Here is a 72,089-nt window from a genome sequence, read left to right as displayed (position 1 = left end):
TAGATCTGGCTGTAATAAGCTGAAATTAGTTGATCTGCTTAAGTTACAAATGATCAGAAAGCCAGAAGACAAAAACGCTTTATCTCAGCGAAAGAAGTCAAAATTGGACTATCTGTGAATTTGCAGCTTTACATTCAATTTTCAGCCTTGTTAGTTGTTGGACAGCTCCGAAATGCTGAGCAGCACTAGATCTGGCTGTAATAACCTGAAATTAGTTGATCTGCTTAAGTTACAAATGATCAGAAAGCCAGAAGCCAAAAACGCTTTAACTCAGCGAAAGAAGTCAAAAATGGACTATCTGTGGATTTGCAGCTTTACATTCAATTTTCAGCCTTGTTAGTTGTTGGACAGCTCCGAAATTCTGAGCAGCACTAGATCTGGCTGTAATAACCTGAAATTAGTTGATCTGCTTAAGTTACAAATGATCAGAAAGCCAGAAGCCAAAAACGCTTTAACTCAGCGAAAGAAGTCAAAAATGGACTATCTGTGGATTTGCAGCTTTACATTCAATTTTCAGCATTGTAAGTTGTTGGACAGCTCCGAAATGCTGAGCAGCACTAGACCTAGCTGTAATAAGCTGAAATTAGTTGATCTGCTTCAGTTACAAATGATCAGAAAGCCAGAAGCCAAAAACGCTTTATCTCAGCGAAAGAAGTCAAAAATGGACTATCTGTGAATTTGCAGCTTTACATTCAATATTCAGCCTTGTTAGTTGTTGGACAGTTCCGAAATGCTGAGCAGCACTAGATCTGGCTGTAATAACCTGAAATTAGTTGATCTGCTTAAGTTACAAATGATCAGAAAGCCAGAAGACAAAAACGCTTTATCTCAGCGAAAGAAGTCAAAAATGGACTATCTGTGAATTTGCAGCTTTTACATTCAATTTGCAGCCTTGTCAGTTGTTGGACAGCTCCGAAATGCTGAGCAGCACTAGATCTAGCTGTAATAAGCTGAAATTAGTTGATCTGCTTAAGTTACAAATGATCAGAAAGCCAGAAGCCAAAAACGCTTTATCTCAGCGAAAGAAGTCAAAAATGGACTATCTGTGAATTTGCAGCTTTACATTCAATTTTCAGCCTTGTCAGTTGTTGGACAGCTCCGAAATGCTGAGCAGCACTAGATCTAGCTGTAATAAGCTGAAATTAGTTGATCTGCTTAAGTTACAAATGATCAGAAAGCCAGAAGCCAAAAACGCTTTATCTCAGCGAAAGAAGTCAAAATTGGACTATCTGTGAATTTGCAGCTTTACATTCAATTTTCAGCCTTGTTAGTTGTTGGACAGTTCCGAAATGCTGAGCAGCACTAGATCTGGCTGTAATAACCTGAAATTAGTTGATCTGCTTAAGTTACAAATGATCAGAAAGCCAGAAGCCAAAAACGCTTTATCTCAGCGAAAGAAGTCAAAAATGGACTATCTGTGAATTTGCAGCTTTACATTCAATTTTCAGCCTTGTTAGTTGTTGGACAGCTCCGAAATGCTGAGCAGCACTAGATCTAGCTGTAATAAGCTGAAATTAGTTGATCTGCTTAAGTTACAAATGATCAGAAAGCCAGAAGCCAAAAACGCTTTATCTCAGCGAAAGAAGTCAAAATTGGACTATCTGTGAATTTGCAGCTTTACATTCAATTTTCAGCCTTGTTAGTTGTTGGACAGCTCCGAAATGCTGAGCAGCACTAGATCTGGCTGTAATAAGCTGAAATTAGTTGATCTGCTTAAGTTACAAATGATCAGAAAGCCAGAAGCCAAAAACGCTTTATCTCAGCGAAAGAAGTCAAAATTGGACTATCTGTGAATTTGCAGCTTTACATTCAATTTTCAGCCTTGTTAGTTGTTGGACAGCTCCGAAATGCTGAGCAGCACTAGATCTGGCTGTAATAACCTGAAATTAGTTGATCTGCTTAAGTTACAAATGATCAGAAAGCCAGAAGCCAAAAACGCTTTAACTCAGCGAAAGAAGTCAAAAATGGACTATCTGTGGATTTGCAGCTTTACATTCAATTTTCAGCATTGTAAGTTGTTGGACAGCTCCGAAATGCTGAGCAGCACTAGATCTAGCTGTAATAAGCTGAAATTAGTTGATCTGCTTAAGTTACAAATGATTAGAAAGCCAGAAGCCAAAAACGCTTTATCTCAGCGAAAGAAGTCAAAAATGGACTATCTGTGAATTTGCAGCTTTACATTCAATTTTCAGCCTTGTTAGTTGTTGGACAGTTCCGAAATGCTGAGCAGCACTAGATCTGGCTGTAATAACCTGAAATTAGTTGATCTGCTTAAGTTACAAATGATCAGAAAGCCAGAAGCCAAAAACGCTTTATCTCAGCGAAAGAAGTCAAAAATGGACTATCTGTGAATTTGCAGCTTTACATTCAATTTGCAGCCTTGTCAGTTGTTGGACAGCTCCGAAATGCTGAGCAGCACTAGATCTAGCTGTAATAAGCTGAAATTAGTTGATCTGCTTAAGTTACAAATGATCAGAAAGCCAGAAGCCAAAAACGCTTTATCTCAGCGAAAGAAGTCAAAAATGGACTATCTGTGAATTTGCAGCTTTACATTCAATTTTCAGCCTTGTCAGTTGTTGGACAGCTCCGAAATGCTGAGCAGCACTAGATCTAGCTGTAATAAGCTGAAATTAGTTGATCTGCTTAAGTTACAAATGATCAGAAAGCCAGAAGCCAAAAACGCTTTATCTCAGCGAAAGAAGTCAAAAATGGACTATCTGTGAATTTGCAGCTTTACATTCAATTTTCAGCCTTGTTAGTTGTTGGACAGCTCCGAAATGCTGAGCAGCACTAGATCTGGCTGTAATAAGCTGAAATTAGTTGATCTGCTTAAGTTACAAATGATCAGAAAGCCAGAAGACAAAAACGCTTTATCTCAGCGAAAGAAGTCAAAATTGGACTATCTGTGAATTTGCAGCTTTACATTCAATTTTCAGCCTTGTTAGTTGTTGGACAGCTCCGAAATGCTGAGCAGCACTAGATCTGGCTGTAATAACCTGAAATTAGTTGATCTGCTTAAGTTACAAATGATCAGAAAGCCAGAAGCCAAAAACGCTTTAACTCAGCGAAAGAAGTCAAAAATGGACTATCTGTGGATTTGCAGCTTTACATTCAATTTTCAGCCTTGTTAGTTGTTGGACAGCTCCGAAATGCTGAGCAGCACTAGATCTGGCTGTAATAACCTGAAATTAGTTGATCTGCTTAAGTTACAAATGATCAGAAAGCCAGAAGCCAAAAACGCTTTAACTCAGCGAAAGAAGTCAAAAATGGACTATCTGTGGATTTGCAGCTTTACATTCAATTTTCAGCATTGTAAGTTGTTGGACAGCTCCGAAATGCTGAGCAGCACTAGACCTAGCTGTAATAAGCTGAAATTAGTTGATCTGCTTCAGTTACAAATGATCAGAAAGCCAGAAGCCAAAAACGCTTTATCTCAGCGAAAGAAGTCAAAAATGGACTATCTGTGAATTTGCAGCTTTACATTCAATATTCAGCCTTGTTAGTTGTTGGACAGTTCCGAAATGCTGAGCAGCACTAGATCTGGCTGTAATAACCTGAAATTAGTTGATCTGCTTAAGTTACAAATGATCAGAAAGCCAGAAGCCAAAAACGCTTTATCTCAGCGAAAGAAGTCAAAATTGGACTATCTGTGAATTTGCAGCTTTACATTCAATTTTCAGCCTTGTCAGTTGTTGGACAGCTCCGAAATGCTGAGCAGCACTAGATCTGGCTGTAATAACCTGAAATTAGTTGATCTGCTTAAGTTACAAATGATCAGAAAGCCAGAAGCCAAAAACGCTTTAACTCAGCGAAAGAAGTCAAAAATGGACTATCTGTGGATTTGCAGCTTTACATTCAATTTTCAGCATTGTAAGTTGTTGGACAGCTCCGAAATGCTGAGCAGCACTAGATCTAGCTGTAATAAGCTGAAATTAGTTGATCTGCTTAAGTTACAAATGATCAGAAAGCCAGAAGCCAAAAACGCTTTATCTCAGCGAAAGAAGTCAAAAATGGACTATCTGTGAATTTGCAGCTTTACATTCAATTTTCAGCCTTGTTAGTTGTTGGACAGTTCCGAAATGCTGAGCAGCACTAGATCTGGCTGTAATAACCTGAAATTAGTTGATCTGCTTAAGTTACAAATGATCAGAAAGCCAGAAGCCAAAAACGCTTTATCTCAGCGAAAGAAGTCAAAAATGGACTATCTGGGAATTTGCAGCTTTACATTCAATTTTCAGCCTTGTTAGTTGTTGGACAGTTCCGAAATGCTGAGCAGCACTAGATCTGGCTGTAATAACCTGAAATTAGTTGATCTGCTTAAGTTACAAATGATCAGAAAGCCAGAAGCCAAAAACGCTTTATCTCAGCGAAAGAAGTCAAAATTGGACTATCTGTGAATTTGCAGCTTTACATTCAATTTTCAGCCTTGTTAGTTGTTGGACAGCTCCGAAATGCTGAGCAGCACTAGATCTAGCTGTAATAAGCTGAAATTAGTTGATCTGCTTAAGTTACAAATGATCAGAAAGCCAGAAGCCAAAAACGCTTTATCTCAGCGAAAGAAGTCAAAATTGGACTATCTGTGAATTTGCAGCTTTACATTCAATTTTCAGCCTTGTTAGTTGTTGGACAGCTCCGAAATGCTGAGCAGCACTAGATCTGGCTGTAATAACCTGAAATTAGTTGATCTGCTTAAGTTACAAATGATCAGAAAGCCAGAAGCCAAAAACGCTTTAACTCAGCGAAAGAAGTCAAAAATGGACTATCTGTGGATTTGCAGCTTTACATTCAATTTTCAGCATTGTAAGTTGTTGGACAGCTCCGAAATGCTGAGCAGCACTAGATCTAGCTGTAATAAGCTGAAATTAGTTGATCTGCTTAAGTTACAAATGATCAGAAAGCCAGAAGCCAAAAACGCTTTATCTCAGCGAAAGAAGTCAAAAATGGACTATCTGTGAATTTGCAGCTTTACATTCAATTTTCAGCCTTGTTAGTTGTTGGACAGTTCCGAAATGCTGAGCAGCACTAGATCTGGCTGTAATAACCTGAAATTAGTTGATCTGCTTAAGTTACAAATGATCAGAAAGCCAGAAGCCAAAAACGCTTTATCTCAGCGAAAGAAGTCAAAAATGGACTATCTGGGAATTTGCAGCTTTACATTCAATTTTCAGCCTTGTTAGTTGTTGGACAGTTCCGAAATGCTGAGCAGCACTAGATCTGGCTGTAATAACCTGAAATTAGTTGATCTGCTTAAGTTACAAATGATCAGAAAGCCAGAAGCCAAAAACGCTTTATCTCAGCGAAAGAAGTCAAAATTGGACTATCTGTGAATTTGCAGCTTTACATTCAATTTTCAGCCTTGTTAGTTGTTGGACAGCTCCGAAATGCTGAGCAGCACTAGATCTGGCTGTAATAAGCTGAAATTAGTTGATCTGCTTAAGTTACAAATGATCAGAAAGCCAGAAGCCAAAAACGCTTTATCTCAGCGAAAGAAGTCAAAATTGGACTATCTGTGAATTTGCAGCTTTACATTCAATTTTCAGCCTTGTTAGTTGTTGGACAGCTCCGAAATGCTGAGCAGCACTAGATCTGGCTGTAATAACCTGAAATTAGTTGATCTGCTTAAGTTACAAATAATCAGAAAGCCAGAAGCCAAAAACGCTTTAACTCAGCGAAAGAAGTCAAAAATGGACTATCTGTGGATTTGCAGCTTTACATTCAATTTTCAGCATTGTAAGTTGTTGGACAGCTCCGAAATGCTGAGCAGCACTAGATCTAGCTGTAATAAGCTGAAATTAGTTGATCTGCTTAAGTTACAAATGATCAGAAAGCCAGAAGCCAAAAACGCTTTATCTCAGCGAAAGAAGTCAAAATTGGACTATCTGTGAATTTGCAGCTTTACATTCAATTTTCAGCCTTGTTAGTTGTTGGACAGCTCCGAAATGCTGAGCAGCACTAGATCTGGCTGTAATAACCTGAAATTAGTTGATCTGCTTAAGTTACAAATGATCAGAAAGCCAGAAGCCAAAAACGCTTTAACTCAGCGAAAGAAGTCAAAAATGGACTATCTGTGGATTTGCAGCTTTACATTCAATTTTCAGCATTGTAAGTTGTTGGACAGCTCCGAAATGCTGAGCAGCACTAGATCTAGCTGTAATAAGCTGAAATTAGTTGATCTGCTTAAGTTACAAATTATCAGAAAGCCAGAAGCCAAAAACGCTTTATCTCAGCGAAAGAAGTCAAAAATGGACTATCTGTGAATTTGCAGCTTTACATTCAATTTTCAGCCTTGTTAGTTGTTGGACAGTTCCGAAATGCTGAGCAGCACTAGATCTGGCTGTAATAACCTGAAATTAGTTGATCTGCTTAAGTTACAAATGATCAGAAAGCCAGAAGCCAAAAACGCTTTATCTCAGCGAAAGAAGTCAAAAATGGACTATCTGGGAATTTGCAGCTTTACATTCAATTTTCAGCCTTGTTAGTTGTTGGACAGTTCCGAAATGCTGAGCAGCACTAGATCTAGCTGTAATAACCTGAAATTAGTTGATCTGCTTAAGTTACAAATGATCAGAAAGCCAGAAGCCAAAAACGCTTTATCTCAGCGAAAGAAGTCAAAAATGGTCTATCTGTGAATTTGCAGCTTTACATTCAATTTTCAGCCTTGTTAGTTGTTGGACAGCTCCGAAATGCTGAGCAGCACTAGATCTGGCTGTAATAAGCTGAAATTAGTTGATCTGCTTAAGTTACAAATGATCAGAAAGCCAGAAGCCAAAAACGCTTTATCTCAGCGAAAGAAGTCAAAAATGGACTATCTGTGGATTTGCAGCTTTACATTCAATTTTCAGCATTGTAAGTTGTTGGACAGCTCCGAAATGCTGAGCAGCACTAGATCTAGCTGTAATAAGCTGAAATTAGTTGATCTGCTTAAGTTACAAATGATCAGAAAGCCAGAAGCCAAAAACGCTTTATCTCAGCGAAAGAAGTCAAAAATGGACTATGTGTGAATTTGCAGCTTTACATTCAATTTTCAGCCTTGTTAGTTGTTGGACAGTTCCGAAATGCTGAGCAGCACTAGATCTGGCTGTAATAACCTGAAATTAGTTGATCTGCTTAAGTTACAAATGATCAGAAAGCCAGAAGCCAAAAACGCTTTATCTCAGCGAAAGAAGTCAAAAATGGACTATCTGTGAATTTGCAGCTTTACATTCAATTTTCAGCCTTGTTAGTTGTTGGACAGCTCCGAAATGCTGAGCAGCACTAGATCTAGCTGTAATAAGCTGAAATTAGTTGATCTGCTTAAGTTACAAATGATCAGAAAGCCAGAAGCCAAAAACGCTTTATCTCAGCGAAAGAAGTCAAAATTGGACTATCTGTGAATTTGCAGCTTTACATTCAATTTTCAGCCTTGTTAGTTGTTGGACAGCTCCGAAATGCTGAGCAGCACTAGATCTGGCTGTAATAAGCTGAAATTAGTTGATCTGCTTAAGTTACAAATGATCAGAAAGCCAGAAGCCAAAAACGCTTTATCTCAGCGAAAGAAGTCAAAATTGGACTATCTGTGAATTTGCAGCTTTACATTCAATTTTCAGCCTTGTTAGTTGTTGGACAGCTCCGAAATGCTGAGCAGCACTAGATCTGGCTGTAATAACCTGAAATTAGTTGATCTGCTTAAGTTACAAATGATCAGAAAGCCAGAAGCCAAAAACGCTTTAACTCAGCGAAAGAAGTCAAAAATGGACTATCTGTGGATTTGCAGCTTTACATTCAATTTTCAGCATTGTAAGTTGTTGGACAGCTCCGAAATGCTGAGCAGCACTAGATCTAGCTGTAATAAGCTGAAATTAGTTGATCTGCTTAAGTTACAAATGATCAGAAAGCCAGAAGCCAAAAACGCTTTATCTCAGCGAAAGAAGTCAAAAATGGACTATCTGTGAATTTGCAGCTTTACATTCAATTTTCAGCCTTGTTAGTTGTTGGACAGTTCCGAAATGCTGAGCAGCACTAGATCTGGCTGTAATAACCTGAAATTAGTTGATCTGCTTAAGTTACAAATGATCAGAAAGCCAGAAGCCAAAAACGCTTTATCTCAGCGAAAGAAGTCAAAATTGGACTATCTGTGAATTTGCAGCTTTACATTCAATTTTCAGCCTTGTTAGTTGTTGGACAGCTCCGAAATGCTGAGCAGCACTAGATCTGGCTGTAATAACCTGAAATTAGTTGATCTGCTTAAGTTACAAATGATCAGAAAGCCAGAAGCCAAAAACGCTTTAACTCAGCGAAAGAAGTCAAAAATGGACTATCTGTGGATTTGCAGCTTTACATTCAATTTTCAGCATTGTAAGTTGTTGGACAGCTCCGAAATGCTGAGCAGCACTAGATCTAGCTGTAATAAGCTGAAATTAGTTGATCTGCTTAAGTTACAAATGATCAGAAAGCCAGAAGCCAAAAACGCTTTATCTCAGCGAAAGAAGTCAAAAATGGACTATGTGTGAATTTGCAGCTTTACATTCAATTTTCAGCCTTGTTAGTTGTTGGACAGTTCCGAAATGCTGAGCAGCACTAGATCTGGCTGTAATAACCTGAAATTAGTTGATCTGCTTAAGTTACAAATGATCAGAAAGCCAGAAGCCAAAAACGCTTTATCTCAGCGAAAGAAGTCAAAAATGGACTATCTGTGAATTTGCAGCTTTACATTCAATTTTCAGCCTTGTTAGTTGTTGGACAGCTCCGAAATGCTGAGCAGCACTAGATCTAGCTGTAATAAGCTGAAATTAGTTGATCTGCTTAAGTTACAAATGATCAGAAAGCCAGAAGCCAAAAACGCTTTATCTCAGCGAAAGAAGTCAAAATTGGACTATCTGTGAATTTGCAGCTTTACATTCAATTTTCAGCCTTGTTAGTTGTTGGACAGCTCCGAAATGCTGAGCAGCACTAGATCTGGCTGTAATAAGCTGAAATTAGTTGATCTGCTTAAGTTACAAATGATCAGAAAGCCAGAAGCCAAAAACGCTTTATCTCAGCGAAAGAAGTCAAAATTGGACTATCTGTGAATTTGCAGCTTTACATTCAATTTTCAGCCTTGTTAGTTGTTGGACAGCTCCGAAATGCTGAGCAGCACTAGATCTGGCTGTAATAACCTGAAATTAGTTGATCTGCTTAAGTTACAAATGATCAGAAAGCCAGAAGCCAAAAACGCTTTAACTCAGCGAAAGAAGTCAAAAATGGACTATCTGTGGATTTGCAGCTTTACATTCAATTTTCAGCATTGTAAGTTGTTGGACAGCTCCGAAATGCTGAGCAGCACTAGATCTAGCTGTAATAAGCTGAAATTAGTTGATCTGCTTAAGTTACAAATGATCAGAAAGCCAGAAGCCAAAAACGCTTTATCTCAGCGAAAGAAGTCAAAAATGGACTATCTGTGAATTTGCAGCTTTACATTCAATTTTCAGCCTTGTTAGTTGTTGGACAGTTCCGAAATGCTGAGCAGCACTAGATCTGGCTGTAATAACCTGAAATTAGTTGATCTGCTTAAGTTACAAATGATCAGAAAGCCAGAAGCCAAAAACGCTTTATCTCAGCGAAAGAAGTCAAAAATGGACTATCTGTGAATTTGCAGCTTTACATTCAATTTGCAGCCTTGTCAGTTGTTGGACAGCTCCGAAATGCTGAGCAGCACTAGATCTAGCTGTAATAAGCTGAAATTAGTTGATCTGCTTAAGTTACAAATGATCAGAAAGCCAGAAGCCAAAAACGCTTTATCTCAGCGAAAGAAGTCAAAAATGGACTATCTGTGAATTTGCAGCTTTACATTCAATTTTCAGCCTTGTCAGTTGTTGGACAGCTCCGAAATGCTGAGCAGCACTAGATCTAGCTGTAATAAGCTGAAATTAGTTGATCTGCTTAAGTTACAAATGATCAGAAAGCCAGAAGCCAAAAACGCTTTATCTCAGCGAAAGAAGTCAAAAATGGACTATCTGTGAATTTGCAGCTTTACATTCAATTTTCAGCCTTGTTAGTTGTTGGACAGCTCCGAAATGCTGAGCAGCACTAGATCTAGCTGTAATAAGCTGAAATTAGTTGATCTGCTTAAGTTACAAATGATCAGAAAGCCAGAAGCCAAAAACGCTTTAACTCAGCGAAAGAAGTCAAAAATGGACTATCTGTGGATTTGCAGCTTTACATTCAATTTTCAGCCTTGTTAGTTGTTGGACAGCTCCGAAATGCTGAGCAGCACTAGATCTGGCTGTAATAACCTGAAATTAGTTGATCTGCTTAAGTTACAAATGATCAGAAAGCCAGAAGCCAAAAACGCTTTAACTCAGCGAAAGAAGTCAAAAATGGACTATCTGTGGATTTGCAGCTTTACATTCAATTTTCAGCATTGTAAGTTGTTGGACAGCTCCGAAATGCTGAGCAGCACTAGATCTAGCTGTAATAAGCTGAAATTAGTTGATCTGCTTAAGTTACAAATGATCAGAAAGCCAGAAGCCAAAAACGCTTTATCTCAGCGAAAGAAGTCAAAAATGGACTATCTGTGAATTTGCAGCTTTACATTCAATTTTCAGCCTTGTTAGTTGTTGGACAGTTCCGAAATGCTGAGCAGCACTAGATCTGGCTGTAATAACCTGAAATTAGTTGATCTGCTTAAGTTACAAATGATCAGAAAGCCAGAAGCCAAAAACGCTTTATCTCAGCGAAAGAAGTCAAAAATGGACTATCTGGGAATTTGCAGCTTTACATTCAATTTTCAGCCTTGTTAGTTGTTGGACAGTTCCGAAATGCTGAGCAGCACTAGATCTGGCTGTAATAACCTGAAATTAGTTGATCTGCTTAAGTTACAAATGATCAGAAAGCCAGAAGCCAAAAACGCTTTATCTCAGCGAAAGAAGTCAAAAATGGTCTATCTGTGAATTTGCAGCTTTACATTCAATTTTCAGCCTTGTTAGTTGTTGGACAGCTCCGAAATGCTGAGCAGCACTAGATCTGGCTGTAATAAGCTGAAATTAGTTGATCTGCTTAAGTTACAAATGATCAGAAAGCCAGAAGCCAAAAACGCTTTATCTCAGCGAAAGAAGTCAAAATTGGACTATCTGTGAATTTGCAGCTTTACATTCAATTTTCAGCCTTGTTAGTTGTTGGACAGCTCCGAAATGCTGAGCAGCACTAGATCTGGCTGTAATAACCTGAAATCAGTTGATCTGCTTAAGTTACAAATGATCAGAAAGCCAGAAGCCAAAAACGCTTTAACTCAGCGAAAGAAGTCAAAAATGGACTATCTGTGGATTTGCAGCTTTACATTCAATTTTCAGCATTGTAAGTTGTTGGACAGCTCCGAAATGCTGAGCAGCACTAGATCTAGCTGTAATAAGCTGAAATTAGTTGATCTGCTTAAGTTACAAATGATCAGAAAGCCAGAAGCCAAAAACGCTTTATCTCAGCGAAAGAAGTCAAAAATGGACTATCTGTGAATTTGCAGCTTTACATTCAATTTTCAGCCTTGTTAGTTGTTGGACAGCTCCGAAATGCTGAGCAGCACTAGATCTGGCTGTAATAACCTGAAATTAGTTGATCTGCTTAAGTTACAAATGATCAGAAAGCCAGAAGCCAAAAACGCTTTAACTCAGCGAAAGAAGTCAAAAATGGACTATCTGTGGATTTGCAGCTTTACATTCAATTTTCAGCATTGTAAGTTGTTGGACAGCTCCGAAATGCTGAGCAGCACTAGATCTAGCTGTAATAAGCTGAAATTAGTTGATCTGCTTAAGTTACAAATGATCAGAAAGCCAGAAGCCAAAAACGCTTTATCTCAGCGAAAGAAGTCAAAAATGGACTATGTGTGAATTTGCAGCTTTACATTCAATTTTCCGCCTTGTTAGTTGTTGGACAGTTCCGAAATGCTGAGCAGTACTAGATCTGGCTGTAATAACCTGAAATTAGTTGATCTGCTTAAGTTACAAATGATCAGAAAGCCAGAAGCCAAAAACGCTTTATCTCAGCGAAAGAAGTCAAAATTGGACTATCTGTGAATTTGCAGCTTTACATTCAATTTTCAGCCTTGTTAGTTGTTGGACAGCTCCGAAATGCTGAGCAGCACTAGATCTGGCTGTAATAACCTGAAATTAGTTGATCTGCTTAAGTTACAAATGATCAGAAAGCCAGAAGCCAAAAACGCTTTAACTCAGCGAAAGAAGTCAAAAATGGACTATCTGTGGATTTGCAGCTTTACATTCAATTTTCAGCATTGTAAGTTGTTGGACAGCTCCGAAATGCTGAGCAGCACTAGATCTAGCTGTAATAAGCTGAAATTAGTTGATCTGCTTAAGTTACAAATGATCAGAAAGCCAGAAGCCAAAAACGCTTTATCTCAGCGAAAGAAGTCAAAAATGGACTATGTGTGAATTTGCAGCTTTACATTCAATTTTCAGCCTTGTTAGTTGTTGGACAGTTCCGAAATGCTGAGCAGCACTAGATCTGGCTGTAATAACCTGAAATTAGTTGATCTGCTTAAGTTACAAATGATCAGAAAGCCAGAAGCCAAAAACGCTTTATCTCAGCGAAAGAAGTCAAAAATGGACTATCTGTGAATTTGCAGCTTTACATTCAATTTTCAGCCTTGTTAGTTGTTGGACAGCTCCGAAATGCTGAGCAGCACTAGATCTAGCTGTAATAAGCTGAAATTAGTTGATCTGCTTAAGTTACAAATGATCAGAAAGCCAGAAGCCAAAAACGCTTTATCTCAGCGAAAGAAGTCAAAATTGGACTATCTGTGAATTTGCAGCTTTACATTCAATTTTCAGCCTTGTTAGTTGTTGGACAGCTCCGAAATGCTGAGCAGCACTAGATCTGGCTGTAATAAGCTGAAATTAGTTGATCTGCTTAAGTTACAAATGATCAGAAAGCCAGAAGCCAAAAACGCTTTATCTCAGCGAAAGAAGTCAAAATTGGACTATCTGTGAATTTGCAGCTTTACATTCAATTTTCAGCCTTGTTAGTTGTTGGACAGCTCCGAAATGCTGAGCAGCACTAGATCTGGCTGTAATAACCTGAAATTAGTTGATCTGCTTAAGTTACAAATGATCAGAAAGCCAGAAGCCAAAAACGCTTTAACTCAGCGAAAGAAGTCAAAAATGGACTATCTGTGGATTTGCAGCTTTACATTCAATTTTCAGCATTGTAAGTTGTTGGACAGCTCCGAAATGCTGAGCAGCACTAGATCTAGCTGTAATAAGCTGAAATTAGTTGATCTGCTTAAGTTACAAATGATCAGAAAGCCAGAAGCCAAAAACGCTTTATCTCAGCGAAAGAAGTCAAAAATGGACTATCTGTGAATTTGCAGCTTTACATTCAATTTTCAGCCTTGTTAGTTGTTGGACAGTTCCGAAATGCTGAGCAGCACTAGATCTGGCTGTAATAACCTGAAATTAGTTGATCTGCTTAAGTTACAAATGATCAGAAAGCCAGAAGCCAAAAACGCTTTATCTCAGCGAAAGAAGTCAAAAATGGACTATCTGTGAATTTGCAGCTTTACATTCAATTTGCAGCCTTGTCAGTTGTTGGACAGCTCCGAAATGCTGAGCAGCACTAGATCTAGCTGTAATAAGCTGAAATTAGTTGATCTGCTTAAGTTACAAATGATCAGAAAGCCAGAAGCCAAAAACGCTTTATCTCAGCGAAAGAAGTCAAAAATGGACTATCTGTGAATTTGCAGCTTTACATTCAATTTTCAGCCTTGTCAGTTGTTGGACAGCTCCGAAATGCTGAGCAGCACTAGATCTAGCTGTAATAAGCTGAAATTAGTTGATCTGCTTAAGTTACAAATGATCAGAAAGCCAGAAGCCAAAAACGCTTTATCTCAGCGAAAGAAGTCAAAAATGGACTATCTGTGAATTTGCAGCTTTACATTCAATTTTCAGCCTTGTTAGTTGTTGGACAGCTCCGAAATGCTGAGCAGCACTAGATCTAGCTGTAATAAGCTGAAATTAGTTGATCTGCTTAAGTTACAAATGATCAGAAAGCCAGAAGCCAAAAACGCTTTATCTCAGCGAAAGAAGTCAAAAATGGACTATCTGTGAATTTGCAGCTTTACATTCAATTTTCAGCCTTGTTAGTTGTTGGACAGTTCCGAAATGCTGAGCAGCACTAGATCTGGCTGTAATAACCTGAAATTAGTTGATCTGCTTAAGTTACAAATGATCAGAAAGCCAGAAGCCAAAAACGCTTTATCTCAGCGAAAGAAGTCAAAAATGGACTATCTGTGAATTTGCAGCTTTACATTCAATTTTCAGCCTTGTTAGTTGTTGGACAGCTCCGAAATGCTGAGCAGCACTAGATCTAGCTGTAATAAGCTGAAATTAGTTGATCTGCTTAAGTTACAAATGATCAGAAAGCCAGAAGCCAAAAACGCTTTATCTCAGCGAAAGAAGTCAAAATTGGACTATCTGTGAATTTGCAGCTTTACATTCAATTTTCAGCCTTGTTAGTTGTTGGACAGCTCCGAAATGCTGAGCAGCACTAGATCTGGCTGTAATAAGCTGAAATTAGTTGATCTGCTTAAGTTACAAATGATCAGAAAGCCAGAAGCCAAAAACGCTTTATCTCAGCGAAAGAAGTCAAAATTGGACTATCTGTGAATTTGCAGCTTTACATTCAATTTTCAGCCTTGTTAGTTGTTGGACAGCTCCGAAATGCTGAGCAGCACTAGATCTGGCTGTAATAACCTGAAATTAGTTGATCTGCTTAAGTTACAAATGATCAGAAAGCCAGAAGCCAAAAACGCTTTAACTCAGCGAAAGAAGTCAAAAATGGACTATCTGTGGATTTGCAGCTTTACATTCAATTTTCAGCATTGTAAGTTGTTGGACAGCTCCGAAATGCTGAGCAGCACTAGATCTATCTGTAATAAGCTGAAATTAGTTGATCTGCTTAAGTTACAAATGATCAGAAAGCCAGAAGCCAAAAACGCTTTATCTCAGCGAAAGAAGTCAAAAATGGACTATCTGTGAATTTGCAGCTTTACATTCAATTTTCAGCCTTGTTAGTTGTTGGACAGTTCCGAAATGCTGAGCAGCACTAGATCTGGCTGTAATAAGCTGAAATTAGTTGATCTGCTTAAGTTACAAATGATCAGAAAGCCAGAAGCCAAAAACGCTTTATCTCAGCGAAAGAAGTCAAAATTGGACTATCTGTGAATTTGCAGCTTTACATTCAATTTTCAGCCTTGTTAGTTGTTGGACAGCTCCGAAATGCTGAGCAGCACTAGATCTGGCTGTAATAAGCTGAAATTAGTTGATCTGCTTAAGTTACAAATGATCAGAAAGCCAGAAGCCAAAAACGCTTTATCTCAGCGAAAGAAGTCAAAATTGGACTATCTGTGAATTTGCAGCTTTACATTCAATTTTCAGCCTTGTTAGTTGTTGGACAGCTCCGAAATGCTGAGCAGCACTAGATCTGGCTGTAATAAGCTGAAATTAGTTGATCTGCTTAAGTTACAAATGATCAGAAAGCCAGAAGCCAAAAACGCTTTATCTCAGCGAAAGAAGTCAAAATTGGACTATCTGTGAATTTGCAGCTTTACATTCAATTTTCAGCCTTGTTAGTTGTTGGACAGCTCCGAAATGCTGAGCAGCACTAGATCTGGCTGTAATAACCTGAAATTAGTTGATCTGCTTAAGTTACAAATGATCAGAAAGCCAGAAGCCAAAAACGCTTTAACTCAGCGAAAGAAGTCAAAAATGGACTATCTGTGGATTTGCAGCTTTACATTCAATTTTCAGCATTGTAAGTTGTTGGACAGCTCCGAAATGCTGAGCAGCACTAGATCTATCTGTAATAAGCTGAAATTAGTTGATCTGCTTAAGTTACAAATGATCAGAAAGCCAGAAGCCAAAAACGCTTTATCTCAGCGAAAGAAGTCAAAAATGGACTATCTGTGAATTTGCAGCTTTACATTCAATTTTCAGCCTTGTTAGTTGTTGGACAGTTCCGAAATGCTGAGCAGCACTAGATCTGGCTGTAATAACCTGAAATTAGTTGATCTGCTTAAGTTACAAATGATCAGAAAGCCAGAAGCCAAAAACGCTTTATCTCAGCGAAAGAAGTCAAAAATGGACTATCTGTGAATTTGCAGCTTTACATTCAATTTTCAGCCTTGTTAGTTGTTGGACAGCTCCGAAATGCTGAGCAGCACTAGATCTAGCTGTAATAAGCTGAAATTAGTTGATCTGCTTAAGTTACAAATGATCAGAAAGCCAGAAGCCAAAAACGCTTTATCTCAGCGAAAGAAGTCAAAATTGGACTATCTGTGAATTTGCAGCTTTACATTCAATTTTCAGCCTTGTTAGTTGTTGGACAGCTCCGAAATGCTGAGCAGCACTAGATCTGGCTGTAATAAGCTGAAATTAGTTGATCTGCTTAAGTTACAAATGATCAGAAAGCCAGAAGCCAAAAACGCTTTATCTCAGCGAAAGAAGTCAAAATTGGACTATCTGTGAATTTGCAGCTTTACATTCAATTTTCAGCCTTGTTAGTTGTTGGACAGCTCCGAAATGCTGAGCAGCACTAGATCTGGCTGTAATAACCTGAAATTAGTTGATCTGCTTAAGTTACAAATGATCAGAAAGCCAGAAGCCAAAAACGCTTTAACTCAGCGAAAGAAGTCAAAAATGGACTATCTGTGGATTTGCAGCTTTACATTCAATTTTCAGCATTGTAAGTTGTTGGACAGCTCCGAAATGCTGAGCAGCACTAGATCTATCTGTAATAAGCTGAAATTAGTTGATCTGCTTAAATTACAAATGATCAGAAAGCCAGAAGCCAAAAACGCTTTATCTCAGCGAAAGAAGTCAAAAATGGACTATCTGTGAATTTGCAGCTTTACATTCAATTTTCAGCCTTGTTAGTTGTTGGACAGTTCCGAAATGCTGAGCAGCACTAGATCTGGCTGTAATAACCTGAAATTAGTTGATCTGCTTAAGTTACAAATGATCAGAAAGCCAGAAGCCAAAAACGCTTTATCTCAGCGAAAGAAGTCAAAAATGGACTATCTGTGAATTTGCAGCTTTACATTCAATTTTCAGCCTTGTTAGTTGTTGGACAGCTCCGAAATGCTGAGCAGCACTAGATCTAGCTGTAATAAGCTGAAATTAGTTGATCTGCTTAAGTTACAAATGATCAGAAAGCCAGAAGCCAAAAACGCTTTATCTCAGCGAAAGAAGTCAAAAATGGACTATCTGTGAATTTGCAGCTTTACATTCAATTTTCAGCCTTGTTAGTTGTTGGACAGCTCCGAAATGCTGAGCAGCACTAGATCTGGCTGTAATAAGCTGAAATTAGTTTATCTGCTTAAGTTACAAATGATCAGAAAGCCAGAAGCCAAAAACGCTTTATCTCAGCGAAAGAAGTCAAAACTGGACTATCTGTGAATTTGCAGCTTTACATTCAATTTTCAGCCTTGTTAGTTGTTGGACAGCTCCGAAATGCTGAGCAGCACTAGATCTGGCTGTAATAACCTGAAATTAGTTGATCTGCTTAAGTTACAAATGATCAGAAAGCCAGAAGCCAAAAACGCTTTAACTCAGCGAAAGAAGTCAAAAATGGACTATCTGTGGATTTGCAGCTTTACATTCAATTTTCAGCCTTGTTAGTTGTTGGACAGCTCCGAAATGCTGAGCAGCACTAGATCTGGCTGTAATAAGCTGAAATTAGTTGATCTGCTTAAGTTACAAATGATCAGAAAGCCAGAAGCCAAAAACGCTTTAACTCAGCGAAAGAAGTCAAAAATGGACTATCTGTGGATTTGCAGCTTTACATTCAATTTTCAGCATTGTAAGTTGTTGGACAGCTCCGAAATGCTGAGCAGCACTAGATCTAGCTGTAATAAGCTGAAATTAGTTGATCTGCTTAAGTTACAAATGATCAGAAAGCCAGAAGCCAAAAACGCTTTATCTCAGCGAAAGAAGTCAAAAATGGACTATCTGTGAATTTGCAGCTTTACATTCAATTTTCAGCCTTGTTAGTTGTTGGACAGCTCCGAAATGCTGAGCAGCACTAGATCTGGCTGTAATAACCTGAAATTAGTTGATCTGCTTAAGTTACAAATGATCAGAAAGCCAGAAGCCAAAAACGCTTTAACTCAGCGAAAGAAGTCAAAAATGGACTATCTGTGGATTTGCAGCTTTACATTCAATTTTCAGCATTGTAAGTTGTTGGACAGCTCCGAAATGCTGAGCAGCACTAGATCTATCTGTAATAAGCTGAAATTAGTTGATCTGCTTAAGTTACAAATGATCAGAAAGCCAGAAGCCAAAAACGCTTTATCTCAGCGAAAGAAGTCAAAAATGGACTATCTGTGAATTTGCAGCTTTACATTCAATTTTCAGCCTTGTTAGTTGTTGGACAGTTCCGAAATGCTGAGCAGCACTAGATCTGGCTGTAATAAGCTGAAATTAGTTGATCTGCTTAAGTTACAAATGATCAGAAAGCCAGAAGCCAAAAACGCTTTATCTCAGCGAAAGAAGTCAAAATTGGACTATCTGTGAATTTGCAGCTTTACATTCAATTTTCAGCCTTGTTAGTTGTTGGACAGCTCCGAAATGCTGAGCAGCACTAGATCTGGCTGTAATAAGCTGAAATTAGTTGATCTGCTTAAGTTACAAATGATCAGAAAGCCAGAAGCCAAAAACGCTTTATCTCAGCGAAAGAAGTCAAAATTGGACTATCTGTGAATTTGCAGCTTTACATTCAATTTTCAGCCTTGTTAGTTGTTGGACAGCTCCGAAATGCTGAGCAGCACTAGATCTGGCTGTAATAAGCTGAAATTAGTTGATCTGCTTAAGTTACAAATGATCAGAAAGCCAGAAGCCAAAAACGCTTTATCTCAGCGAAAGAAGTCAAAATTGGACTATCTGTGAATTTGCAGCTTTACATTCAATTTTCAGCCTTGTTAGTTGTTGGACAGCTCCGAAATGCTGAGCAGCACTAGATCTGGCTGTAATAACCTGAAATTAGTTGATCTGCTTAAGTTACAAATGATCAGAAAGCCAGAAGCCAAAAACGCTTTAACTCAGCGAAAGAAGTCAAAAATGGACTATCTGTGGATTTGCAGCTTTACATTCAATTTTCAGCATTGTAAGTTGTTGGACAGCTCCGAAATGCTGAGCAGCACTAGATCTATCTGTAATAAGCTGAAATTAGTTGATCTGCTTAAGTTACAAATGATCAGAAAGCCAGAAGCCAAAAACGCTTTATCTCAGCGAAAGAAGTCAAAAATGGACTATCTGTGAATTTGCAGCTTTACATTCAATTTTCAGCCTTGTTAGTTGTTGGACAGTTCCGAAATGCTGAGCAGCACTAGATCTGGCTGTAATAACCTGAAATTAGTTGATCTGCTTAAGTTACAAATGATCAGAAAGCCAGAAGCCAAAAACGCTTTATCTCAGCGAAAGAAGTCAAAAATGGACTATCTGTGAATTTGCAGCTTTACATTCAATTTTCAGCCTTGTTAGTTGTTGGACAGCTCCGAAATGCTGAGCAGCACTAGATCTAGCTGTAATAAGCTGAAATTAGTTGATCTGCTTAAGTTACAAATGATCAGAAAGCCAGAAGCCAAAAACGCTTTATCTCAGCGAAAGAAGTCAAAATTGGACTATCTGTGAATTTGCAGCTTTACATTCAATTTTCAGCCTTGTTAGTTGTTGGACAGCTCCGAAATGCTGAGCAGCACTAGATCTGGCTGTAATAAGCTGAAATTAGTTGATCTGCTTAAGTTACAAATGATCAGAAAGCCAGAAGCCAAAAACGCTTTATCTCAGCGAAAGAAGTCAAAATTGGACTATCTGTGAATTTGCAGCTTTACATTCAATTTTCAGCCTTGTTAGTTGTTGGACAGCTCCGAAATGCTGAGCAGCACTAGATCTGGCTGTAATAACCTGAAATTAGTTGATCTGCTTAAGTTACAAATGATCAGAAAGCCAGAAGCCAAAAACGCTTTAACTCAGCGAAAGAAGTCAAAAATGGACTATCTGTGGATTTGCAGCTTTACATTCAATTTTCAGCATTGTAAGTTGTTGGACAGCTCCGAAATGCTGAGCAGCACTAGATCTATCTGTAATAAGCTGAAATTAGTTGATCTGCTTAAATTACAAATGATCAGAAAGCCAGAAGCCAAAAACGCTTTATCTCAGCGAAAGAAGTCAAAAATGGACTATCTGTGAATTTGCAGCTTTACATTCAATTTTCAGCCTTGTTAGTTGTTGGACAGTTCCGAAATGCTGAGCAGCACTAGATCTGGCTGTAATAACCTGAAATTAGTTGATCTGCTTAAGTTACAAATGATCAGAAAGCCAGAAGCCAAAAACGCTTTATCTCAGCGAAAGAAGTCAAAAATGGACTATCTGTGAATTTGCAGCTTTACATTCAATTTTCAGCCTTGTTAGTTGTTGGACAGCTCCGAAATGCTGAGCAGCACTAGATCTAGCTGTAATAAGCTGAAATTAGTTGATCTGCTTAAGTTACAAATGATCAGAAAGCCAGAAGCCAAAAACGCTTTATCTCAGCGAAAGAAGTCAAAAATGGACTATCTGTGAATTTGCAGCTTTACATTCAATTTTCAGCCTTGTTAGTTGTTGGACAGCTCCGAAATGCTGAGCAGCACTAGATCTGGCTGTAATAAGCTGAAATTAGTTTATCTGCTTAAGTTACAAATGATCAGAAAGCCAGAAGCCAAAAACGCTTTATCTCAGCGAAAGAAGTCAAAACTGGACTATCTGTGAATTTGCAGCTTTACATTCAATTTTCAGCCTTGTTAGTTGTTGGACAGCTCCGAAATGCTGAGCAGCACTAGATCTGGCTGTAATAACCTGAAATTAGTTGATCTGCTTAAGTTACAAATGATCAGAAAGCCAGAAGCCAAAAACGCTTTAACTCAGCGAAAGAAGTCAAAAATGGACTATCTGTGGATTTGCAGCTTTACATTCAATTTTCAGCCTTGTTAGTTGTTGGACAGCTCCGAAATGCTGAGCAGCACTAGATCTGGCTGTAATAAGCTGAAATTAGTTGATCTGCTTAAGTTACAAATGATCAGAAAGCCAGAAGCCAAAAACGCTTTAACTCAGCGAAAGAAGTCAAAAATGGACTATCTGTGGATTTGCAGCTTTACATTCAATTTTCAGCATTGTAAGTTGTTGGACAGCTCCGAAATGCTGAGCAGCACTAGATCTAGCTGTAATAAGCTGAAATTAGTTGATCTGCTTAAGTTACAAATGATCAGAAAGCCAGAAGCCAAAAACGCTTTATCTCAGCGAAAGAAGTCAAAAATGGACTATCTGTGAATTTGCAGCTTTACATTCAATTTTCAGCCTTGTTAGTTGTTGGACAGTTCCGAAATGCTGAGCAGCACTAGATCTGGCTGTAATAACCTGAAATTAGTTGATCTGCTTAAGTTACAAATGATCAGAAAGCCAGAAGCCAAAAACGCTTTATCTCAGCGAAAGAAGTCAAAAATGGACTATCTGGGAATTTGCAGCTTTACATTCAATTTTCAGCCTTGTTAGTTGTTGGACAGTTCCGAAATGCTGAGCAGCACTAGATCTGGCTGTAATAACCTGAAATTAGTTGATCTGCTTAAGTTACAAATGATCAGAAAGCCAGAAGCCAAAAACGCTTTATCTCAGCGACAGAAGTCAAAAATGGACTATCTGTGAATTTGCAGCTTTACATTCAATTTTCAGCCTTGTTAGTTGTTGGACAGCTCCGAAATGCTGAGCAGCACTAGATCTGGCTGTAATAAGCTGAAATTAGTTGATCTGCTTAAGTTACAAATGATCAGAAAGCCAGAAGCCAAAAACGCTTTATCTCAGCGAAAGAAGTCAAAATTGGACTATCTGTGAATTTGCAGCTTTACATTCAATTTTCAGCCTTGTTAGTTGTTGGACAGCTCCGAAATGCTGAGCAGCACTAGATCTGGCTGTAATAACCTGAAATCAGTTGATCTGCTTAAGTTACAAATGATCAGAAAGCCAGAAGCCAAAAACGCTTTAACTCAGCGAAAGAAGTCAAAAATGGACTATCTGTGGATTTGCAGCTTTACATTCAATTTTCAGCCTTGTTAGTTGTTGGACAGCTCCGAAATGCTGAGCAGCACTAGATCTGGCTGTAATAACCTGAAATTAGTTGATCTGCTTAAGTTACAAATGATCAGAAAGCCAGAAGCCAAAAACGCTTTAACTCAGCGAAAGAAGTCAAAAATGGACTATCTGTGGATTTGCAGCTTTACATTCAATTTTCAGCATTGTAAGTTGTTGGACAGCTCCGAAATGCTGAGCAGCACTAGATCTAGCTGTAATAAGCTGAAATTAGTTGATCTGCTTAAGTTACAAATGATCAGAAAGCCAGAAGCCAAAAACGCTTTATCTCAGCGAAAGAAGTCAAAAATGGACTATCTGTGAATTTGCAGCTTTACATTCAATTTTCAGCCTTGTTAGTTGTTGGACAGTTCCGAAATGCTGAGCAGCACTAGATCTGGCTGTAATAACCTGAAATTAGTTGATCTGCTTAAGTTACAAATGATCAGAAAGCCAGAAGCCAAAAACGCTTTATCTCAGCGAAAGAAGTCAAAAATGGACTATCTGTGAATTTGCAGCTTTACATTCAATTTTCAGCCTTGTCAGTTGTTGGACAGCTCCGAAATGCTGAGCAGCACTAGATCTGGCTGTAATAAGCTGAAATTAGTTGATCTGCTTAAGTTACAAATGATCAGAAAGCCAGAAGCCAAAAACGCTTTATCTCAGCGAAAGAAGTCAAAATTGGACTATCTGTGAATTTGCAGCTTTACATTCAATTTTCAGCCTTGTTAGTTGTTGGACAGCTCCGAAATGCTGAGCAGCACTAGATCTGGCTGTAATAACCTGAAATTAGTTGATCTGCTTAAGTTACAAATGATCAGAAAGCCAGAAGCCAAAAACGCTTTAACTCAGCGAAAGAAGTCAAAAATGGACTATCTGTGGATTTGCAGCTTTACATTCAATTTTCAGCATTGTAAGTTGTTGGACAGCTCCGAAATGCTGAGCAGCACTAGATCTAGCTGTAATAAGCTGAAATTAGTTGATCTGCTTAAGTTACAAATGATCAGAAAGCCAGAAGCCAAAAACGCTTTATCTCAGCGAAAGAAGTCAAAATTGGACTATCTGTGAATTTGCAGCTTTACATTCAATTTTCAGCCTTGTTAGTTGTTGGACAGCTCCGAAATGCTGAGCAGCACTAGATCTGGCTGTAATAACCTGAAATCAGTTGATCTGCTTAAGTTACAAATGATCAGAAAGCCAGAAGCCAAAAACGCTTTAACTCAGCGAAAGAAGTCAAAAATGGACTATCTGTGGATTTGCAGCTTTACATTCAATTTTCAGCCTTGTTAGTTGTTGGACAGCTCCGAAATGCTGAGCAGCACTAGATCTGGCTGTAATAACCTGAAATTAGTTGATCTGCTTAAGTTACAAATGATCAGAAAGCCAGAAGCCAAAAACGCTTTAACTCAGCGAAAGAAGTCAAAAATGGACTATCTGTGGATTTGCAGCTTTACATTCAATTTTCAGCATTGTAAGTTGTTGGACAGCTCCGAAATGCTGAGCAGCACTAGATCTAGCTGTAATAAGCTGAAATTAGTTGATCTGCTTAAGTTACAAATGATCAGAAAGCCAGAAGCCAAAAACGCTTTATCTCAGCGAAAGAAGTCAAAAATGGACTATCTGTGAATTTGCAGCTTTACATTCAATTTTCAGCCTTGTTAGTTGTTGGACAGTTCCGAAATGCTGAGCAGCACTAGATCTGGCTGTAATAACCTGAAATTAGTTGATCTGCTTAAGTTACAAATGATCAGAAAGCCAGAAGCCAAAAACGCTTTATCTCAGCGAAAGAAGTCAAAAATGGACTATCTGTGAATTTGCAGCTTTACATTCAATTTTCAGCCTTGTCAGTTGTTGGACAGCTCCGAAATGCTGAGCAGCACTAGATCTGGCTGTAATAAGCTGAAATTAGTTGATCTGCTTAAGTTACAAATGATCAGAAAGCCAGAAGCCAAAAACGCTTTATCTCAGCGAAAGAAGTCAAAATTGGACTATCTGTGAATTTGCAGCTTTACATTCAATTTTCAGCCTTGTTAGTTGTTGGACAGCTCCGAAATGCTGAGCAGCACTAGATCTGGCTGTAATAACCTGAAATTAGTTGATCTGCTTAAGTTACAAATGATCAGAAAGCCAGAAGCCAAAAACGCTTTAACTCAGCGAAAGAAGTCAAAAATGGACTATCTGTGGATTTGCAGCTTTACATTCAATTTTCAGCATTGTAAGTTGTTGGACAGCTCCGAAATGCTGAGCAGCACTAGATCTAGCTGTAATAAGCTGAAATTAGTTGATCTGCTTAAGTTACAAATGATCAGAAAGCCAGAAGCCAAAAACGCTTTATCTCAGCGAAAGAAGTCAAAAATGGACTATGTGTGAATTTGCAGCTTTACATTCAATATTCAGCCTTGTTAGTTGTTGGACAGTTCCGAAATGCTGAGCAGCACTAGATCTGGCTGTAATAACCTGAAATTAGTTGATCTGCTTAAGTTACAAATGATCAGAAAGCCAGAAGCCAAAAACGCTTTATCTCAGCGAAAGAAGTCAAAAATGGACTATCTGTGAATTTGCAGCTTTACATTCAATTTGCAGCCTTGTCAGTTGTTGGACAGCTCCGAAATGCTGAGCAGCACTAGATCTAGCTGTAATAAGCTGAAATTAGTTGATCTGCTTAAGTTACAAATGATCAGAAAGCCAGAAGCCAAAAACGCTTTATCTCAGCGAAAGAAGTCAAAATTGGACTATCTGTGAATTTGCAGCTTTACATTCAATTTTCAGCCTTGTCAGTTGTTGGACAGCTCCGAAATGCTGAGCAGCACTAGATCTGGCTGTAATAACCTGAAATTAGTTGATCTGCTTAAGTTACAAATGATCAGAAAGCCAGAAGCCAAAAACGCTTTAACTCAGCGAAAGAAGTCAAAAATGGACTATCTGTGGATTTGCAGCTTTACATTCAATTTTCAGCATTGTAAGTTGTTGGACAGCTCCGAAATGCTGAGCAGCACTAGATCTAGCTGTAATAAGCTGAAATTAGTTGATCTGCTTAAGTTACAAATGATCAGAAAGCCAGAAGCCAAAAACGCTTTATCTCAGCGAAAGAAGTCAAAAATGGACTATCTGTGAATTTGCAGCTTTACATTCAATTTTCAGCCTTGTTAGTTGTTGGACAGTTCCGAAATGCTGAGCAGCACTAGATCTGGCTGTAATAACCTGAAATTAGTTGATCTGCTTAAGTTACAAATGATCAGAAAGCCAGAAGCCAAAAACGCTTTATCTCAGCGAAAGAAGTCAAAAATGGACTATCTGTGAATTTGCAGCTTTACATTCAATTTTCAGCCTTGTCAGTTGTTGGACAGCTCCGAAATGCTGAGCAGCACTAGATCTGGCTGTAATAAGCTGAAATTAGTTGATCTGCTTAAGTTACAAATGATCAGAAAGCCAGAAGCCAAAAACGCTTTATCTCAGCGAAAGAAGTCAAAATTGGACTATCTGTGAATTTGCAGCTTTACATTCAATTTTCAGCCTTGTTAGTTGTTGGACAGCTCCGAAATGCTGAGCAGCACTAGATCTGGCTGTAATAACCTGAAATTAGTTGATCTGCTTAAGTTACAAATGATCAGAAAGCCAGAAGCCAAAAACGCTTTAACTCAGCGAAAGAAGTCAAAAATGGACTATCTGTGGATTTGCAGCTTTACATTCAATTTTCAGCATTGTAAGTTGTTGGACAGCTCCGAAATGCTGAGCAGCACTAGATCTAGCTGTAATAAGCTGAAATTAGTTGATCTGCTTAAGTTACAAATGATCAGAAAGCCAGAAGCCAAAAACGCTTTATCTCAGCGAAAGAAGTCAAAAATGGACTATGTGTGAATTTGCAGCTTTACATTCAATTTTCAGCCTTGTTAGTTGTTGGACAGTTCCGAAATGCTGAGCAGCACTAGATCTAGCTGTAATAAGCTGAAATTAGTTGATCTGCTTAAGTTACAAATGATCAGAAAGCCAGAAGCCAAAAACGCTTTATCTCAGCGAAAGAAGTCAAAAATGGACTATCTGTGAATTTGCAGCTTTACATTCAATTTTCAGCCTTGTTAGTTGTTGGACAGTTCCGAAATGCTGAGCAGCACTAGATCTAGCTGTAATAACCTGAAATTAGTTGATCTGCTTAAGTTACAAATGATCAGAAAGCCAGAAGCCAAAAACGCTTTATCTCAGCGAAAGAAGTCAAAATTGGACTATCTGTGAATTTGCAGCTTTACATTCAATTTTCAGCCTTGTCAGTTGTTGGACAGCTCCGAAATGCTGAGCAGCACTAGATCTGGCTGTAATAACCTGAAATTAGTTGATCTGCTTAAGTTACAAATGATCAGAAAGCCAGAAGCCAAAAACGCTTTAACTCAGCGAAAGAAGTCAAAAATGGACTATCTGTGGATTTGCAGCTTTACATTCAATTTTCAGCATTGTAAGTTGTTGGACAGCTCCGAAATGCTGAGCAGCACTAGATCTAGCTGTAATAAGCTGAAATTAGTTGATCTGCTTAAGTTACAAATGATCAGAAAGCCAGAAGCCAAAAACGCTTTATCTCAGCGAAAGAAGTCAAAAATGGACTATCTGTGAATTTGCAGCTTTACATTCAATTTTCAGCCTTGTTAGTTGTTGGACAGTTCCGAAATGCTGAGCAGCACTAGATCTGGCTGTAATAACCTGAAATTAGTTGATCTGCTTAAGTTACAAATGATCAGAAAGCCAGAAGCCAAAAACGCTTTATCTCAGCAAAAGAAGTCAAAAATGGACTATCTGTGAATTTGCAGCTTTACATTCAATTTGCAGCCTTGTCAGTTGTTGGACAGCTCCGAAATGCTGAGCAGCACTAGATCTAGCTGTAATAAGCTGAAATTAGTTGATCTGCTTAAGTTACAAATGATCAGAAAGCCAGACGCCAAAAACGCTTTATCTCAGCGAAAGAAGTCAAAATTGGACTATCTGTGAATTTGCAGCTTTACATTCAATTTTCAGCCTTGTCAGTTGTTGGACAGCTCCGAAATGCTGAGCAGCACTAGATCTGGCTGTAATAACCTGAAATTAGTTGATCTGCTTAAGTTACAAATGATCAGAAAGCCAGAAGCCAAAAACGCTTTAACTCAGCGAAAGAAGTCAAAAATGGACTATCTGTGGATTTGCAGCTTTACATTCAATTTTCAGCATTGTAAGTTGTTGGACAGCTCCGAAATGCTGAGCAGCACTAGATCTAGCTGTAATAAGCTGAAATTAGTTGATCTGCTTAAGTTACAAATGATCAGAAAGCCAGAAGCCAAAAACGCTTTATCTCAGCGAAAGAAGTCAAAAATGGACTATCTGTGAATTTGCAGCTTTACATTCAATTTTCAGCCTTGTTAGTTGTTGGACAGCTCCGAAATGCTGAGCAGCACTAGATCTAGCTGTAATAAGCTGAAATTACTTGATCTGCTTAAGTTACAAATGATCAGAAAGCCAGAAGCCAAAAACGCTTTATCTCAGCGAAAGAAGTCAAAAATGGACTATCTGTGAATTTGCAGCTTTACATTCAATTTTCAGCCTTGTCAGTTGTTGGACAGCTCCGAAATGCTGAGCAGCACTAGATCTAGCTGTAATAAGCTGAAATTAGTTGATCTGCTTAAGTTACAAATGATCAGAAAGCCAGAAGCCAAAAACGCTTTATCTCAGCGAAAGAAGTCAAAAATGGACTATCTGTGAATTTGCAGCTTTACATTCAATTTTCAGCCTTGTTAGTTGTTGGACAGCTCCGAAATGCTGAGCAGCACTAGATCTGGCTGTAATAAGCTGAAATTAGTTGATCTGCTTAAGTTACAAATGATCAGAAAGCCAGAAGCCAAAAACGCTTTATCTCAGCGAGAGAAGTCAAAACTGGACTATCTGTGAATTTGCAGCTTTACATTCAATTTTCAGCCTTGTTAGTTGTTGGACAGCTCCGAAATGCTGAGCAGCACTAGATCTGGCTGTAATAACCTGAAATTAGTTGATCTGCTTAAGTTACAAATGATCAGAAAGCCAGAAGCCAAAAACGCTTTAACTCAGCGAAAGAAGTCAAAAATGGACTATCTGTGGATTTGCAGCTTTACATTCAATTTTCAGCCTTGTTAGTTGTTGGACAGCTCCGAAATGCTGAGCAGCACTAGATCTGGCTGTAATAACCTGAAATTAGTTGATCTGCTTAAGTTACAAATGATCAGAAAGCCAGAAGCCAAAAACGCTTTAACTCAGCGAAAGAAGTCAAAAATGGACTATCTGTGAATTTGCAGCTTTACATTCAATTTTCAGCCTTGTCAGTTGTTGGACAGCTCCGAAATGCTGAGCAGCACTAGATCTGGCTGTAATAACCTGAAATTAGTTGATCTGCTTAAGTTACATATGATCAGAAAGCCAGAAGCCAAAAACGCTTTAACTCAGCGAAAGAAGTCAAAAATGGACTATCTGTGGATTTGCAGCTTTACATTCAATTTTCAGCATTGTAAGTTGTTGGACAGCTCCGAAATGCTGAGCAGCACTAGATCTAGCTGTAATAAGCTGAAATTAGTTGATCTGCTTAAGTTACAAATGATCAGAAAGCCAGAAGCCAAAAACGCTTTATCTCAGCGAAAGAAGTCAAAAATGGACTATCTGTGAATTTGCAGCTTTACATTCAATTTTCAGCCTTGTCAGTTGTTGGACAGCTCCGAAATGCTGAGCAGCACTAGATCTAGCTGTAATAAGCTGAAATTAGTTGATCTGCTTAAGTTACAAATGATCAGAAAGCCAGAAGCCAAAAACGCTTTATCTCAGCGAAAGAAGTCAAAAATGGACTATCTGTGAATTTGCAGCTTTACATTCAATTTTCAGCCTTGTTAGTTGTTGGACAGCTCCGAAATGCTGAGCAGCACTAGATCTAGCTGTAATAAGCTGAAATTAGTTGATCTGCTTAAGTTACAAATGATCAGAAAGCCAGAAGCCAAAAACGCTTTATCTCAGCGAAAGAAGTCAAAAATGGACTATCTGTGAATTTGCAGCTTTACATTCAATTTTCAGCCTTGTTAGTTGTTGGACAGCTCCGAAATGCTGAGCAGCACTAGATCTGGCTGTAATAAGCTGAAATTAGTTGATCTGCTTAAGTTACAAATGATCAGAAAGCCAGAAGCCAAAAACGCTTTATCTCAGCGAAAGAAGTCAAAACTGGACTATCTGTGAATTTGCAGCTTTACATTCAATTTTCAGCCTTGTTAGTTGTTGGACAGCTCCGAAATGCTGAGCAGCACTAGATCTGGCTGTAATAACCTGAAATTAGTTGATCTGCTTAAGTTACAAATGATCAGAAAGCCAGAAGCCAAAAACGCTTTAACTCAGCGAAAGAAGTGAAAAATGGACTATCTGTGGATTTGCAGCTTTACATTCAATTTTCAGCATTGTAAGTTGTTGGACAGCTCCGAAATGCTGAGCAGCACTAGATCTGGCTGTAATAACCTGAAATTAGTTGATCTGCTTAAGTTACAAATGATCAGAAAGCCAGAAGCCAAAAACGCTTTATCTCAGCGAAAGAAGTCAAAAATGGACTATCTGTGAATTTGCAGCTTTACATTCAATTTTCAGCCTTGTTAGTTGTTGGACAGTTCCGAAATGCTGAGCAGCACTAGATCTGGCTGTAATAACCTGAAATTAGTTGATCTGCTTAAGTTACAAATGATGAGAAAGCCAGAAGCCAAAAACGCTTTATCTCAGCGAAAGAAGTCAAAAATGGACTATCTGTGAATTTGCAGCTTTACATTCAATTTGCAGCCTTGTCAGTTGTTGGACAGCTCCGAAATGCTGAGCAGCACTAGATCTAGCTGTAATAACCTGAAATTAGTTGATCTGCTTAAGTTACAAATGATCAGAAAGCCAGAAGCCAAAAACGCTTTAACTCAGCGAAAGAAGTCAAAAATGGACTATCTGTGGATTTGCAGCTTTACATTCAATTTTCAGCCTTGTAAGTTGTTGGACAGCTCCGAAATGCTGAGCAGCACTAGATCTGGCTGTAATAACCTGAAATTAGTTGATCTGCTTAAGTTACAAATGATCAGAAAGCCAGAAGCCAAAAACGCTTTATCTCAGCGAAAGAAGTCAAAAATGGACTATCTGTGAATTTGCAGCTTTACATTCAATTTTCAGCCTTGTCAGTTGTTGGACAGCTCCGAAATGCTGAGCAGCACTAGATCTGGCTGTAATAAGCTGAAATTAGTTGATCTGCTTAAGTTACAAATGATCAGAAAGCCAGAAGCCAAAAACGCTTTATCTCAGCGAAAGAAGTCAAAATTGGACTATCTGTGAATTTGCAGCTTTACATTCAATTTTCAGCCTTGTTAGTTGTTGGACAGCTCCGAAATGCTGAGCAGCACTAGATCTGGCTGTAATAACCTGAAATTAGTTGATCTGCTTAAGTTACAAATGATCAGAAAGCCAGAAGCCAAAAACGCTTTAACTCAGCGAAAGAAGTCAAAAATGGACTATCTGTGGATTTGCAGCTTTACATTCAATTTTCAGCATTGTAAGTTGTTGGACAGCTCCGAAATGCTGAGCAGCACTAGATCTAGCTGTAATAAGCTGAAATTAGTTGATCTGCTTAAGTTACAAATGATCAGAAAGCCAGAAGCCAAAAACGCTTTATCTCAGCGAAAGAAGTCAAAAATGGACTATCTGTGAATTTGCAGCTTTACATTCAATTTTCAGCCTTGTTAGTTGTTGGACAGTTCCGAAATGCTGAGCAGCACTAGATCTGGCTGTAATAACCTGAAATTAGTTGATCTGCTTAAGTTACAAATGATCAGAAAGCCAGAAGCCAAAAACGCTTTATCTCAGCGAAAGAAGTCAAAAATGGACTATCTGTGAATTTGCAGCTTTACATTCAATTTGCAGCCTTGTCAGTTGTTGGACAGCTCCGAAATGCTGAGCAGCACTAGATCTAGCTGTAATAAGCTGAAATTAGTTGATCTGCTTAAGTTACAAATGATCAGAAAGCCAGAAGCCAAAAACGCTTTATCTCAGCGAAAGAAGTCAAAATTGGACTATCTGTGAATTTGCAGCTTTACATTCAATTTTCAGCCTTGTCAGTTGTTGGACAGCTCCGAAATGCTGAGCAGCACTAGATCTGGCTGTAATAACCTGAAATTAGTTGATCTGCTTAAGTTACAAATGATCAGAAAGCCAGAAGCCAAAAACGCTTTATCTCAGCGAAAGAAGTCAAAAATGGACTATCTGTGAATTTGCAGCTTTACATTCAATTTGCAGCCTTGTCAGTTGTTGGACAGTTCCGAAATGCTGAGCAGCACTAGATCTGGCTGTAATAACCTGAAATTAGTTGATCTGCTTAAGTTACAAATGATCAGAAAGCCAGAAGCCAAAAACGCTTTATCTCAGCGAAAGAAGTCAAAAATGGACTATCTGTGAATTTGCAGCTTTACATTCAATTTGCAGCCTTGTCAGTTGTTGGACAGCTCCGAAATGCTGAGCAGCACTAGATCTAGCTGTAATAAGCTGAAATTAGTTGATCTGCTTAAGTTACAAATGATCAGAAAGCCAGAAGCCAAAAACGCTTTATCTCAGCGAAAGAAGTCAAAATTGGACTATCTGTGAATTTGCAGCTTTACATTCAATTTTCAGCCTTGTCAGTTGTTGGACAGCTCCGAAATGCTGAGCAGCACTAGATCTGGCTGTAATAACCTGAAATTAGTTGATCTGCTTAAGTTACAAATGATCAGAAAGCCAGAAGCCAAAAACGCTTTAACTCAGCGAAAGAAGTCAAAAATGGACTATCTGTGGATTTGCAGCTTTACATTCAATTTTCAGCATTGTAAGTTGTTGGACAGCTCCGAAATGCTGAGCAGCACTAGATCTAGCTGTAATAAGCTGAAATTAGTTGATCTGCTTAAGTTACAAATGATCAGAAAGCCAGAAGCCAAAAACGCTTTATCTCAGCGAAAGAAGTCAAAAATGGACTATCTGTGAATTTGCAGCTTTACATTCAATTTTCAGCCTTGTTAGTTGTTGGACAGTTCCGAAATGCTGAGCAGCACTAGATCTGGCTGTAATAACCTGAAATTAGTTGATCTGCTTAAGTTACAAATGATCAGAAAGCCAGAAGCCAAAAACGCTTTATCTCAGCGAAAGAAGTCAAAAATGGACTATCTGTGAATTTGCAGCTTTACATTCAATTTGCAGCCTTGTCAGTTGTTGGACAGCTCCGAAATGCTGAGCAGCACTAGATCTAGCTGTAATAAGCTGAAATTAGTTGATCTGCTTAAGTTACAAATGATCAGAAAGCCAGAAGCCAAAAACGCTTTATCTCAGCGAAAGAAGTCAAAATTGGACTATCTGTGAATTTGCAGCTTTACATTCAATTTTCAGCCTTGTCAGTTGTTGGACAGCTCCGAAATGCTGAGCAGCACTAGATCTGGCTGTAATAACCTGAAATTAGTTGATCTGCTTAAGTTACAAATGATCAGAAAGCCAGAAGCCAAAAACGCTTTATCTCAGCGAAAGAAGTCAAAAATGGACTATCTGTGAATTTGCAGCTTTACATTCAATTTGCAGCCTTGTCAGTTGTTGGACAGTTCCGAAATGCTGAGCAGCACTAGATCTGGCTGTAATAACCTGAAATTAGTTGATCTGCTTAAGTTACAAATGATCAGAAAGCCAGAAGCCAAAAACGCTTTATCTCAGCGAAAGAAGTCAAAAATGGACTATCTGTGAATTTGCAGCTTTACATTCAATTTGCAGCCTTGTCAGTTGTTGGACAGCTCCGAAATGCTGAGCAGCACTAGATCTAGCTGTAATAAGCTGAAATTAGTTGATCTGCTTAAGTTACAAATGATCAGAAAGCCAGAAGCCAAAAACGCTTTATCTCAGCGAAAGAAGTCAAAATTGGACTATCTGTGAATTTGCAGCTTTACATTCAATTTTCAGCCTTGTCAGTTGTTGGACAGCTCCGAAATGCTGAGCAGCACTAGATCTGGCTGTAATAACCTGAAATTAGTTGATCTGCTTAAGTTACAAATGATCAGAAAGCCAGAAGCCAAAAACGCTTTAACTCAGCGAAAGAAGTCAAAAATGGACTATCTGTGGATTTGCAGCTTTACATTCAATTTTCAGCATTGTAAGTTGTTGGACAGCTCCGAAATGCTGAGCAGCACTAGATCTAGCTGTAATAAGCTGAAATTAGTTGATCTGCTTAAGTTACAAATGATCAGAAAGCCAGAAGCCAAAAACGCTTTATCTCAGCGAAAGAAGTCAAAAATGGACTATCTGTGAATTTGCAGCTTTACATTCAATTTTCAGCCTTGTTAGTTGTTGGACAGTTCCGAAATGCTGAGCAGCACTAGATCTGGCTGTAATAACCTGAAATTAGTTGATCTGCTTAAGTTACAAATGATCAGAAAGCCAGAAGCCAAAAACGCTTTATCTCAGCGAAAGAAGTCAAAAATGGACTATCTGTGAATTTGCAGCTTTACATTCAATTTGCAGCCTTGTCAGTTGTTGGACAGCTCCGAAATGCTGAGCAGCACTAGATCTAGCTGTAATAAGCTGAAATTAGTTGATCTGCTTAAGTTACAAATGATCAGAAAGCCAGAAGCCAAAAACGCTTTATCTCAGCGAAAGAAGTCAAAATTGGACTATCTGTGAATTTGCAGCTTTACATTCAATTTTCAGCCTTGTCAGTTGTTGGACAGCTCCGAAATGCTGAGCAGCACTAGATCTGGCTGTAATAACCTGAAATTAGTTGATCTGCTTAAGTTACATATGATCAGAAAGCCAGAAGCCAAAAACGCTTTAACTCAGCGAAAGAAGTCAAAAATGGACTATCTGTGGATTTGCAGCTTTACATTCAATTTTCAGCATTGTAAGTTGTTGGACAGCTCCGAAATGCTGAGCAGCACTAGATCTAGCTGTAATAAGCTGAAATTAGTTGATCTGCTTAAGTTACAAATGATCAGAAAGCCAGAAGCCAAAAACGCTTTATCTCAGCGAAAGAAGTCAAAAATGGACTATCTGTGAATTTGCAGCTTTACATTCAATTTTCAGCCTTGTCAGTTGTTGGACAGCTCCGAAATGCTGAGCAGCACTAGATCTAGCTGTAATAAGCTGAAATTAGTTGATCTGCTTAAGTTACAAATGATCAGAAAGCCAGAAGCCAAAAACGCTTTATCTCAGCGAAAGAAGTCAAAAATGGACTATCTGTGAATTTGCAGCTTTACATTCAATTTTCAGCCTTGTTAGTTGTTGGACAGCTCCGAAATGCTGAGCAGCACTAGATCTAGCTGTAATAAGCTGAAATTAGTTGATCTGCTTAAGTTACAAATGATCAGAAAGCCAGAAGCCAAAAACGCTTTATCTCAGCGAAAGAAGTCAAAAATGGACTATCTGTGAATTTGCAGCTTTACATTCAATTTTCAGCCTTGTTAGTTGTTGGACAGCTCCGAAATGCTGAGCAGCACTAGATCTGGCTGTAATAAGCTGAAATTAGTTGATCTGCTTAAGTTACAAATGATCAGAAAGCCAGAAGCCAAAAACGCTTTATCTCAGCGAAAGAAGTCAAAACTGGACTATCTGTGAATTTGCAGCTTTACATTCAATTTTCAGCCTTGTTAGTTGTTGGACAGCTCCGAAATGCTGAGCAGCACTAGATCTGGCTGTAATAACCTGAAATTAGTTGATCTGCTTAAGTTACAAATGATCAGAAAGCCAGAAGCCAAAAAGGCTTTAACTCAGCGAAAGAAGTCAAAAATGGACTATCTGTGGATTTGCAGCTTTACATTCAATTTTCAGCCTTGTTAGTTGTTGGACAGCTCCGAAATGCTGAGCAGCACTAGATCTGGCTGTAATAACCTGAAATTAGTTGATCTGCTTAAGTTACAAATGATCAGAAAGCCAGAAGCCAAAAACGCTTTAACTCAGCGAAAGAAGTCAAAAATGGACTATCTGTGGATTTGCAGCTTTACATTCAATTTTCAGCCTTGTTAGTTGTTGGACAGCTCCGAAATGCTGAGCAGCACTAGATCTGGCTGTAATAACCTGAAATTAGTTGATCTGCTTAAGTTACAAATGATCAGAAAGCCAGAAGCCAAAAACGCTTTAACTCAGCGAAAGAAGTCAAAAATGGACTATCTGTGGATTTGCAGCTTTACATTCAATTTTCAGCATTGTAAGTTGTTGGACAGCTCCGAAATGCTGAGCAGCACTAGATCTAGCTGTAATAAGCTGAAATTAGTTGATCTGCTTAAGTTACAAATGATCAGAAAGCCAGAAGCCAAAAACGCTTTATCTCAGCGAAAGAAGTCAAAAATGGACTATCTGTGAATTTGCAGCTTTACATTCAATTTTCAGCCTTGTTAGTTGTTGGACAGTTCCGAAATGCTGAGCAGCACTAGATCTGGCTGTAATAACCTGAAATTAGTTGATCTGCTTAAGTTACAAATGATCAGAAAGCCAGAAGCCAAAAACGCTTTATCTCAGCGAAAGAAGTCAAAACTGGACTATCTGTGAATTTGCAGCTTTACATTCAATGTTCAGCCTTCTTAGTTGTTGGACAGCTCCGAAATGCTGAGCAGCACTAGATCTGGCTGTATTAAACTGGAATTAGGTCTAATGCTTAGGTTTCAAGCCAGAAGCCAAAAACGCTTTATCTCAGGGAAAGAAGTCAAAAATGGACTATCTGTGAATTTGCAGCTTCACATTCAATGTTCAGCATTCGTCGTTGTTGGACAGCTCCGAAATGATGAGCAGCACTAGATCTGGCTGTATTAAACTGGAATTAGGTCTAATGCTTAAGTTTCAAGTGATCAGCAAGCCAGAAGCCAAAAACGCTTTATCTCAGCGAAAGAAGTCAAAAATGGACTATCTGTGAATTTGCAGCTTCACATTCAATGTTCAGCCTTCTTAGTTGTTGGACAGCTCCGAAATGCTGAGCAGCATTAGATCTGGCTGTATTAAACTGGAATTAGGTCTAATGCTTAAGTTTCAAGCCAGAAGCCAAAAACGCTTTATCTCAGCGAAAGAAGTCAAAAATGGACTATCTGTGAATTTGCAGCTTTACATTCAATGTTCAGCCTTCTTAGTTGTTGGACAGCTCCGAAATGCTGAGCAGCACTAGATCTGGCTGTATTAAACTGTAATTAGGTCTAATGCTTAAGTTTCAAGTGATCAGCAAGCCAGAAGCCAAAAACGCTTTATCTCAGCGAAAGAAGTCAAAAATGGACTATCTGTGAATTTGCAGCTTTACATTCAATGTTCAGCCTTCTTAGCTGCTGGACAACTCCGAAATGCTGACCAGCACTAGATCTGGCTGTATTAAACTGGAATTAGGTCTAATGCTTAAGTTTCAAGTGATCAGCAAGCCAGAAGCCAAAAACGCTTTATCTCAGCGAAAGAAGTCAAAAATGGACTATCTGTGAATTTGCAGCTTTACATTCAATGTTCAACCTTCTTAGCTGCTGGACAGCTCCGAAATGCTGAGCAGCACTAGATCTGGCTGTATTAAACTGGAATTAGGTCTAATGCTTAAGTTTCAAGTGATCAGCAAGCCAGAAGCCAAAAACGCTTTATCTCAGCGAAAGAAGTCAAAAATGGACTCTCTGTGAATTTGAAGCTTTACATTCAATGTTCAGCCTTCTTAGTTGTTGGACAGCTCCGAATGCTATGCTGAGCAGCACTAGATCTGGCTGTATTAAACTGGAATTAGGTCTAATGCTTAAGTTTCAAGCCAGAAGCCAAAAACGCTTTATCTCAGCGAAAGAAGTCAAAAATGGACTATCTGTGAATTTGCAGCTTTACATTCAATGTTCAGCCTTCTTAGCTGCTGGACAGCTCCGAAATGCTGAGCAGCACTAGATCTACCTGTATTAAACTGGAATTAGGTCTAATGCTTAAGTTTCAAGCCAGAAGCCAAAAACGCTTTATCTCAGCGAAAGAAGTCAAAAATAGACTATCTGTGAATTTGCAGCTTTACATTCAATGTTCAGCCTTCTTAGCTGCTGGACAGCTCCGAAATGCTGAGCAGCACTAGATCTGGCTGTATTAAACTGGAATTAGGTCTAATGCTTAGGTTTCAAGCCAGAAGCCAAAAACGCTTTATCTCAGCAAAAGAAGTCAAAAATGGACTATCTGTGAATTTGCAGCTTTACATTCAATGTTCAGCATTCTTAGTTGTTGGACAGCTCCGAAATGCTGAGCAGCACTAGATCTGGCTGTATTAAACTGGAATTAGGTCTAATGCTTAAGTTTCAAGTGATCAGCAAGCCAGAAGCCAAAAACGCTTTATCTCAGCGAAAGAAGTCAAAAATGGACTATCTGTGAATTTGCAGCTTCACATTCAATGTTCAGCCTTCTTAGTTGTTGGACAGCTCCGAAATGCTGAGCAGCATTAGATCTGGCTGTATTAAACTGGAATTAGGTCTAATGCTTAAGTTTCAAGTGATCAGCAAGCCAGAAGCCAAAAACGCTTTATCTCAGCGAAAGAAGTCAAAAATGGACTATCTGTGAATTTGCAGCTTTACATTCAATGTTCAGCCTTCTTAGTTGTTGGACAGCTCCGAAATGCTGAGCAGCACTAGATCTGGCTGTATTAAACTGGAATTAGGTCTAATGCTTAAGTTTCAAGTGATCAGCAAGCCAGAAGCCAAAAACGCTTTATCTCAGCGAAAGAAGTCAAAAATGGACTATCTGTGAATTTGCAGCTTTACATTCAATGTTCAGCCTTCTTAGTTGTTGGACAGCTCCGAAATGCTGAGCAGCACTAGATCTGGCTGTATTAAACTGGAATTAGGTCTAATGCTTAAGTTTCAAGTGATCAGCAAGCCAGAAGCCAAAAACGCTTTATCTCAGCGAAAGAAGTCAAAAATGGACTATCTGTGAATTTGCAGCTTTACATTCAATGTTCAACCTTCTTAGCTGCTGGACAGCTCCGAAATGCTGAGCAGCACTAGATCTGGCTGTATTAAACTGGAATTAGGTCTAATGCTTAAGTTTCAAGTGATCAGCAAGCCAGAAGCCAAAAACGCTTTATCTCAGCGAAAGAAGTCAAAAATGGACTCTCTGTGAATTTGAAGCTTTACATTCAATGTTCAGCCTTCTTAGTTGTTGGACAGCTCCGAAATGCTGAGCAGCACTAGATCTGGCTGTATTAAACTGGAATTAGGTCTAATGCTTAAGTTTCAAGCCAGAAGCCAAAAACGCTTTATCTCAGCGAAAGAAGTCAAAAATGGACTATCTGTGAATTTGCAGCTTTACATTCAATGTTCAGCCTTCTGAGGTGCTGGACAGCTCCGAAATGCTGAGCAGCACTAGATCTACCTGTATTAAACTGGAATTAGGTCTAATGCTTAAGTTTCAAGCCAGAAGCCAAAAACGCTTTATCTCAGCGAAAGAAGTCAAAAATAGACTATCTGTGAATTTGCAGCTTTACATTCAATGTTCAGCCTTCTTAGCTGCTGGACAGCTCCGAAATGCTGAGCAGCACTAGATCTGGCTGTATTAAACTGGAATTAGGTCTAATGCTTAGGTTTCAAGCCAGAAGCCAAAAACGCTTTATCTCAGCAAAAGAAGTCAAAAATGGACTATCTGTGAATTTGCAGCTTTACATTCAATGTTCAGCATTCTTAGTTGTTGGACAGCTCCGAAATGCTGAGCAGCACTAGATCTGGCTGTATTAAACTGGAATTAGGTCTAATGCTTAAGTTTCAAGTGATCAGCAAGCCAGAAGCCAAAAACGCTTTATCTCAGCGAAAGAAGTCAAAAATGGACTATCTGTGAATTTGCAGCTTCACATTCAATGTTCAGCCTTCTTAGTTGTTGGACAGCTCCGAAATGCTGAGCAGCATTAGATCTGGCTGTATTAAACTGGAATTAGGTCTAATGCTTAAGTTTCAAGTGATGAGCAAGCCAGAAGCCAAAAACGCTTTATCTCAGCGAAAGTAGTCAAAAATGGACTATCTGTGAATTTGCAGCTTTACATTCAATGTTCAGCCTTCTTAGTTGTTGGACAGCTCCGAAATGCTGAGCAGCACTAGATCTGGCTGTATTAAACTGGAATTAGGTCTAATGCTTAAGTTTCAAGTGATCAGCAAGCCAGAAGCCAAAAACGCTTTATCTCAGCGAAAGAAGTCAAAAATGGACTATCTGTGAATTTGCAGCTTTACATTCAATGTTCAGCCTTCTTAGTTGTTGGACAGCTCCGAAATGCTGAGCAGCACTAGATCTGGCTGTATTAAACTGGAATTAGGTCTAATGCTTAAGTTTCAAGTGATCAGCAAGCCAGAAGCCAAAAACGCTTTATCTCAGCGAAAGAAGTCAAAAATGGACTATCTGTGAATTTGCAGCTTTACATTCAATGTTCAGCCTTCTTAGTTGTTGGACAGCTCCGAAATGCTGAGCAGCACTAGATCTGGCTGTATTAAACTGGAATTAGGTCTAATGCTTAAGTTTCAAGTGATCAGCAAGCCAGAAGCCAAAAACGCTTTATCTCAGCGAAAGAAGTCAAAAATGGACTATCTGTGAATTTGCAGCTTTACATTCAATGTTCAGCCTTCTTAGTTGTTGGACAGCTCCGAAATGCTGAGCAGCACTAGATCTGGCTGTATTAAACTGGAATTAGGTCTAATGCTTAAGTTTCAAGTGATCAGCAAGCCAGAAGCCAAAAACGCTTTATCTCAGCGAAAGAAGTCAAAAATGGACTATCTGTGAATTTGCAGCTTCACATTCAATGTTCAGCCTTCTTAGTTGTTGGACAGCTCCGAAATGCTGAGCAGCACTAGATCTGGCTGTATTAAACTGGAATTAGGTCTAATGCTTAAGTTTCAAGCCAGAAGCCAAAAACGCTTTATCTCAGCGAAAGAAGTCAAAAATGGACTATCTGTGAATTTGCAGCTTCACATTCAATGTTCAGCCTTCTTAGTTGTTGGACAGCTCCGAAATGCTGAGCAGCACTAGATCTGGCTGTATTAAACTGGAATTAGGTCTAATGCTTAAGTTTCAAGTGATCAGCAAGCCAGAAGCCAAAAACGCTTTATCTCAGCGAAAGAAGTCAAAAATGGACTATCTGTGAATTTGCAGCTTTACATTCAATGTTCAGCCTTCTTAGTTGTTGGACAGCTCCGAAATGCTGAGCAGCACTAGATCTGGCTGTATTAAACTGGAATTAGGTCTAATGCTTAAGTTTCAAGTGATCAGCAAGCCAGAAGCCAAAAACGCTTTATCTCAGCGAAAGAAGTCAAAAATGGACTATCTGTGAATTTGCAGCTTCACATTCAATGTTCAGCCTTCTTAGTTGTTGGACAGCTCCGAAATGCTGAGCAGCATTAGATCTGGCTGTATTAAACTGGAATTAGGTCTAATGCTTAAGTTTCAAGCCAGAAGCCAAAAACGCTTTATCTCAGCGAAAGAAGTCAAAAATGGACTATCTGTGAATTTGCAGCTTTACATTCAATGTTCAGCCTTCTTAGTTGTTGGACAGCTCCGAAATGCTGAGCAGCACTAGATCTGGCTGTATTAAACTGGAATTAGGTCTAATGCTTAAGTTTCAAGTGATCAGCAAGCCAGAAGCCAAAAACGCTTTATCTCAGCGAAAGAAGTCAAAAATGGACTATCTGTGAATTTGCAGCTTTACATTCAATGTTCAACCTTCTTAGCTGCTGGACAGCTCCGAAATGCTGAGCAGCACTAGATCTGGCTGTATTAAACTGGAATTAGGTCTAATGCTTAAGTTTCAAGTGATCAGCAAGCCAGAAGCCAAAAACGCTTTATCTCAGCGAAAGAAGTCAAAAATGGACTATCTGTGAATTTGCAGCTTTACATTCAATGTTCAGCCTTCTTAGTTGTTGGACAGCTCCGAAATGCTGAGCAGCACTAGATCTGGCTGTATTAAACTGGAATTAGGTCTAATGCTTAAGTTTCAAGTGATCAGCAAGCCAGAAGCCAAAAACGCTTTATCTCAGCGAAAGAAGTCAAAAAGTGGACTATCTGTGAATTTGCAGATTTTACATTCAATGTTCAGCCTTCTTAGTTGTTGGACAGCTCCGAAATGCTGAGCAGCACTAGATCTGGCTGTATTAAACTGGAATTAGGTCTAATGCTTAGGTTTCAAGCCAGAAGCCAAAAACGCTTTATCTCAGCGAAAGAAGTCAAAAATGGACTATCTGTGAATTTGCAGCTTCACATTCAATGTTCAGCATTCTTCGTTGTTGGACAGCTCCGAAATGCTGAGCAGCACTAGATCTGGCTGTATTAAACTGGAATTAGGTCTAATGCTTAAGTTTCAAGTGATCAGCAAGCCAGAAGCCAAAAACGCTTTATCTCAGCGCAAGAAGTCAAAAATGGACTATCTGTGAATTTGCAGCTTTACATTCAATGTTCAGCCTTCTTAGTTGTTGGACAGCTCCGAAATGCTGAGCAGCACTAGATCTGGCTGTATTAAACTGGAATTAGGTCTAATGCTTAAGTTTCAAGTGATCAGCAAGCCAGAAGCCAAAAACGCTTTATCTCAGCGAAAGAAGTCAAAAATGGACTATCTGTGAATTTGCAGCTTTACATTCAATGTTCAGCATTCTTAGTTGTTGGACAGCTCCGAAATGCTGAGCAGCATTAGATCTGGCTGTATTAAACTGGAATTAGGTCTAATGCTTAAGTTTCAAGTGATCAGCAAGCCAGAAGCCAAAAACGCTTTATCTCAGCGAAAGAAGTCAAAAATGGACTATCTGTGAATTTGCAGCTTCACATTCAATGTTCAGCCTTCTTAGTTGTTGGACAGCTCCGAAATGCTGAGCAGCATTAGATCTGGCTGTATTAAACTGGAATTAGGTCTAATGCTTAAGTTTCAAGCCAGAAGCCAAAAACGCTTTATCTCAGCGAAAGAAGTCAAAAATGGACTATCTGTGAATTTGCAGCTTTACATTCAATGTTCAGCCTTCTTAGTTGCTGGACAGCTCCGAAATGCTGAGCAGCACTAGATCTGGCTGTATTAAACTGGAATTAGGTCTAATGCTTAAGTTTCAAGTGATCAGCAAGCCAGAAGCCAAAAACGCTTTATCTCAGCGATAGAAGTCAAAAAGTGGACTATCTGTGAATTTGAAGCTTCACATTCAATGTTCAGCATTCTTCGTTGTTGGACAGCTCCGAAATGCTGAGCAGCACTAGATCTGGCTGTATTAAACTGTAATTAGGTCTAATGCTTAAGTTTCAAGCCAGAAGCCAAAAACGCTTTATCTCAGCGAAAGAAGTCAAAAATGGACTATCTGTGAATTTGCAGCTTTACATTCAATGTTCAGCCTTCTTAGTTGTTGGACAGCTCCGAAATGCTGAGCAGCACTAGATCTGGCTGTATTAAACTGGAATTAGGTCTAATGCTTAGGTTTCAAGCCAGAAGCCAAAAACGCTTTATCTCAGCGAAAGAAGTCAAAAATGGACTATCTGTGAATTTGCAGCTTTACATTCAATGTTCAGCTTTCTTAGTTGTTGGACCGCTCCGAAATGCTGAGCAGCACTAGATCTGGCTGTATTAAACTGGAATTAGGTCAAATGCTTAAGTTTCAAGCCAGAAGCCAAAAACGCTTTATCTCAGCGAAAGAAGTCAAAAATGGACTATCTGTGAATTTGCAGCTTTACATTCAATGTTCAGCCTTCTTAGTTGTTGGACAGCTCCGAAATGCTGAGCAGCATTAGATCTGGCTGTATTAAACTGGAATTAGGTCTAATGCTTAGGTTTCAAGCCAGAAGCCAAAAACGCTTTATCTCAGCGAAAGAAGTCAAAAATGGACTATCTGTGAATTTGCAGCTTTACATTCAATGTTCAGCCTTCTTAGCTGCTGGACAGCTCCGAAATGCTGAGCAGCACTAGATCTGGCTGTATTAAACTGGAATTAGGTCTAATGCTTAAGTTTCAAGTGATCAGCAAGCCAGAAGCCAAAAACGCTTTATCTCAGCGAAAGAAGTCAAAAATGGACTATCTGTGAATTTGCAGCTTCACATTCAATGTTCAGCCTTCTTAGTTGTTGGACAGCTCCGAAATGTTGAGCAGCACTAGATCTGGCTGTATTTAACTGGAATTAGGTCTAATGCTTAAGTTTCAAGCCAGAAGCCAAAAACGCTTTATCTCAGCGAAAGAAGTCAAAAATGGACTATCTGTGAATTTGCAGCTTTACATTCAATGTTCAGCCTTCTTAGTTGTTGGACAGCTCCGAAATGCTGAGCAGCACTAGATCTGGCTGTATTAAACTGGAATTAGGTCTAATGCTTAAGTTTCAAGTGATCAGCAAGCCAGAAGCCAAAAACGCTTTATCTCAGCGAAAGAAGTCAAAAATGGACTATCTGTGAATTTGCAGCTTCACATTCAATGTTCAGCCTTCTTAGTTGTTGGACAGCTCCGAAATGCTGAGCAGCACTAGATCTGGCTGTATTAAACTGGAATTAGGTCTAATGCTTAGGTTTCAAGCCAGAAGCCAAAAACGCTTTATCTCAGCGAAAGAAGTCAAAAATGGACTATCTGTGAATTTGCAGCTTTACATTCAATGTTCAGCCTTCTTAGTTGTTGGACAGCTCCGAAATGCTGAGCAGCACTAGATCTGGCTGTATTAAACTGGAATTAGGTCTAATGCTTAGGTTTCAAGCCAGAAGCCAAAAACGCTTTATCTCAGCAAAAGAAGTCAAAAATGGACTATCCGTGAATTTGCAGCTTTACATTCAATGTTCAGCCTTCTTAGCTGCTGGAAGCCTCCGAAATGCTGAGCAGCACTAGATCTGGTTGTATTAAACTGGAATTAGGTCTAATGCTTAGGTTTCAAGCCAGAAGCCAAAAACGCTTTATCTCAGCGAAAGAAGTCAAAAAGTGGACTATCTGTGAATTTTAAGCTTCACATTCAATGTTCAGCATTCTTCGTTGTTGGACAGCTCCGAAATGCTGAGCAGCACTAGATCTGGCTGTATTAAACTGGAATTAGGTCTAATGCTTAAGTTTCAAGTGATCAGCAAGCCAGAAGCCAAAAACGCTTTATCTCAGCGAAAGAAGTCAAAAATGGACTATCTGTGAATTTGCAGCTTTACATTCAATGTTCAGCCTTCTTAGTTGTTGGACAGCTCCGAAATGCTGAGCAGCACTAGATCTGGCTGTATTAAACTGGAATTAGGTCTAATGCTTAAGTTTCAAGTGATCAGCAAGCCAGAAGCCAAAAACGCTTTATCTCAGCGAAAGAAGTCAAAAATGGACTATCTGTGAATTTGCAGCTTTACATTCAATGTTCAGCCTTCTTAGCTGCTGGACAGCTCCGAAATGCTGAGCAGCACTAGATCTGGCTGTATTAAACTGGAATTAGGTCTAATGCTTAAGTTTCAAGTGATCAGCAAGCCAGAAGCCAAAAACGCTTTATCTCAGCGATAGAAGTCAAAAAGTGGACTATCTGTGAATTTGAAGCTTCATATTCAATGTTCAGCATTCTTCGTTGTTGGACAGCTCCGAAATGCTGAGCAGCACTAGATCTGGCTGTATTAAACTGTAATTAGGTCTAATGCTTAAGTTTCAAGCCAGAAGCCAAAAACGCTTTATCTCAGCGAAAGAAGTCAAAAATGGACTATCTGTGAATTTGCAGCTTTACATTCAATGTTCAGCCTTCTTAGTTGTTGGACAGCTCCGAAATGCTGAGCAGCACTAGATCTGGCTGTATTAAACTGGAATTAGGTCTAATGCTTAGGTTTCAAGCCAGAAGCCAAAAACGCTTTATCTCAGCGAAAGAAGTCAAAAATGGACTATCTGTGAATTTGCAGCTTTACATTCAATGTTCAGCCTTCTTAGTTGTTGGACAGCTCCGAAATGCTGAGCAGCATTAGATCTGGCTGTATTAAACTGGAATTAGGTCTAATGCTTAGGTTTCAAGCCAGAAGCCAAAAACGCTTTATCTCAGCGAAAGAAGTCAAAAATGGACTATCTGTGAATTTGCAGCTTTACATTCAATGTTCAGCCTTCTTAGCTGCTGGACAGCTCCGAAATGCTGAGCAGCACTAGATCTGGCTGTATTAAACTGGAATTAGGTCTAATGCTTAAGTTTCAAGTGATCAGCAAGCCAGAAGCCAAAAACGCTTTATCTCAGCGATAGAAGTCAAAAAGTGGACTATCTGTGAATTTGAAGCTTCACATTCAATGTTCAGCATTCTTCGTTGTTGGACAGCTCCGAAATGCTGAGCAGCACTAGATCTGGCTGTATTAAACTGTAATTAGGTCTAATGCTTAAGTTTCAAGCCAGAAGCCAAAAACGCTTTATCTCAGCGAAAGAAGTCAAAAATGGACTATCTGTGAATTTGCAGCTTTACATTCAATGTTCAGCCTTCTTAGTTGTTGGACAGCTCCGAAATGCTGAGCAGCACTAGATCTGGCTGTATTAAACTGGAATTAGGTCTAATGCTTAGGTTTCAAGCCAGAAGCCAAAAACGCTTTATCTCAGCGAAAGAAGTCAAAAATGGACTATCTGTGAATTTGCAGCTTTACATTCAATGTTCAGCCTTCTTAGTTGTTGGACCGCTCCGAAATGCTGAGCAGCACTAGATCTGGCTGTATTAAACTGGAATTAGGTCAAATGCTTAAGTTTCAAGCCAGAAGCCAAAAACGCTTTATCTCAGCGAAAGAAGTCAAAAATGGACTATCTGTGAATTTGCAGCTTTACATTCAATGTTCAGCCTTCTTAGTTGTTGGACAGCTCCGAAATGCTGAGCAGCATTAGATCTGGCTGTATTAAACTGGAATTAGGTCTAATGCTTAGGTTTCAAGCCAGAAGCCAAAAACGCTTTATCTCAGCGAAAGAAGTCAAAAATGGACTATCTGTGAATTTGCAGCTTTACATTCAATGTTCAGCCTTCTTAGCTGCTGGACAGCTCCGAAATGCTGACCAGCACTAGATCTGGCTGTATTAAACTGGAATTAGGTCTAATGCTTAAGTTTCAAGTGATCAGCAAGCCAGAAGCCAAAAACGCTTTATCTCAGCGAAAGAAGTCAAAAATGGACTATCTGTGAATTTGCAGCTTCACATTCAATGTTCAGCCTTCTTAGTTGTTGGACAGCTCCGAAATGCTGAGCAGCACTAGATCTGGCTGTATTAAACTGGAATTAGGTCTAATGCTTAGGTTTCAAGCCAGAAGCCAAAAACGCTTTATCTCAGCGAAAGAAGTCAAAAATGGACTATCTGTGAATTTGCAGCTTTACATTCAATGTTCAGCCTTCTTAGCTGCTGGACAGCTCCGAAATGCTGACCAGCACTAGATCTGGCTGTATTAAACTGGAATTAGGTCTAATGCTTAAGTTTCAAGTGATCAGCAAGCCAGAAGCCAAAAACGCTTTATCTCAGCGAAAGAAGTCAAAAAGTGGACTATCTGTGAATTTGAAGCTTCACATTCAATGTTCAGCATTCTTCGTTGTTGGACAGCTCCGAAATGCTGAGCAGCACTAGATCTGGCTGTATTAAACTGGAATTAGGTCTAATGCTTAAGTTTCAAGCCAGAAGCCAAAAACGCTTTATCTCAGCGAAAGAAGTCAAAAATGGACTATCTGTGAATTTGCAGCTTCACATTCAATGTTCAGCCTTCTTAGTTGTTGGACAGCTTCGAAATGCTGAGCAGCACTAGATCTGGCTGTATTAAACTGGAATTAGGTCTAATGCTTAGGTTTCAAGCCAGAAGCCAAAAACGCTTTATCTCAGCGAAAGAAGTCAAAAATGGACTATCTGTGAATTTGCAGCTTTACATTCAATGTTCAGCCTTCTTAGTTGTTGGACAGCTCCGATATGCTGAGCAGCACTAGATCTGGCTGTATTAAACTGGAATTAGGTCTAATGCTTAGGTTTCAAGCCAGAAGCCAAAAACGCTTTATCTCAGCGAAAGAAGTCAAAAATGGACTATCTGTGAATTTGCAGCTTTACATTCAATGTTCAGCCTTCTTAGCTGCTGGACAGCTCCGAAATGCTGAGCAGCACTAGATCTGGCTGTATTAAACTGGAATTAGGTCTAATGCTTAAGTTTCAAGTGATCAGCAAGCCAGAAGCCAAAAACGCTTTATCTCAGCGAAAGAAGTCAAAAAGTGCACTATCTGTGAATTTTAAGCTTCACATTCAATGTTCAGCATTCTTCGTTGTTGGACAGCTCCGAAATGCTGAGCAGCACTAGATCTGGCTGTATTAAACTGGAATTAGGTCAAATGCTTAAGTTTCAAGCCAGAAGCCAAAAACGCTTTATCTCAGCGAAAGAAGTCAAAAATGGACTATCTGTGAATTTGCAGCTTTACATTCAATGTTCAGCCTTCTTAGTTGTTGGACAGCTCCGAAATGCTGAGCAGCATTAGATCTGGCTGTATTAAACTGGAATTAGGTCTAATGCTTAGGTTTCAAGCCAGAAGCCAAAAACGCTTTATCTCAGCGAAAGAAGTCAAAAATGGACTATCTGTGAATTTGCAGCTTTACATTCAATGTTCAGCCTTCTTAGCTGCTGGACAGCTCCGAAATGCTGAGCAGCACTAGATCTGGCTGTATTAAACTGGAATTAGGTCTAATGCTTAAGTTTCAAGTGATCAGCAAGCCAGAAGCCAAAAACGCTTTATCTCAGCGAAAGAAGTCAAAAATGGACTATCTGTGAATTTGCAGCTTCACATTCAATGTTCAGCCTTCTTAGTTGTTGGACAGCTCCGAAATGTTGAGCAGCACTAGATCTGGCTGTATTTAACTGGAATTAGGTCTAATGCTTAAGTTTCAAGCCAGAAGCCAAAAACGCTTTATCTCAGCGAAAGAAGTCAAAAATGGACTATCTGTGAATTTGCAGCTTTACATTCAATGTTCAGCCTTCTTAGTTGTTGGACAGCTCCGAAATGCTGAGCAGCACTAGATCTGGCTGTATTAAACTGGAATTAGGTCTAATGCTTAAGTTTCAAGTGATCAGCAAGCCAGAAGCCAAAAACGCTTTATCTCAGCGAAAGAAGTCAAAAATGGACTATCTGTGAATTTGCAGCTTCACATTCAATGTTCAGCCTTCTTAGTTGTTGGACAGCTCCGAAATGCTGAGCAGCACCAGATCTGGCTGTATTAAACTGGCATTAGGTCTAATGCTTAGGTTTCAAGCCAGAAGCCAAAAACGCTTTATCTCAGCGAAAGAAGTCAAAAATGGACTATCTGTGAATTTGCAGCTTTACATTCAATGTTCAGCCTTCTTAGCTGCTGGACAGCTCCGAAATGCTGACCAGCACTAGATCTGGCTGTATTAAACTGGAATTAGGTCTAATGCTTAAGTTTCAAGTGATCAGCAAGCCAGAAGCCAAAAACGCTTTATCTCAGCGAAAGAAGTCAAAAAGTGGACTATCTGTGAATTTGAAGCTTCACATTCAATGTTCAGCATTCTTCGTCGTTGGACAGCTCCGAAATGCTGAGCAGCACTAGATCTGGCTGTATTAAACTGGAATTAGGTCTAATGCTTAAGTTTCAAGCCAGAAGCCAAAAACGCTTTATCTCAGCGAAAGAAGTCAAAAATGGACTATCTGTGAATTTGCAGCTTCACATTCAATGTTCAGCCTTCTTAGTTGTTGGACAGCTTCGAAATGCTGAGCAGCACTAGATCTGGCTGTATTAAACTGGAATTAGGTCTAATGCTTACGTTTCAAGCCAGAAGCCAAAAACGCTTTATCTCAGCGAAAGAAGTCAAAAATGGACTATCTGTGAATTTGCAGCTTTACATTCAATGTTCAGCCTTCTTAGTTGTTGGACATCTCCGATATGCTGAGCAGCACTAGATCTGGCTGTATTAAACTGGAATTAGGTCTAATGCTTAGGTTTCAAGCCAGAAGCCAAAAACGCTTTATCTCAGCGAAAGAAGTCAAAAATGGACTATCTGTGAATTTGCAGCTTTACATTCAATGTTCAGCCTTCTTAGCTGCTGGACAGCTCCGAAATGCTGACCAGCACTAGATCTGGCTGTATTAAACTGGAATTAGGTCTAATGCTTAAGTTTCAAGTGATCAGCAAGCCAGAAGCCAAAAACGCTTTATCTCAGCGAAAGAAGTCAAAAAGTGCACTATCTGTGAATTTGAAGCTTCACATTCAATGTTCAGCATTCTTCGTTGTTGGACAGCTCCGAAATGCTGAGCAGCACTAGATCTGGCTGTATTAAACTGGAATTAGGTCTAATGCTTAAGTTTCAAGCCAGAAGCCAAAAACGCTTTATCTCAGCGAAAGAAGTCAAAAATGGACTATCTGTGAATTTGCAGCTTCACATTCAATGTTCAGCCTTCTTAGTTGTTGGACAGCTTCGAAATGCTGAGCAGCACTAGATCTGGCTGTATTAAACTGGAATTAGGTCTAATGCTTAGGTTTCAAGCCAGAAGCCAAAAACGCTTTATCTCAGCGAAAGAAGTCAAAAATGGACTATCTGTGAATTTGCAGCTTTACATTCAATGTTCAGCCTTCTTAGTTGTTGGACAGCTCCGATATGCTGAGCAGCACTAGATCTGGCTGTATTAAACTGGAATTAGGTCTAATGCTTAGGTTTCAAGCCAGAAGCCAAAAACGCTTTATCTCAGCAAAAGAAGTCAAAAATGGACTATCCGTGAATTTGCAGCTTTACATTTAATGTTCAGCCTTCTTAGCTGCTGGAAGCCTCCGAAATGCTGAGCAGCACTAGATCTGGCTGTATTAAACTGGAATTAGGTCTAATGCTTAAGGTTCAAGTGATCAGCAAGCCAGAAGCCAAAAACGCTTTATCTCAGCGAAAGAAGTCAACAATGGACTATCTGTGAATTTGCAGCTTCACATTCAATGTTCAGCCTTCTTAGTTGTTGGACAGCTCCGAAATGCTGAGCAGCACTAGATCTGGCTGTATTAAACTGGAATTAGGTCTAATGCTTAGGTTTCAAGCCAGAAGCCAAAAACGCTTTATCTCAGCGAAAGAAGTCAAAAATGGACTATCTGTGAATTTGCAGCTTTACATTCAATGTTCAGCCTTCTTAGCTGCTGGACAGCTCCGAAATGCTGACCAGCACTAGATCTGGCTGTATTAAACTGGAATTAGGTCTAATGCTTAAGTTTCAAGTGATCAGCAAGCCAGAAGCCAAAAACGCTTTATCTCAGCGAAAGAAGTCAAAAATGGACTATCTGTGAATTTGCAGCTTTACATTCAATGTTCAGCCTTCTTAGTTGTTGGACAGCTCCGAAATGCTGAGCAGCACTAGATCTGGCTGTATTAAACTGGAATTAGGTCTAATGCTTAGGTTTCAAGCCAGAAGCCAAAAACGCTTTATCTCAGCGAAAGAAGTCAAAAATGGACTATCTGTGAATTTGCAGCTTTACATTCAATGTTCAGCCTTCCTAGCTGCTGGACAGCTCCGAAATGCTGACCAGCACTAGATCTGGCTGTATTAAACTGGAATTAGGTCTAATGCTTAAGTTTCAAGTGATCAGCAAGCCAGAAGCCAAAAACGCTTTATCTCAGCGAAAGAAGTCAAAAAGTGGACTATCTGTGAATTTGAAGCTTCACATTCAATGTTCAGCATTCTTCGTTGTTGGACAGCTCCGAAATGCTGAGCAGCACTAGATCTGGCTGTATTAAACTGGAATTAGGTCTAATGCTTAAGTTTCAAGCCAGAAGCCAAAAACGCTTTATCTCAGCGAAAGAAGTCAAAAATGGACTATCTGTGAATTTGCAGCTTTACATTCAATGTTCAGCCTTCTTAGTTGTTGGACAGCTCCGAAATGCTGAGCAGCACTAGATCTGGCTGTATTAAACTGGAATTAGGTCTAATGCTTAGGTTTCAAGCCAGAAGCCAAAAACGCTTTATCTCAGCAAAAGAAGTCAAAAATGGACTATCCGTGAATTTGCAGCTTTACATTCAATGTTCAGCCTTCTTAGCTGCTGGAAGCCTCCGAAATGCTGAGCAGCACTAGATCTGGCTGTATTAACCTGGAATTAGGTCTAATGCTTAGGTTTCAAGCCAGAAGCCAAAAACGCTTTATCTCAGCGAAAGAAGTCAAAAAGTGGACTATCTGTGAATTTTAAGCTTCACATTCAATGTTCAGCATTCTTCGTTGTTGGACAGCTCCGAAATGCTGAGCAGCACTAGATCTGGCTGTATTAAACTGGAATTAGGTCTAATGCTTAAGTTTCAAGTGATCAGCAAGCCAGAAGCCAAAAACGCTTTATCTCAGCGAAAGAAGTCAAAAATGGACTATCTGTGAATTTGCAGCTTTACATTCAATGTTCAGCCTTCTTAGTTGTTGGACAGCTCCGAAATGCTGAGCAGCACTAGATCTGGCTGTATTAAACTGGAATTAGGTCTAATGCTTAAGTTTCAAGTGATCAGCAAGCCAGAAGCCAAAAACGCTTTATCTCAGCGAAAGAAGTCAAAAATGGACTATCTGTGAATTTGCAGCTTTACATTCAATGTTCAGCCTTCTTAGCTGCTGGACAGCTCCGAAATGCTGAGCAGCACTAGATCTGGCTGTATTAAACTGGAATTAGGTCTAATGCTTAAGTTTCAAGTGATCAGCAAGCCAGAAGCCAAAAACGCTTTATCTCAGCGAAAGAAGTCAAAAAGTGGACTATCTGTGAATTTTAAGCTTCACATTCAATGTTCAGCATTCTTCGTTGTTGGACAGCTCCGAAATGCTGAGCAGCACTAGATCTGGCTGTATTAAACTGGAATTAGGTCTAATGCTTAAGTTTCAAGTGATCAGCAAGCCAGAAGCCAAAAACGCTTTATCTCAGCGAAAGAAGTCAAAAATGGACTATCTGTGAATTTGCAGCTTTACATTCAATGTTCAGCCTTCTTAGTTGTTGGACAGCTCCGAAATGCTGAGCAGCACTAGATCTGGCTGTATTAAACTGGAATTAGGTCTAATGCTTAAGTTTCAAGTGATCAGCAAGCCAGAAGCCAAAAACGCTTTATCTCAGCGAAAGAAGTCAAAAATGGACTATCTGTGAATTTGCAGCTTTACATTCAATGTTCAGCCTTCTTAGCTGCTGGACAGCTCCGAAATGCTGAGCAGCACTAGATCTGGCTGTATTAAACTGGAATTAGGTCTAATGCTTAAGTTTCAAGTGATCAGCAAGCCAGAAGCCAAAAACGCTTTATCTCAGCGATAGAAGTCAAAAAGTGGACTATCTGTGAATTTGAAGCTTCACATTCAATGTTCAGCATTCTTCGTTGTTGGACAGCTCCGAAATGCTGAGCAGCACTAGATCTGGCTGTATTAAACTGTAATTAGGTCTAATGCTTAAGTTTCAAGCCAGAAGCCAAAAACGCTTTATCTCAGCGAAAGAAGTCAAAAATGGACTATCTGTGAATTTGCAGCTTTACATTCAATGTTCAGCCTTCTTAGTTGTTGGACAGCTCCGAAATGCTGAGCAGCACTAGATCTGGCTGTATTAAACTGGAATTAGGTCTAATGCTTAGGTTTCAAGCCAGAAGCCAAAAACGCTTTATCTCAGCGAAAGAAGTCAAAAATGGACTATCTGTGAATTTGCAGCTTTACATTCAATGTTCAGCCTTCTTAGTTGTTGGACCGCTCCGAAATGCTGAGCAGCACTAGATCTGGCTGTATTAAACTGGAATTAGGTCAAATGCTTAAGTTTCAAGCCAGAAGCCAAAAACGCTTTATCTCAGCGAAAGAAGTCAAAAATGGACTATCTGTGAATTTGCAGCTTTACATTCAATGTTCAGCCTTCTTAGTTGTTGGACAGCTCCGAAATGCTGAGCAGCATTAGATCTGGCTGTATTAAACTGGAATTAGGTCTAATGCTTAGGTTTCAAGCCAGAAGCCAAAAACGCTTTATCTCAGCGAAAGAAGTCAAAAATGGACTATCTGTGAATTTGCAGCTTTACATTCAATGTTCAGCCTTCTTAGTTGTTGGACAGCTCCGAAATGCTGAGCAGCACTAGATCTGGCTGTATTAAACTGGAATTAGGTCTAATGCTTAAGTTTCAAGTGATCAGCAAGCCAGAAGCCAAAAACGCTTTATCTCAGCGAAAGAAGTCAAAAATGGACTATCTGTGAATTTGCAGCTTTACATTCAATGTTCAGCCTTCTTAGCTGCTGGACAGCTCCGAAATGCTGAGCAGCACTAGATCTGGCTGTATTAAACTGGAATTAGGTCTAATGCTTACGTTTCAAGTGATCAGCAAGCCAGAAGCCAAAAACGCTTTATCTCAGCGATAGAAGTCAAAAAGTGGACTATCTGTGAATTTGAAGCTTCACATTCAATGTTCAGCATTCTTCGTTGTTGGACAGCTCCGAAATGCTGAGCAGCACTAGATCTGGCTGTATTAAACTGTAATTAGGTCTAATGCTTAAGTTTCAAGCCAGAAGCCAAAAACGCTTTATCTCAGCGAAAGAAGTCAAAAATGGACTATCTGTGAATTTGCAGCTTTACATTCAATGTTCAGCCTTCTTAGTTGTTGGACAGCTCCGAAATGCTGAGCAGCACTAGATCTGGCTGTATTAAACTGGAATTAGGTCTAATGCTTAGGTTTCAAGCCAGAAGCCAAAAACGCTTTATCTCAGCGAAAGAAGTCAAAAATGGACTATCTGTGAATTTGCAGCTTTACATTCAATGTTCAGCCTTCTTAGTTGTTGGACCGCTCCGAAATGCTGAGCAGCATTAGATCTGGCTGTATTAAACTGGAATTAGGTCTAATGCTTAGGTTTCAAGCCAGAAGCCAAAAACGCTTTATCTCAGCGAAAGAAGTCAAAAATGGACTATCTGTGAATTTGCAGCTTTACATTCAATGTTCAGCCTTCTTAGTTGTTGGACAGCTCCGAAATGCTGAGCAGCATTAGATCTGGCTGTATTAAACTGGAATTAGGTCTAATGCTTAGGTTTCAAGCCAGAAGCCAAAAACGCTTTATCTCAGCGAAAGAAGTCAAAAATGGACTATCTGTGAATTTGCAGCTTTACATTCAATGTTCAGCCTTCTTAGTTGTTGGACCGCTCCGAAATGCTGAGCAGCATTAGATCTGGCTGTATTAAACTGGAATTAGGTCTAATGCTTAGGTTTCAAGCCAGAAGCCAAAAACGCTTTATCTCAGCGAAAGAAGTCAAAAATGGACTATCTGTGAATTTGCAGCTTTACATTCAATGTTCAGCCTTCTTAGTTGTTGGACAGCTCCGAAATGCTGAGCAGCACTAGATCTGGCTGTATTAAACTGGAATTAGGTCTAATGCTTAAGTTTCAAGTGATCAGCAAGCCAGAAGCCAAAAACGCTTTATCTCAGCGAAAGAAGTCAAAAATGGACTATCTGTGAATTTGCAGCTTCACATTCAATGTTCAGCCTTCTTAGTTGTTGGACAGCTCCGAAATGTTGAGCAGCACTAGATCTGGCTGTATTTAACTGGAATTAGGTCTAATGCTTAAGTTTCAAGCCAGAAGCCAAAAACGCTTTATCTCAGCGAAAGAAGTCAAAAATGGACTATCTGTGAATTTGCAGCTTTACATTCAATGTTCAGCCTTCTTAGTTGTTGGACAGCTCCGAAATGCTGAGCAGCACTAGATCTGGCTGTATTAAACTGGAATTAGGTCTAATGCTTAAGTTTCAAGTGATCAGCAAGCCAGAAGCCAAAAACGCTTTATCTCAGCGAAAGAAGTCAAAAATGGACTATCTGTGAATTTGCAGCTTCACATTCAATGTTCAGCCTTCTTAGTTGTTGGACAGCTCCGAAATGCTGAGCAGCACTAGATCTGGCTGTATTAAACTGGAATTAGGTCTAATGCTTAGGTTTCAAGCCAGAAGCCAAAAACGCTTTATCTCAGCGAAAGAAGTCAAAAATGGACTATCTGTGAATTTGCAGCTTTACATTCAATGTTCAGCCTTCTTAGCTGCTGGACAGCTCCGAAATGCTGACCAGCACTAGATCTGGCTGTATTAAACTGGAATTAGGTCTAATGCTTAAGTTTCAAGTGATCAGCAAGCCAGAAGCCAAAAACGCTTTATCTCAGCGAAAGAAGTCAAAAAGTGGACTATCTGTGAATTTGAAGCTTCACATTCAATGTTCAGCATTCTTCGTTGTTGGACAGCTCCGAAATGCTGAGCAGCACTAGATCTGGCTGTATTAAACTGGAATTAGGTCTAATGCTTAAGTTTCAAGCCAGAAGCCAAAAACGCTTTATCTCAGCGAAAGAAGTCAAAAATGGACTATCTGTGAATTTGCAGCTTCACATTCAATGTTCAGCCTTCTTAGTTGTTGGACAGCTTCGAAATGCTGAGCAGCACTAGATCTGGCTGTATTAAACTGGAATTAGGTCTAATGCTTAGGTTTCAAGCCAGAAGCCAAAAACGCTTTATCTCAGCGAAAGAAGTCAAAAATGGACTATCTGTGAATTTGCAGCTTTACATTCAATGTTCAGCCTTCTTAGTTGTTGGACAGCTCCGATATGCTGAGCAGCACTAGATCTGGCTGTATTAAACTGGAATTAGGTCTAATGCTTAGGTTTCAAGCCAGAAGCCAAAAACGCTTTATCTCAGCGAAAGAAGTCAAAAATGGACTATCTGTGAATTTGCAGCTTTACATTCAATGTTCAGCCTTCTTAGCTGCTGGACAGCTCCGAAATGCTGACCAGCACTAGATCTGGCTGTATTAAACTGGAATTAGGTCTAATGCTTAAGTTTCAAGTGATCAGCAAGCCAGAAGCCAAAAACGCTTTATCTCAGCGAAAGAAGTCAAAAAGTGCACTATCTGTGAATTTTAAGCTTCACATTCAATGTTCAGCATTCTTCGTTGTTGGACAGCTCCGAAATGCTGAGCAGCACTAGATCTGGCTGTATTAAACTGGAATTAGGTCAAATGCTTAAGTTTCAAGCCAGAAGCCAAAAACGCTTTATCTCAGCGAAAGAAGTCAAAAATGGACTATCTGTGAATTTGCAGCTTTACATTCAATGTTCAGCCTTCTTAGTTGTTGGACAACTCCGAAATGCTGAGCAGCATTAGATCTGGCTGTATTAAACTGGAATTAGGTCTAATGCTTAGGTTTCAAGCCAGAAGCCAAAAACGCTTTATCTCAGCGAAAGAAGTCAAAAATGGACTATCTGTGAATTTGCAGCTTTACATTCAATGTTCAGCCTTCTTAGCTGCTGGACAGCTCCGAAATGCTGAGCAGCACTAGATCTGGCTGTATTAAACTGGAATTAGGTCTAATGCTTAAGTTTCAAGTGATCAGCAAGCCAGAAGCCAAAAACGCTTTATCTCAGCGAAAGAAGTCAAAAATGGACTATCTGTGAATTTGCAGCTTCACATTCAATGTTCAGCCTTCTTAGTTGTTGGACAGCTCCGAAATGTTGAGCAGCACTAGATCTGGCTGTATTTAACTGGAATTAGGTCTAATGCTTAAGTTTCAAGCCAGAAGCCAAAAACGCTTTATCTCAGCGAAAGAAGTCAAAAATGGACTATCTGTGAATTTGCAGCTTTACATTCAATGTTCAGCCTTCTTAGTTGTTGGACAGCTCCGAAATGCTGAGCAGCACTAGATCTGGCTGTATTAAACTGGAATTAGGTCTAATGCTTAAGTTTCAAGTGATCAGCAAGCCAGAAGCCAAAAACGCTTTATCTCAGCGAAAGAAGTCAAAAATGGACTATCTGTGAATTTGCAGCTTCACATTCAATGTTCAGCCTTCTTAGTTGTTGGACAGCTCCGAAATGCTGAGCAGCACTAGATCTGGCTGTATTAAACTGGCATTAGGTCTAATGCTTAGGTTTCAAGCCAGAAGCCAAAAACGCTTTATCTCAGCGAAAGAAGTCAAAAATGGACTATCTGTGAATTTGCAGCTTTACATTCAATGTTCAGCCTTCTTAGCTGCTGGACAGCTCCGAAATGCTGACCAGCACTAGATCTGGCTGTATTAAACTGGAATTAGGTCTAATGCTTAAGTTTCAAGTGATCAGCAAGCCAGAAGCCAAAAACGCTTTATCTCAGCGAAAGAAGTCAAAAAGTGGACTATCTGTGAATTTGAAGCTTCACATTCAATGTTCAGCATTCTTCGTTGTTGGACAGCTCCGAAATGCTGAGCAGCACTAGATCTGGCTGTATTAAACTGGAATTAGGTCTAATGCTTAAGTTTCAAGCCAGAAGCCAAAAACGCTTTATCTCAGCGAAAGAAGTCAAAAATGGACTATCTGTGAATTTGCAGCTTCACATTCAATGTTCAGCCTTCTTAGTTGTTGGACAGCTTCGAAATGCTGAGCAGCACTAGATCTGGCTGTATTAAACTGGAATTAGGTCTAATGCTTAGGTTTCAAGCCAGAAGCCAAAAACGCTTTATCTCAGCGAAAGAAGTCAAAAATGGACTATCTGTGAATTTGCAGCTTTACATTCAATGTTCAGCCTTCTTAGTTGTTGGACATCTCCGATATGCTGAGCAGCACTAGATCTGGCTGTATTAAACTGGAATTAGGTCTAATGCTTAGGTTTCAAGCCAGAAGCCAAAAACGCTTTATCTCAGCGAAAGAAGTCAAAAATGGACTATCTGTGAATTTGCAGCTTTACATTCAATGTTCAGCCTTCTTAGTTGTTGGACAGCTCCGAAATGCTGAGCAGCACTAGATCTGGCTGTATTAAACTGGAATTAGGTCTAATGCTTAGGTTTCAAGCCAGAAGCCAAAAACGCTTTATCTCAGCAAAAGAAGTCAAAAATGGACTATCCGTGAATTTGCAGCTTTACATTTAATGTTCAGCCTTCTTAGCTGCTGGAAGCCTCCGAAATGCTGAGCAGCACTAGATCTGGCTGTATTAAACTGGAATTAGGTCTAATGCTTAAGGTTCAAGTGATCAGCAAGCCAGAAGCCAAAAACGCTTTATCTCAGCGAAAGAAGTCAACAATGGACTATCTGTGAATTTGCAGCTTCACATTCAATGTTCAGCCTTCTTAGTTGTTGGACAGCTCCGAAATGCTGAGCAGCACTAGATCTGGCTGTATTAAACTGGAATTAGGTCTAATGCTTAGGTTTCAAGCCAGAAGCCAAAAACGCTTTATCTCAGCGAAAGAAGTCAAAAATGGACTATCTGTGAATTTGCAGCTTTACATTCAATGTTCAGCCTTCCTAGCTGCTGGACAGCTCCGAAATGCTGACCAGCACTAGATCTGGCTGTATTAAACTGGAATTAGGTCTAATGCTTAAGTTTCAAGTGATCAGCAAGCCAGAAGCCAAAACCGCTTTATCTCAGCGAAAGAAGTCAAAAAGTGGACTATCTGTGAATTTGAAGCTTCACATTCAATGTTCAGCATTCTTCGTTGTTGGACAGCTCCGAAATGCTGAGCAGCACTAGATCTGGCTGTATTAAACTGGAATTAGGTCTAATGCTTAAGTTTCAAGCCAGAAGCCAAAAACGCTTTATCTCAGCGAAAGAAGTCAAAAATGGACTATCTGTGAATTTGCAGCTTTACATTCAATGTTCAGCCTTCTTAGTTGTTGGACAGCTCCGAAATGCTGAGCAGCACTAGATCTGGCTGTATTAAACTGGAATTAGGTCTAATGCTTAGGTTTCAAGCCAGAAGCCAAAAACGCTTTATCTCAGCGAAAGAAGTCAAAAAGTGGACTATCTGTGAATTTTAAGCTTCACATTCAATGTTCAGCATTCTTCGTTGTTGGACAGCTCCGAAATGCTGAGCAGCACTAGATCTGGCTGTATTAAACTGGAATTAGGTCTAATGCTTAAGTTTCAAGTGATCAGCAAGCCAGAAGCCAAAAACGCTTTATCTCAGCGAAAGAAGTCAAAAATGGACTATCTGTGAATTTGCAGCTTTACATTCAATGTTCAGCCTTCTTAGTTGTTGGACAGCTCCGAAATGCTGAGCAGCACTAGATCTGGCTGTATTAAACTGGAATTAGGTCTAATGCTTAAGTTTCAAGTGATCAGCAAGCCAGAAGCCAAAAACGCTTTATCTCAGCGAAAGAAGTCAAAAAGTGGACTATCTGTGAATTTGAAGCTTCACATTCAATGTTCAGCATTCTTCGTTGTTGGACAGCTCCGAAATGCTGAGCAGCACTAGATCTGGCTGTATTAAACTGGAATTAGGTCTAATGCTTAAGTTTCAAGCCAGAAGCCAAAAACGCTTTATCTCAGCGAAAGAAGTCAAAAATGGACTATCTGTGAATTTGCAGCTTTACATTCAATGTTCAGCCTTCTTAGTTGTTGGACAGCTCCGAAATGCTGAGCAGCACTAGATCTGGCTGTATTAAACTGGAATTAGGTCTAATGCTTAGGTTTCAAGCCAGAAGCCAAAAACGCTTTATCTCAGCGAAAGAAGTCAAAAAGTGGACTATCTGTGAATTTTAAGCTTCACATTCAATGTTCAGCATTCTTCGTTGTTGGACAGCTCCGAAATGCTGAGCAGCACTAGATCTGGCTGTATTAAACTGGAATTAGGTCTAATGCTTAGGTTTCAAGCCAGAAGCCAAAAACGCTTTATCTCAGCGAAAGAAGTCAAAAATGGACTATCTGTGAATTTGCAGCTTTACATTCAATGTTCAGCCTTCTTAGTTGTTGGACCGCTCCGAAATGCTGAGCAGCACTAGATCTGGCTGTATTAAACTGGAATTAGGTCAAATGCTTAAGTTTCAAGCCAGAAGCCAAAAACGCTTTATCTCAGCGAAAGAAGTCAAAAATGGACTATCTGTGAATTTGCAGCTTTACATTCAATGTTCAGCCTTCTTAGTTGTTGGACAGCTCCGAAATGCTGAGCAGCATTAGATCTGGCTGTATTAAACTGGAATTAGGTCTAATGCTTAGGTTTCAAGCCAGAAGCCAAAAACGCTTTATCTCAGCGAAAGAAGTCAAAAATGGACTATCTGTGAATTTGCAGCTTTACATTCAATGTTCAGCCTTCTTAGCTGCTGGACAGCTCCGAAATGCTGACCAGCACTAGATCTGGCTGTATTAAACTGGAATTAGGTCTAATGCTTAAGTTTCAAGTGATCAGCAAGCCAGAAGCCAAAAACGCTTTATCTCAGCGAAAGAAGTCAAAAATGGACTATCTGTGAATTTGCAGCTTTAAATTCAATGTTCAGCCTTCTTAGTTGTTGGACAGCTCCGAAATGCTGAGCAGTACTAGATCTGGCTGTATTAAACTGGAATTAGGTCTAATGCTTAAGTTTCAAGTGATCAGCAAGCCAGAAGCCAAAAACGCTTTATCTCAGCGAAAGAAGTCAAAAATGGACTATCTGTGAATTTGCAGCTTCACATTCAATGTTCAGCCTTCTTAGTTGTTGGACAGCTCCGAAATGTTGAGCAGCACTAGATCTGGCTGTATTTAACTGGAATTAGGTCTAATGCTTAAGTTTCAAGCCAGAAGCCAAAAACGCTTTATCTCAGCGAAAGAAGTCAAAAATGGACTATCTGTGAATTTGCAGCTTTACATTCAATGTTCAGCCTTCTTAGTTGTTGGACAGCTCCGAAATGCTGAGCAGCACTAGATCTGGCTGTATTAAACTGGAATTAGGTCTAATGCTTAAGTTTCAAGTGATCAGCAAGCCAGAAGCCAAAAACGCTTTATCTCAGCGAAAGAAGTCAAAAATGGACTATCTGTGAATTTGCAGCTTCACATTCAATGTTCAGCCTTCTTAGTTGTTGGACAGCTCCGAAATGCTGAGCAGCACTAGATCTGGCTGTATTAAACTGGAATTAGGTCTAATGCTTAGGTTTCAAGCCAGAAGCCAAAAACGCTTTATCTCAGCAAAAGAAGTCAAAAATGGACTATCCGTGAATTTGCAGCTTTACATTTAATGTTCAGCCTTCTTAGCTGCTGGAAGCCTCCGAAATGCTGAGCAGCACTAGATCTGGCTGTATTAAACTGGAATTAGGTCTAATGCTTAAGGTTCAAGTGATCAGCAAGCCAGAAGCCAAAAACGCTTTATCTCAGCGAAAGAAGTCAACAATGGACTATCTGTGAATTTGCAGCTTCACATTCAATGTTCAGCCTTCTTAGTTGTTGGACAGCTCCGAAATGCTGAGCAGCACTAGATCTGGCTGTATTAAACTGGAATTAGGTCTAATGCTTAGGTTTCAAGCCAGAAGCCAAAAACGCTTTATCTCAGCGAAAGAAGTCAAAAATGGACTATCTGTGAATTTGCAGCTTTACATTCAATGTTCAGCCTTCTTAGCTGCTGGACAGCTCCGAAATGCTGACCAGCACTAGATCTGGCTGTATTAAACTGGAATTAGGTCTAATGCTTAAGTTTCAAGCCAGAAGCCAAAAACGCTTTATCTCAGCGAAAGAAGTCAAAAATGGACTATCTGTGAATTTGCAGCTTTACATTCACTGTTCAGCCTTCTTAGTTGTTGGACATCTCCGAAATGCTGAGCAGCACTAGATCTGATTGTTTAAAACTGGAATCTTGGTTAAATCTTATGTTTGATGAGATCAGCTTGCAAATAATGGACTAGAAGTGAATTAGAAGTGAAAAATGGACTATCTTTGAATTCTAAGCTCTACATCTTATTTTGAGCATCATTATGTTGGACATCTCAGAAATGCTGAGATGTAGTAGATCTGACTGTTTCAAAGGGGTATCAGGGCTAAATCTTATGTTTGAAAAGAGCAGCATCCAAGAAGTAATAAAGCTTTATCTCAGCGAAAGAAGTGAAAAATGGACTATCTGTGAATTCGCAGCTCAACATTAAATTTTCAGTCTTCTTAGATGTTGGATAGCTGAAAAATGCTGAGATTCAGTAGATCTGGCTGTTTTAAACTGGAATCAATTCTCAAGCTTACCTTTAAAGGGACCAGCATGCAAGAAGAGAAAAAGCTTTGTCTCAGCGATAGAAGTGAAATATGGACTATCTGTGAATTCCAAGCTCTACATCTTATTTTGAGCTTTATTAGATGTTGGACATCTCAGAAATGCTTAGAATCAGTAGTTCTGGCTGTTTGAGGCTGGAGCCTGTTCTAAATTTTATGTTTCATGGAAGCTGAATCCCAGAGTTCAGAAAACGCTTTATCTCAGCGATAGAAGTAAAAAATCGACAATCTGTGAATTAAACACTTTATATTAGGGAAAGATGCGAAAAATGGACAATCTGTGAATTTGCAGCTCTACATTCAATTTTCAGTCTTATTAGATGTTGGGCAGCTCCAAAATGCTGAGAAGCAACAGTTCTGGTTGTTTGGAATTGGAACCAAGTCTAAATCTTATGTGTCATGGAGAAGGCAAGAAGCCAAAATCACTTCATCTCAGTGAAAGAAGTGAAAAATTTGCAGCTCAGCATTCAATTTTAAACTTCTTTTTTTCGATGTAATAGCTTAAAAATGCTGAGAAACAACAATTCTAGTAGTTTGAAACTAGAACCAAGTGTAATTGTTGTATTCCAAGAGTAGTGCATCTCATAGGTGAAATAAAGCTTTATCTCAACCAAAGAAGTGAAAAATGGAAAATCTTTAGATTTGCCGCTCTGCATTCTATTTTCAACCACATTAGCTAGAAAACAGCTCAGAATGCTGAAAGACAACAGTTCTGGTGACTTTCAACTAGAACCAAGTCTAAATGTGTTGTTTCATGGGAGCTACAGCTGAGATATAAAACGCTCAGCGAAAGAAGTGAAAACTGGACAATCTGAAGATTCGCAGCCCTTATCTGCTGTCTAACAGCTCAGAATAATGACAAACAGTAGTTCACTCACAAGGACCATGCCACAAAGATATAGGTCTAAAGAATTTTTGATGGTGGGATGAAGAGATGAAGGGATGAGGGAATTGAAAATGGAGGGATGAATCAGAATATAAGATCATGAATATGATCTTATAACTACATGATGAATTTTTAACAGTCAATAAGCAAAACTTCAACGCTGATGTCAAACTTTATTCAACTGAATGTTTACAAAACAAAGTAAATGACGCTAATGTACTAATCAAAAATATTTGCTCTGCTGTTAGCACATTAGTGGAAGTGGATCCACCACTGAGCAGCTACATATCTTTAAAGAAGTTTTCAGTTGTCATTCATTAATCAACATTTTAATTTGATATAGATCCTGAGATCTCACGTCAACTAGCACATGCATTTATTCATAATAATGCATACTATAATAGTTCATTATTATCTTTAAGAAGTTTACAAGATGCAGCTTATCCAAACTGAATGGAATGAAAGTTAAGAAAATAAATCATATTTCTCCTATTTTATATCAAGCAGTTTTGGTTGGTTTGATGTGAGGTTTGAGTTTATATTGTAATAAAACAAAAGATTGAAAGCTCGTATAACTAAATGTTAGAACGAGGAGAGAAGCAAATGGTTAGGTCTAAAATTATACATACCCTTGCAGATTGCCTTCAAGAATTTGTTTTATTCAACCAAAAGTTTGTTTCCCTCTTAAAAGAGAGTAAAATAATGTAAAAGAACCTTCAATATTTAATTTAATTAGTGTTTAAACTTATTTATACCCTTCTCAATCATATATGAAAAAAAATCTTTATTTACATTAAACCAATCAAATTGTTTTATAATATCTGTCCATCTATTTGCATGTATTTTATGATGTCCTGGAAGATTAAAAATGTCCACTTTTAGGGTGGGTCTGGAGGCACAGTAGATCCCACCTGCTTGGGTGTGATGTTTATTATAATTTCTTTAAATAAGTGCAGATAAAACATGAAAACACCAAGGAGAAAATCAGAAATAAGCGCAGGGTAAAAGGGTGAACCTGGAAAGTTTGAAAGCTTTGGGAGGAAAATGATGAAGGTCATCAGCAGGAAACAGAAGGCAGATCTGGTGCATGTCCTGTGTTAGTTATCTCAGTCTCTCAGTGTTAGCTGATAGAATTGAAGTGTTTAGTATATATGCTAATCATTCACACAGGCACAGGATTATCAGTGAGCTCTGCCAAGAGTCGCCTCACTCCACCTAATCCCTCTATCCACTCCTCTGGTGACACCTAACTCCTCAACTTCCCACTTAACGCCTGTTTATCCTGCCGTTTTTTTCTCTTCTTCCATGCTCTTGCTCTTTTTCTCCCTTTGGGTAAAAAAAGACCGAGGTGAGAGAGGTGGGTTTTTGCTGTGTAGGCAGATCAAGTTCAAACTCAGAGGTTATCTGGCTAATCCAGAGTGGTCTCTGTGAAAATATTTTACTAAAGATTTCAGGGCAATGCACTGAAACCACAAGCATTTTTATTTATTTTTTTTTGTCTTCCTGAATAAGGACCATCCCAGCTGATGTCACAACTCCCATTAGTTGGAATGTTTTAGCTGGAGGGTTGGGTGCAGCAGCGTTATCGGACACTGCCCTTCCAGCGCAGCATTGGGGAGCTGAACACTTAACAGGACTGGACAAGCCAGCTTCTGGCTGTGTCCTGAAATTATCAGTAGCAGTGAGAGTGGAGGTCAGAGCTGAGGTCACTGGAGGCCGAATTAAGTTTTCTGGTAGACAACAGCAGTTGGTATGTTATTTTTCAGATAGGAATCATAACAAACTATAACTCATGACAGCTACTTACATCGTTATTTACTAAAAACTATAAAATATTTCATTCATGTGGAAAATTTTATTTTAGAAATTATGCAGTGTGATTTCTGTTTAGTTGTGGTCATTTTTTAATTCTGTTAAGGATTTTCCCCCCACCTGTTTCTAGGATTTGGCATAAATAAGTTTTGCTTGGATTTTAATAAAATCATTTTAAACAATTAAAATCATGCAGATTTCTTAGTTCCAACCAGAGGTGGGCGTATCGATCCAAAATATTGTTAATATTAGAATTGGGAAGCAATAGCTGATGCTGCCAGAGCCATCTTCAGTCCCAAAAGGCTGTGGTAAAAAAACTTATGAACACTTATGTATCACTACTGTGTAGTCCTTCCTATTCACTGTTCAGTATTCGCAAGTTCATCTGTGGATTTTTCCTTGGAACAAATCATCTGTTAAAAATTTAGCCGAAATGTCGATTTCTGGTTAGATTTTTAGCAGTGTAGAGACTCTTTTTCTCCACGTCAAAAGGGGTCAGATGCCCCCAATCGTCTCCCTTTGGAGGCATCTCCACTGGGAGGAGACCCAGAGAAGACCAAGAACCCACTGTGGGGACTATGCACTCTGTCTGGGATGAGATGGGAATGCCTTGGGAATGAGCTGGAGGATGTCGCTGGGTAAAGGGGAATGTCTGGGCTTCTTTCCTGGACTGCTGACTGCACCAACCAATCGAAGGTAAGTGGAAGACAATAGATGGACAAAGGGTAACATGACGATACTGTTGAACAGTGAGGGAGACCTAACAAGGAGCAGTAGAAGGTATTAAAGAACGTAAACAACTGAGTGAATGTAGACCAGAGTAGTTAAAAAGAGAATTTAGTCTGTTCAGTCAGAGAAGACCAAGATCTGCTGAATGAAATCAACAGAAACCGAAATGAGGTTGGGAGTATGGACAAGGACAAAGTCACTGAGTTTTCAAAGTCCAAGAAATTGGCTTTTTGTGTCCAAAAAACCAAAAGAATCTAAAGGAAGTTTTTTCTTACTGGTGTGATGAAAAGATCAAAAGTTTAAGGGTTACAAGTCTGGAAAAAAAGCCCTTGACAAAGAGGATTGGAAAGACCCAACGTAAGGTACTGATACTGACTGCTGCCCAGCAACCAAGAGAAAGCATCTCCAGAAGAAAGGCTTAGAGACCATTTCTTTGTACTTTACAAGGGAAAACCAAACATCAGACATTAAAAAGTGGAATATTTTCTATGTGATGCAGTCCAGGTGACTTTATAAGAATCAGGAATGGTTTTTCCATCAATGGAATTTTCAGGTAACATCAATTCATGCTTCCTATGTGAAGAAGTCTGACAAAGGAACAGAGTGATGCATTTCCTTTGAATCTACCTAATTCCAATTTATGCAAAATCAAATAAAACATTTGGGATAGATGATAGGAGAGGTTTACAATGATTCAGCATGCTGCAGCACTTGACAAGCAACTCACTACCTTCCAACTCAGTGAGCAGCATCTCTACAGTTATCTCCCTCTGGTTTGGTATCTCTCTCCTCACCCTCCCTCTTCCTCCATCCTTCTGCCCACTGCCCCAGTTCATTTCCCTTTCTCTCTCCCTTTCAGCCGAGCTGTGTCTCTCACCCTCTTTGCGGTTAGTGGCAGACCACAGCGAGGTCGTGGTGTGAGGTCACCGGCGGTCTTCTTGTAGCATATGGATGCACTTCCTTCCAAGAAAACTCCGGCCAGATGAGACCACACACGAGCTCCAACACACACACAAGCTGAAAAAAATATTCTAAATATTTCAGGAAAACAGTTTGAATCAATAGACTGTGAATTTCCCAGTGTGGGTTTGTGGGATTAAAGAAAACCAGCCCACTTCTCATCTTCCCTGTGACCCTGGGGATCACTTGGAGAAATGCACATCCCACACTCAGTATACCAGTAATTCACAGAAGACGGTAAACATGGCTTACATAAACACACACTCCATTACACACGTGAGCAAACAAACACGGAGTCTCCTAATCTGGCGTAAACCAGCTGACTTCTTAAGGCGCTCTTAGGGTGGCGGACATGCACAAGTTAAGTGGGACTGAGTAATCGCTTGCAGTATTCAGTGTGAGATCTTGGACGCAGGCATGTTGGAGCATATGCAGGAGTACACACACACAGAGCTGGTAATCTTCCAGCCAGCTGAAGTGTAATCAAGAAGGAGACAGCCATATGTCTGAGGGTGCTGAGCTCTGCCCTCGCTCTTGCGCAGCACTTCCTCTCCTGCTCTGCGTCTTTATCATACACCTCGCTCCCTCTCGTGTTCTTTATTCTCCATTTGACTGATCCCTCCTTAAATCACATTAAGTCTACTTTCAGATTGAAATTAAATTTGGAATAAAAGCTGAAGAAGGAAGGGTTTGATTTGTGTCTGATCTTTCTGTTAATCCTTCCAGTTCGGAGCTCTTGTTTTAATGTCTGAACATTTCCTTTGATGCCATCTATTGATGGCATCAAAATTGGGTTTGTGTGTGTCTCTGTGTGTGTCCCTTGTCCCCTGTGTGGGGACAGCTGGTGTGGCCGTTGACCCTGGCTCTGGAAGGAAGCCCCGGCGCTCCTTCATGTCTCCAGCTCTGGTTCAGGCTGTTTCAGTCTTCAGATTTGAAGATGACGCGACGCATGCGCCTGTTTTTGTCAATCAACTTCTAAATGGTCTCTGACTGTAAAGATTTAGTCCCAATTCCATAAAAGCCAAGTGATTTTCCATGTCCTCCTCCTATCTATCCCTCAATCTGCTCGTCCATCTCAGTTTCTTATGATCAATTTTTCCCTCTAGTCTTTTAGCCTTTTCTTAATCCGCTCCCTCTGTCTGATGAAATGACCATATCTAATCCCTTGGGGAGCGTTGTAACTGTATTAAGACAGTAAATCCTTGTCCTTACAACTGCTACAGATGTCTTTCTTTATTATCTGCTCTCCGTTTCTCTCTCTTTCTATCACTCGTTCTCTCCGTCTCCTCGCAACTTCCCTTTTAAATCTTCTAAAGCTGCTCTTTTATAATCCTCTGCCTGCTTTCAACGTGCTGCATGTATAATCTCACGTTATGTTTTGGCAGATTTGATTTGGGCTTTGTCTTCTGTCTTTTTTTCCCCTTAATTCTTCGAATTTATTTTCTCCAGTCTTGCAAATGTTAATAACCAAACGAGCAGTCGGCCTGTCCTACTTTGAACCAGTTTCGGTGCTCGCCACAGTATTAAAACTGTCTTCATCAAAATGTTCAGTGACATCCCAATACGTAGAAGGAACCATGGCGCTGGTTCTGATGGACCTCAGCGCAGCATTTGACCCTGCTGACTATAAGATCTTAAAGCAACAGGAAAGCTGGGTTGGACTGGTATAATACTTGACTTCTTGAAAAACAGGGAGTTCTTTGTGTCTATGGGCAACTTACCTTTGGAGTGAACAGAAGTCACATGTGGGGTACCCCAAGGTTCCATCTTGGGGACCCTCTTGTTCCCCTCTACCTAGGATTAGCTACCATAGCTATGCAGACAAAGCTCTATATTACAATTCTGTAAACCCATACACGTCTGTATCAGCTGTTCTATGTATCAGTAGATAATCAATGCGTCAAAATACCATAACTTTCTCCAAGAGAACAGAAGCAAAACTAAAGTAAGTACTTTTGACATAATGACAAATTCTACAATCTGAGTTGCAGCTCTGTGAGAACTGACTATTTTAATTGGCCAAATGCCAAATATATCTTAATGTGCATTAATAAGCACAGGGCAGAAACTAATATCCATAGTCTTCCTTTTCTATGTTTTTGGGGTACGGCCAATCAGCATCAAGGACAATGAATGACTTTGCCAATAGCGTGCAATAGCATTGCGCCTAGGTCTTCCAGATTCCCAAGCTGAATATTATTTTAGATATGTGCTATGAAACAATCTTTGAATAGACAAATTTTCTACCATTCCATTCAGAGTAAACAGAAAAATACACCGATTCGTGAAAACTGAACCATGAGTAGCCAGGGCTCCACTGCGCTGCAAGTGTCTCCAGGTTTTTTCATTTGTCCCTTCCCTTCCCATGCAACATTAAAGTCATCAAAATTGAACCGGCAACTCTTTGATATAAACACTTCCACCTGCAGGAGTTCACATTCCCCCTCCTTCCACCTCTGTTGAGGCAGCAGCTGCATCCAGATGTGTCCTTTTTTCTTCATTACACACCACTCCTTCATTGTGGTGGAAGCTCAGTTTAGATCTGGAGACTTTCCAGGTGTCGCTGCCACCCCTCTGATCAGACAAGCTGAAGAAATGCTCCGTGTTTTTCTGCTCCGTTGACTCAAAGCACTGCTTCATCATGGGAGCCAAAGACGATATGGTGATACTGATACCGTGGAAACTTTGGGATTATGTTTCCCATTAGACAAAATGCTGTGTGTTTATTGACCATAATTTCAAACATTGATGCTTAATACAACCAACATAATGAGGCTCATGCTGCTGAAGAAAAACATTAAGGAAGACAACTAAACAATGTCTGGAGGAATTAGCCCTGGTTAATGAAAAGGAGACTAGTCACTGACATTAGCCTTGGAGAGGCTAGCATTAGCACTGGCCAGCATAACAATTAGCATCCCTAGGCTTGCTGGTAAATAAAATAGTGAAGTGTAGGTCATGTAAAAATTACAAGTTATTCTATTTAAGATGTAACAGTCATGTAATTATTTCAATTACTTCATCAAAGTAAAGCCTCCAATTACATTTAGTTAGTTTTTGATTATTTTTTATGCATTTTGACATATGAATGAGGCTATATATTAACAACCACCATATAGCGAGGTAGACTTTACATGATCATTTGTGATCATTCTAATCATTTATGTTCAAACGATTAGAGGAGGAGATCGTGTTTGTTGCTTCTGCCTAGTCAAAAAATGGCGTTCAGATTTAACTCCTTAACTGCAACGAGGAACACTCAGAGCTCTAAAACATGCAATGGGTTTATAAAAACCAAAGTAATATCAGAAATCAAGCTAACAAAGATACAAGATGAATGCTGAGCTCAAAGGGTCACACAAAGGGTCTTGTAGAGCTTCTCTTCTGAGAAGCTCTACAAGACATTCAGCTCCAGATGCCTCGCCTCCTCCACACTGAGTAAAGCTGAGCAGAATAAAAATAATTAAAAATAAAATATTTGCAGGAAGTAAAGGCATTTGAAAATAAATCATGTGTTCCCCAAGCTGCATACTCAATAAAGAAATGACTGAGTAGTTCCTCTAAACACCTGAGGGACAATTTGGGAGAGGCCAAATGATTAGAGGAGGAGAATGTGTCTGTTGCTTCTGCCTAGTCAAAAAATGGCATTCAGGTTTAACCCCTTAACTGCCATAGACCTGGACCATAGTGAAGGTGCCAGAACATTATTTTAACTTTAATTGGCATCATTGGGGTATATTCTGTTGTAACTTAAAAAAAAAAAAAAAAAAACGCATTTCAGAACAAGCACACTAGTCATGAGCAAGGATCATTAAAATAATCTGAAAAATGGCTCAAAAAAAGTGAAAACTCAACTACAAAAAGTAAAATTATAAATGTAAAAATAATGTAGAATGACCTCAATCTAAACAAAGGCTTATCCACAAAATGATGAACTTTATGTGTTCTGTAAAACTACAAATGGGTTAAAACTAATAATGCGTTCAGACAGATGTCTTGCAGAGAGTCAAGCTAATCGAAGATAGAAAGTGAGCCATGAGGTCTAAAGGTTATCCATTGAAACCAGCTTGGTTTCAAAAACAGCAGTATTTTTTTCTAAGAAACTCCAGAAAGGCTCACAATGCTAATACAAGTAGAGCTGCACGACTTACCTCCTTAACAATGGAGGTAAGTCCACATTGATCTGGACATATAAATGAAAATAACTTTAAAGCAAATGTTTTTCAGAAGTACCAGCACTTCAAGATGAATCCAGCATGATTTTAATACATTCTGTAGCTGCAGTATGTTTTCAGGGTGAGCTTGCCTGAACTGCCAGACCTGCCAGACCTGGCCATGTTGTCATAAATCACGTCCTCCACTTGTAGATGGTTTTCCGTACAAACCGACTTCATCTTCTTTAGGAACCTCTTTAAATTGAAACTAAGTCATGAACTGTTCCAGTTTGTAAAGGTCTCAGACTGCTGGTTGGTCACTTTTGCTTCAACAGTTAATACCAGCATTTAGTTCTCACCAGAAATTATGTTTTGTTTTTTTCTATGGTGTTGTTTGTTTATATTGTATGATTTAGTTGGTTTTGTCAGAATTTATATTAAACCCCCACCTGAAATGTCAACACATTTCCATTTTTGTGAAATTTTCTTTGAATGTGACTGTAATTTAATTGTGGAAAAATTGACTGTTTGAAGAGCATATCTAAAATATTCAAAAGAAAATGCAGTTTCCTTTACACCCCTGTCCCTTAGTGGGGTTGGGAGGGGTGCTGGTGCCTATCTCCAGCTAATGTTCTGGGTGAGAGGCAGGTCACCCTGGACAGGTTGCCTTCTCTCACAGGGCAACACAGAGACAGACAGGACAAACAACCATGCACACACACACCTAGGGACAATATGGAGAGGCCAATTAACTTGACAGTCATGTTTTTGGACTGTGGGAGGAAACTGGAGTACCTGGAGAGAACCCAAGCATGCACAGGGAGAACATGCAAACTCCATGCAGAAAGATCCAGGCTGGGATTTGAACCCAGAACCTTCTTGGTGCAAGGCAACAGCTCTACCAACTGCACCACTGTGCAGCCCATTTTTGAAGTGTATTGGAGTACATTTACTTGGTAGGCCAGAATGTGCAGAAGAAACATTCCAGTTTCTGCAGCTGGATGTAAGTAAAGCACTTTAGAGGAAGGTTCAAACTGTTATTCCTGATGAATGCTGCATGCTGTTGACGAGGTGTGTCCTTTTTCCATTTTTAATATGCTGGCACGTCAGAGCTTAATCACAAAGGAAACTCCTGGTGCACTGCCAGTCTGTTTGTTAAAAAGAGAAGAGACTGTCAATTTTGTACCTTTTTTTGTTGTTTTGTTTTTGTTGGTAAACAGAAGTTGGATCTGATAAAACATTTCTCATTTATCAGAGAAATGTTTCTTTAACAACGAGGCCTGTGTCGTTTTAAAACCCAAAAATATGCTTTTGAACACACTGCCCTGGTTACTTCCTCAGCAAGGTCCGGTATAATAGGAGTTGACGGATATACCCTTCCTGATGTTTAACAGAGTCAAAGGATGCGTACCACACCTAGACTATATGGGTGTGTGTGCAAATCTACACGTCTTGTGCACTTTGGAGACTGTAAGTTAAACCTTGTGATTTCGGCACAGGAAGCGCGAGTGTTGTCTTAAAACCTGCAGACAGGTTGGCGGCCCCCAGGAGACAGCGGAGAACTGCTTTGGAAGGTATTGTTCTACTATCTGGACAGTTCAGATCAAGTTCAGTGTACAGTGAATGCAGCAGAGCAAAGATTCTACTCACAGCTAATTTG

Source organism: Poecilia mexicana, unplaced genomic scaffold (assembly GCF_051168715.1).
Source record: "Poecilia mexicana isolate PSO_F unplaced genomic scaffold, ASM5116871v1 scaffold_2, whole genome shotgun sequence".
Lineage (NCBI taxonomy): Eukaryota > Metazoa > Chordata > Actinopteri > Cyprinodontiformes > Poeciliidae > Poecilia > Poecilia mexicana.
This window is presented reverse-complemented; position numbering follows the sequence as displayed.